This window comes from Schistocerca serialis, chromosome 7 (assembly GCF_023864345.2).
Source record: "Schistocerca serialis cubense isolate TAMUIC-IGC-003099 chromosome 7, iqSchSeri2.2, whole genome shotgun sequence".
Taxonomy (NCBI): domain Eukaryota; kingdom Metazoa; phylum Arthropoda; class Insecta; order Orthoptera; family Acrididae; genus Schistocerca; species Schistocerca serialis.
The window spans coordinates 425,809,013-425,881,101 of record NC_064644.1 but is presented as its reverse complement, the minus strand read 5'-3'; the positions used below and the strand labels follow the sequence as shown (position 1 = coordinate 425,881,101).

The 72,089-nt window shown below is 42.5% G+C and overlaps 1 long non-coding RNA gene across 1 annotated transcript; it reads left to right on the top strand.

Annotated features, from left to right (window-relative positions):
* Nucleotides 1-13,327: 13,327 nt before the first annotated feature.
* LOC126412838 (uncharacterized) lies at nt 13,328-45,524 on the top strand. Its single transcript, XR_007575355.1, has 3 exons — nt 13,328-13,517; nt 24,453-24,654; nt 45,342-45,524. It is a non-coding gene; the product is annotated as an uncharacterized LOC126412838 (long non-coding RNA).
* Nucleotides 45,525-72,089: the final 26,565 nt, after the last annotated feature.

Below are 72,089 nucleotides of genomic sequence, written 5' to 3'. Positions count from 1 at the left end.
TGATGCGCAACACTTTCGTGTGGTATCTGACACTGGAGTTTGTCAAGCATCTCTGTAATGTTTCCACGTCGACAAAAAGATCCCGTGACGAAACGCACTGCTCTTCTTTGGGTCTTCTCTATCTCTTCTGTCAGTCCTACCTGGTAGGCGTGGAAAAGTGATGAGCAGTGGTCGAGAATCGATGGAACAAATGTTTTGTAAGCCACTTATTTCGTTGATGAATTACATTTCCTTAACATTCTTTCCATGAACTCAGTCTAGCGTCTGCTTTTCCTGGTATTTGTTTTATGTTCCACTGCACTTTTAAGGTCACCCCGAATATTAACCATAGGAATTTGTCGTAAGTGGTGTGGCTGAACAAAGTGCATTTTGCCTTCTATGTACGTGCAAATGTTACGTTTATGTACGATCCAGGTCAACTGCCGTTGTTGTGTCTAGTGACGTGACGCAAGTATTGGGCTTGCATGTTATTGTAATGCACAGCGGCATAGGCGTTCGAAAGAAGGGGTGAGAGGGTGCATTTGCCACCCTCTCCCACCCCTGTACTCTGGAGTAAAAAGATTTCAATCGTATAGTGACTGTGTAAACATTATTTTTCTACAAAATAACAACCTTTTTTGGTCACCTATAATATTTAGTTCTCAAAGCTCTACGTTTCGAAACTGATTAACTCATTAATAAAAAATGGCAATTTAATGATTTTCTCCTCCCATCTCCCAAACTCCCTCCATCCCCCCCCCCCCCCTCTCCTCCGGAATTTGGAATTTTTTCCTCTGACGACCACGGGTCATACATAAATAACTTCTGTACGGTGGCTGTTTAGTTGCAGGTGAAGACAACCCGAGTAGGGAATGGCCGTGAGGGTGTAGGAAAGCATACGTGAATGTGAACCGGTAAAAGTATAGTGCGTGTTCACTGTTCGTTGGGCGAAGCGCGTGACCTCAGGCGCTTATTTCCTAAACTAATTTGTCGCCTGCCCACGGCCTTGGAAAATTTTTCAGCAGGAACACAGCCTTCCACTTCTCTGCTCTCTCTGTGGACAGCACGCAACGCCTTTGCCACGCAACGTACAGCAGTTTCTACCCCAAATATTAGTCTGCTAAATTTGCTTATAATCTGATCCTCACCGAGTACTGAAAGAGACGGTGCTTTTCTCGTCAATCTATTTTTTTCTGTCAAGATAAACATTTCAGGGTTGTCCAGTTATTAAGCAACTATACCAAAGGCACTCCCTCCATGGGTGGGACTGCGATTGTTCTGAATTAGAATCAGTAGTCATAGATTTGTGCAGCAGAGGAGGACTTCGCGGCGTAGAAAACCAGCGAACAGACTTCAGTATTCAAGTGCTCATTGGATCTACATTATATCGTTGATAATTGTATTTGGCTGTACTCCCAGAGATAACGATTCCCTAGCCTAGCGTTTTATTGAAGAACGTGCTCCTCTCGAAGGTGGATTCCAGTATTATAAGTATTTACATCGTCTCTAGGTACCCTCCCATTCCGCTTCGCCAGGAGAGATTGTCTACAAACACAGTACGTTGGATACTGTTCATCACTGACTGACCAATTGTTTCGCAGACTGTTGTGATGTGATGTTTAAGAGACGTTTATGTCCCTATGTTTGCCCCAACCAGGTGTCACGTTTTCTATCAATGGGGTTTCGTATCTCATCAGAGGCCTGTAGAACTTCAGTTGTCCATGGAATGTTTAGCATCTTCATATAAAACCGAAAGTCTTTTTGTCCACTGCAGTGATCCGTCTCTCTCTCAGTTACAGAAGATTATTTATTTAGTTTATTCAGAGTGCAGTATTTCATCTATTTGAGACCAAATATTTCGATTTAGGAATCACATGACACAGACTATTTACCTAAGTAGACGAAATGATCTAAATTTACTATTTTTTCCTTGTTCTGAGGATGCTGATCACACAACTCTATCTTCAGTCAATCAAAAGTCACCTCAGTTGCTAATAGCAAGTCCACGACCTGTTTCGATCTGTACATCAGGGCATTTTCAAATGCTTCTGAAACTTTACTTCAAACCCCCGTCCACTGAAACTATTTTACACTCTTTTTGAATCCAAGAATTAGTTTTGCCTTTTCATTGGTAAACTATGCTGTCTAAAATTTCGAACATATCAGAATATAACTCTTTGTAATGGTAGTTTTTACAATCATGACACACTCATTTTTCTCAACCTGTCATTCACATTTTTTTGTCATTTTGGAGTTTCTTTTTTACAATATAACGTAAGTTATACATTAGTTCCGTAACTACGCTCTACATATCTAAGCTCTGTTTTCACCTCTGGTTATGTGAAACAATTATATTATGTACTAAGAGATGCAGTTTATGAACCAGTTGATGGTGGCGTGACGTGCAGGGTAAAACGTATATTTGTCTTATCTTTACCTGGAAGGGCCCTGTTTTTCAAATAAGTCCTGCTGTCCCGAAAATTTATTTGGGGGCGGGGGGACGCTCCAATATCCCACTTTTTAGTGATTCCCCCCGGCTAAAATGTTTTATTCTACAGGATGTTTTATTTGCATTTTACTCCATTATTATTTTGCATTAAGTGTATAAGCTAAGAAGCGGCACTTGTACAACTTGCTCTACAATCTTTGTTTATTTACTGTTACTCTTTTGCACTGTTAGTAGTACCGATTCATGTTAACTTGTATTGTCGAGAGGTTGCCATGGCAAAATTTTGAGTTCCTTTGTAGTAAGTAGTGTGAAGACGTTATAGTGGGTTCGTGTCAATTTTAGATCTCTGCAATCACTGTTTTAACATGCAAAAACGAAAGCGTAGTTTTAACAGCAATATGCAAAGTGGGCTGCTTTTATTACTGGTGGCGGAGAAACTGTACAGCGTACATTGTGCAAACCAAATTATGCTATTGTTCATGATGCAAGGTCTGACTTTGCGAGTAACGTGTTCATGTGTTCAGAGTACCATAAAAAGTTAATGAGGAGACAATGGAAATCTCCGTGAAAACTGGTGTTAGATGTCTACCTATTCCAATAGCAAAAACATTAACACGAAAAATGTGATTCATTTGGAGGAGTTGTGTCTGGCAATTGCCGGTCAAATGCTGCTGTGGAACGTGTTTTCCTTAAGGAACTCTTTGTAACCAGATTTAAAAAAATAAAAAGAAAAAACGCAAAGCAGAGTTAAAGCTGAAAAAGTGAAGGCCTTGTTCATAGTCAAGACGCACTTTAATTGGTCATCGTGCGCTGATTTTTATGATAAAATGCAAAATAAAACCTTAATAACGTACGTAAAAGTTTAAAGCTGGGTGGCAGTGCGACAGAGCAATTGCAGAAGTCTTTTGGAATCATCCGAGTACCTGTTGCAAAGAGCAAGTGCTATGTCCATAAAATTTTCTAAATATATGTTTTCCCTCGTTTTTCTTAAATGTCTCATGCTTTCTTGTAATTTTTTTAAAATGTCCTCCTCTCCAATACAATGGAAATGAACAACCTAGTACAAGCCGAAACCAGTTGTGGACTTACTAAAGTTTTTATTAGCTACTGGAGCGGCATTTCATTTAATAATTTAAATGTCGCATAAAGCTCCACGGTTTAAGTAACGTTCAATGATTTACAACGCAGTGTGTACCTCTGTTCCAAATTATTCTGCTGCTATACCGGTCTCAAATTATAACACTTCAGTCACGTGCACCTTACAACGCCTCCCCCATCGGCCTGTTGGCATTTCTCGTCTTCAATCAGTGCTCATTGGATCCAATAAAATCCTGTCTCACTTCCTTTCTATATTTGATAATAATAAATATACACTCAATCATCGACACCTACCGTCTGGCGCGGATTCGTAGCGAGGGAGGGAGGTATCAATTTTGTCATTACTGAACTAACTTTCATAAAATAAATCCGCTTGAAAAACAAGAGTTTAAAAAATGGCAAGGATTTTAACCTGGAACATGAACATGGTACGTGATTAACAATTTTTACCCTCTAATATGGAAAAATGTATTTCTTTCAGTGATTTATTTGTTACATCTCTTCCGCATGTCCCTACAAATGGTTCTTCAAAATTGGCCTACGATAAGTCGTTTGTCACGGAGGCCCCTCTCAAGTTGCGAAAGTTCAGTTATAACCACCCTGCAAATAAAGGGAGCGGAATAGGATGGGATATCAGTCTAACGACGATACGGGCTCTATATGAAAAAATCCGCTCACATACGTGACACTGACAAAGCGTCGATTGTTATGACCCGACACCGAGGAACGGGCATCTCAGAAATGGGGAAGCTGGACGGCTGTTTGTGTGCTACTTTCGCGAGTATCTCTTAAAGTGGTTGAAGACTGGGCGATGCTGTTGGATGTCCACGTCTCAACCTGGAGGTTGGAAGATTGCCTGCTCCGGTAGAGTAGGATAGGCGCCGTTCTGTGTCAGAGATTCGGTGCACACCATTAAGCGCACATAGTTCGGCTCCACAGCAGGTGCCCCCTAAATGTTCCCATGTGGACCCAACGACATCGTCAAATAAGGTTTATCTGACCACGCGATCATCGAGATTAGACAGTGGAATAATGGAAGCGTTTCAAGTGGGCGCTTGAATCACGTTTCTTGCTACACCATTGTAAAGTACACTGATGAAGCAAACGCTTATGAGTACATGACCTGCAGTTACGCCATCTTCCATGCGAGCGCCTGCTCGAAATATGCTCTGCATCACGGACGAAGCAGCATTGTTATCGTTTGGGAAACATTCACCCGAGATTTCGTGGCACTTATGGTGATAATCGAGAGCACCATGACAGATGACAGCTGTCGATTATATGAACAGAGCTACTGCGGACCGCCTGCCTCCCTTAATACTTGATGTCTTCTCCGATGGAGATGGTATCTTCTCACAGGATAACTGTCTGTGCCGCAAGGCCAGAATTGTGCAACAGTGGTCTTAGGAGCATGGTAGTGTAGTCACATCTTGTTCAGCAAGTTGACCTGATCTGAAACCAATAGAAAAAATCTGTGACGCTATCGGGTCACAGACTAGCACCCACAAGCCACTGGCTCGTAATTTACGGAAACTGGGCTACGTTATTTAGATATCTGGTGCCTCGAATATGCAGTAAACTATCAAAGACTTTTCGGATACATTCAACGTAAAGCAGCTGCTGAAGCATAACGTATCACTTCATGAAAGTGATAGGTTACACCATGTTACCGATGAATGATGTTCGTCAGCCGCAGATAGAATTTTCGTTGTATGAGGACGAAGTCTTCCGCGTCCGCGCTCTTGTATAAAACATTCTGGGACTTCTTGCCGCGCCACTTCATGGCAAAACCTCGAGCTTCGACGATTTTCACTATCGCTTCGTCAGGAGCAACTGACCGTCAAAATTGATCCTGTGGTGGCCTTCCAGAGCCCAAACACGGCTTCTGATTGGTCGGTAGTTACGTCATTGTATCCCAGATGGTGACAACGTCTGCGATGGTGGCGCCACCGTTCCCACCGTAGTGTGAATATTGCGACAAATGTTTCTGGCCCTTCCCTGCATCGAGATCTCTCTTCTGCGCACAGCTAAAATTATATCCGCCATCACTGTTGAAGAATTTCTCACACATTCTTATTTCTACAGCCTTTTTAATTGTAGAGTTCCAGTATCTACGACCCTGGGAAAAACGTTTGTTTCGTCAAACAGTATTTTATGTTTGTTTGCGAGGCTGTACTCAGCAACTGCAGATTTCTCCAGATCTCTATTTTTAATATATCGTTGATGTTCTGCACAGCGGGCGGACACGCTACGGACGCGCCAACACATGTAATTTTTTCCGCATTCTGGTGGGATATTGTAAATCGCAGGAATCCTGAGGCTGACATTGTCCTTAACATGGCGTAGCATCTGCTTTATCTTCTTTTAGGCCCGAAAATAGACCTGATACCCCATTAGACACACAGGTAAGGGTATTTTTTCAGGGTCCGTTCATTTACATGCTTATAATTGGAAGTACGGACGCCACATTTCTGCAAGAAGAGATGACTCTGGCGGGTGGTTCCAGTTTTAAGACACTCATTGGGCCCGGCGGTTCTTCTATGGAGGTGTGTCCCTTTTTAGAGACAAGCATTGCTCCAGAGAATTCTGAGAGTCTTGACAGTGAAGGCTGACGTCACGAGGACTTTCTCTCTGTCAATGATATCATATGTAAAGACTGATGTGTTAATGTATTGAATGTCAAGATTACTATAGAAAACCACAAAAGAAGTGTGTCTGGTTACAATATTTGGTTTAATGTATGGAGTCTCATGAAGAAGTAATCTCATTTCGTAGAGTCAACAGACAGTTTGGACTCGTGAGTTTTCAGCTTCAAAATTTGTGCCTGTGAAGACGAGGTCAAGAGATAAAACGATGAAATGCCGTCCGAACAGGCCTCGGAAGGCCCAACAATACCAACCGAGCGCCGTGTCATCGTCAGCCAATAGGCATCATTGGATGTGGAATGGAAGGGCATATGGTCAGCGCAGTGCTCTCCCGACTATTGTTAGTTTTCGTGACCGGAGCCGCTACTTGGCACTCAAGTAGCTCTTCAATTGGCCTTACAAGTGCTAAGTGTACCACGCTTGCCAGAAGCAACTGGCTAACCCGAACAAACACCCATTCAAGAGTTAGCCAAATTTCAGTGATCTGATGGCAACTGGTGTTACCACTTCGGCAAGGCCGTTGGCGATAAAAGAAAGCGCAACAGAAAATAAGGACAAATCTCAAAGGGGATATCTGTTGATTGTCCTATTGTTCCTCTACCCCCTCGGCTTAAGTTTCTAACTGGAAATTAACTGAGATAGAACTAAGGAAATACTTCACTGCTGACTTAGTTGTAGTTTTGGCCCACGCCCTTGGCGAAATGGTAGCACCAATTGCCGGCAAATCACCGAAGGTAAACGCTGTCGGGCTTGGCTACGACTTGGATGGGCGACCATCCGTGTCTGCGAGCGCTGTCAGCAAGCGGGGTGCATTCAGCCGTTGATAGCGAAGCGCTGGCTCCAGGCACGAAAGCCGACGTCGGCCCGAAGACTGGTGAACTGACCACAAGCTACTTCGTATCCGCATCCAGTGACGGCTATCAGTTGAGGACGACACGGCGGTCGGTCTGTACCAGTAGGTCTTTTGAGGCCCGTTCGGATGGAGTTTAAAATGTTTTGGCTCATGTTTGTCTATAGTAACGAATATAAAATACACTACTGGCCATTAAAATTGCTACACCACGAAGATGACGTGCTACAGACACGAAATTTAACAGACAGGATGAAGATGCTGTGATATGCAAATGATTAGCTTTTCAGAGCATTCACACAAGGTTGGCGCCGGAGGCGACACCTACAACGTGCTGACATGAGGAAAGTTCCCAACCGATTTCTCATACACAAACAGCAGTTGACTGGCGTTGTCAAGTGAACCGTTGTTGTACTGCCTCGTGTAAGGAGGAGAAATGCCTACCATCAGGTTTCCCACTTTGATAAACGTCGGATTGTAGCCTATCACGATTACGGTTTATCGTATCGCGACATTGGTGCTCTCGTTGGTCGAGATCCAACGACTGTTAACAGAATATGGAATCGTCGTGATGATATCGGGTGCCATTGGTTACACGTCTCGGACACCTCTCGTTCGCTTTGACGGCACTTTGAACACTGGACGTTACATTGTAGATGTGTTACGACCCGTGGCTCTACCCTCCATTCGATCCCTGTCAAACCCTACATTTCAGCGGGATAATGCACGACCGCATGTTTCAGGTCCTGTTCGGGCCTTTCTGGATATAGAAAATGTTCAACTGCTGCCCTGGCCAGCACATTCTCCAGGTCTCTCACCAATTGAAAACGTCTGGCCAATGGTGGCCGAGCAACTGGCTCGTCACAATACGCCAGTCACTACTCTTGATGAGCCGTGATATCGTGTTGAAGCTGCATGGGCAGCTGTACCACGCTATCCAAGCTCTGTTTGACTCAATGCCCAGGCGTGTCAAGGCCGTTATTACGGCCAGAGGTGGTTGTTCTCGGTACTGATTTCTCAGGATCTATGCACCCAAATTGCGTGAAAATGTAATCAGATGCCATTTCTAGTATAATATATTTGCCCAATGAATACCCGTTTATCATGCATTTGTTTTTGGTATAGCAATTTTAATGGCCAGTAGTGTATTATTCAAATAAAGGACAGCCCCCGTGGTGCTTACGTTGCCAAAGTATGAGCTATCTACATCTACATCTACATTGATACTCCGCAAGCCACCCAACGGTGTGTGGCGGAGGGCACTTTACGTGCCACTGTCATTACCTCCCTTTCCTGTTCCAGTCGCGTATGGTTCGCGGGAAGAACGACTGTCTGAAAGCCTCCGTGCGCGCTCTAATCTCTCTAATTTTACATTCGTGATCTCCTCGGGAAGTATAAGTAGGGGGAAGCAATATATTCGATACCTCATCCAGAAACGCACCCTCTCGAAACCTGGCGAGCAAGCTACACCGCGATGCAGAGCGCCTCTCTTGCAGAGTCTGCCACTTGAGTTTATTAAACATCTCCGTAACGCTATCACGGTTACCAAATAACCCAGTGACGAAACGCGCCGCTCTCCTTTGGATCTTCTCTATCTCCTCCGTCAACCCGACCTGGTACGGATCCCACACTGATGAGCAATACTCAAGTATAGGTCGAACGAGTGTTTTGTAAGCCACCTCCTTTGTTGATGGACTACATTTTCTAAGCACTCTCCCAATGAATCTCAACCTGGTACCCGCCTTACCAACAATTAGTTTTATATGATCATTCCACTTCAAATCGTTCCGTACGCATACTCCCAGATATTTTACAGAAGTAACTGCTACCAGTGTTTGTTCCGCTATCATATAATCATACAATAAAGGATCCTTCTTTCTATGTATTCGCAATACATTACATTTGTCTATGTTAAGGGTCAGTTGCCACTCCCTGCACCAAGTGCCTATCCGCTGCAGATCTTCCTGTATTTCGCTACAATTATCTAATGCAGCAACTTCTCTGTATACTACAGCATCATCCGCGAAAAGCCGCATGGAACTTCCGACACTATCTACTAAGTCATTTATATATATTGTGAAAAGCAATGGTCCCATAACACTCCCCTGTGGGACGCCAGAGGTTACTTTAACGTCTGTAGACGTCTCTCCATTGATAACAACATGCTGTGTTCTGTTTGCTAAAAACTCTTCAATCCAGCCACACAGCTGGTCTGATATTCCGTAGGCTCTTACTTTGTTTATCAGGCGACAGTGCGGAACTGTATCGAACGCCTTCCGGAAGTCAAGAAAAATAGCATCTACCTGGGAGCCTGTATCTAATATTTTCTGGGTCTCATGAACAAATAAGGCGAGTTGGGTCTCACACGATCGCTGTTTCCGGAATCCATGTTGTTTCCTACATAGTAGATTCTGGGTTTCCAGAAATGACATGATACGCGAGCAAAAAACATGTTCTAAAATTCTACAAGAGATCGACGTAAGAGATATAGGTCTATAGTTTTGCGCATCTGCTCGACGACCCTTCTTGAAGACTGGGACTATCTGTGCTCTTTTCCAATCATTTGGAACCCTCCGTTCCTCTAGAGACTTGCGGTACACGGCTGTTAGAAGGGGGGCAAGTTCTTTCGCGTACTCTGTGTAGAATCGAATTGGTATCCCGTCAGGTCCAGTGGACTTTCCTCTATTGAGTGATTCCAGTTGCTTTTCTATTCCTTGGACACTTATTTCGATGTCAGCCATTTTTTCGTTTGTGCGAGGATTTAGAGAAGGAACTGCAGTGCGGTCTTCCTCTGTGAAACAGCTTTGGAAAAAGGTGTTTAGTATTTCAGCTTTACGCGTGTCATCCTCTGTTTCAATGCCATCATCATCCCGTAGTGTCTGGATATGCTGTTTCGAGCCACTTACTGATTTAACGTAAGACCAGGACTTCCTAGGATTTTCTGTCAAGTCGGTACATAGAATTTTACTTTCGAATTCAATGAACGCTTCACGCATAGCCCTCCTTACGCTAACGTTGACATCGTTTAGCTTCTGTTTGTCTGAGAGGTTTTGGCTGCGTTTAAACTTGGAGTGGAGCTCTCTTTGCTTTCGCAGTAGTTTCCTAACTTTGTTGTTGTACCACGGTGGGTTTTTCCCGTCCCTCACAGTTTTACTCGGCACGTACCTGTCTAAAACGCATTTTACGATTGCCTTGAACTTTTTCCATAAACACTCAACATTGTCAGTGTCGGAACAGAAATTTTCGTTTTGATCTGTTAGGTAGTCTGAAATCTGCCTTCTATTACTCTTGCTAAACAGATAAACCTTCCTCCCTTTTTTTATATTCCTATTAACTTCCATATTCAGGGATGCTGCAACGGCCTTATGATCACTGATTCCCTGTTCTGTACATACAGATTCGAAAAGTTCGGGTCTGTTTGTTATCAGTAGGTCCAAGATGTTATCTCCACGAGTCGGTTCTCTGTTTAATTGCTCGAGGTAATTTTCGGATAGTGCACTCAGTATAATGTCACTCGATGCTCTGTCCCTACCACCCGTCCTAAACATCTGAGTGTCCCAGTCTATATCTGGTAAATTGAAATCTCCACCTAAGACTATAACATGCTGAGAAAATTTATGTGAAATGTATTCCAAATTTTCTCTCAGTTGTTCTGCCACTAATGCTGCTGAGTCGGGAGGTCGGTAAAAGGAGCCAATTATTAACCTAGTTCGGTTGTTTAGTGTAACCTCCACCCATAATAATTCACAGGAACTATCCACTTCTACTTCACTACAGGATAAACTACTACTAACAGCGATGAACACTCCACCACCGGTTGCATGCAATCTATCCTTTCTAAACACCGTGTGTACCTTTGTAAAAATTTCGGCAGAATTTATCTCTGGCTTAAGCCAGCTTTCTGTACCTATAACGATTTCAGCTTCGGTGCTTTCTATCAGCGCTTGAAGTTCCGGTACTTTACCAACGCAGCTTCGACAGTTGACAATTACAATACCGATTGCTGCTTGGTCCCCGCATGTCCTGACTTTGCCCCGCACCCGTTGAGGCTGTTGCCCTTTCTGTACTTGCCCAAGGCCATCTAACCTAAAAAACCGCCCAGCCCACGCCACACAACCCCTGCTACCCGTGTAGCCGCTTGTTGCGTGTAGTGGACTCCTGACCTATCCAGCGGAACCCGAAACCCCACCACCCTATGGCGCAAGTCAAGGAATCTGCAGCCCACACGGTCGCAGAACCGTCTCAGCCTCTGATTCAGACCCTCCACTCGGCTCTGTACCAAAGGTCCGCAGTCAGTCCTGTCGACGATGCTGCAGATGGTGAGCTCTGCTTTCATCCCGCTAGCGAGACTGGCAGTCTTCACCAAATCAGATAGCCGCCGGAAGCCAGAGAGGATTTCCTCCGATCCATAGCGACACACATCATTGGTGCCGACATGAGCGACCACCTGCAGATGGGTGCACCCTGTACCCTTCATGGCATCCGGAAGGACCCTTTCCACATCTGGAATGACTCCCCCCGGTATGCACACGGAGTGCACATTGGTTTTCTTCCCCTCTCTTGCTGCCATTTCCCTAAGGGGCCCCATTACGCGCCTGACGTTGGAGCTCCCAACTACCAGTAAGCCCACCCTCTGCGACTGCCCGGATCTTGCAGACTGAGGGGCAACCTCTGGAACAGGACAAGCAGCCATGTCAGGCCGAAGATCAGTATCAGCCTGAGACAGAGCCTGAAACCGGTTCGTCAGACAAACTGGAGAGGCTTTCCGTTCAGCCCTCCGGAATGTCTTTCGCCCCCTGCCACACCTTGAAACGACCTCCCACTCTACCACAGGTGAGGGATCAGCCTCAATGCGGGCAGTATCCCGGGCAACCACAGTCGTAGTCCGATCAGGGGATGCGTGGGACGAGCTGGCCGTCCCCGACAAACCCCCATCCCGACCCCCACAGTGATGCCCATTGGCAACAGCCTCAAGCTGTGTGACCGAAGCCAACACTGCCTGAAGCTGGGAGCGAAGGGATGCCAACTCAGCCTGCATCCGAACACAGCAGTTGCAGTCCCTATCCATGCTAAAAACTGTTTTGCTAAGAACGTCTGAACTAATCTACAGAGAGCGCAAACAAATCGACAAAATTTAAACGGTTATTAAAATACAAGATTGCCTAGTAAATGCAGTAATGCTGCTACTTGCGCACTGCTGACACTGCTCGGCGGCGGAAGGAGACTAAGCGAAATTACACTATTCAGGTACTAAAACACGATACTACACTCTCAAATACTATAATACGCCCAAAATTTATGAATTAAACAATGCAAGAACCAAAAACACGCAAATAAATTAAGAGTTAAACTATGTAACAAATGAGTGAGCTAGGAGTATACGACTTGCTGCTCAGCTGCTTATCCAACGGCGGCAGGGAGCACACTGACTGCGACCAACCGACACTGGCCGTTCAAAACAAAACAGTAGACAAACGACTACGCGAATTTACACTATTCAGGTACTAAAACGCGATGCTACAACTCTCAAATACTATAATACGCTCGAAATTTATGAATTAAACAATGCAAGTACCAAAAACACGCAAAGAAATTAAGAATTAAACTATGTAACAAATGAGTGAGCTAGGAGTATACGACTTGCTGCTGCAGCTGCTTATCCAACGGCGGCAGGGAGCACACTAACTGCGACCAACCGACACTGGCCGTTCAAAACAAAACAGTAGACAAACGACTACGCGAATTTACACTATTCAGGTACTAAAACGCGATGCTACAACTCTCAAATACTATAATACGCCCGAAATTTATGAATTACACAATGCAAGTACCAAAAACACGCAAAGAAATTAAGAATTAAACTATGTAACAAATGAGTGAGCTAGGAGTATACGACTTGCTGCTGCAGCTGCTTATCCAACGGCGGCAGGGAGCACACTCTGTTGTTAGAGCCGTGGACAAGTCTTGAGGTTCAGTGGCAGGTGGTGAGTGAGTGGACGCACTCCCGGCAGGTGGTGGTGACGACGACGCCGGACCCGCGGCTGTGCCCTCTGGCGCCGCCGCCGCGCAGCGCCTCCACGTCGTCGTCGTCTTCCTCGGCGTCGGCGTCGGCGTCGTCGGCGCGGCCGGCGCCCACGTCCTGAGCGGCGCGCCCCGCCCCCGCGCCTCCGCCTCCGCCTCCCGCCGCCCCCGTGGCGGGTGCCGCCGCCAGATGGACCCTGCGGCCGGCGGTGCTCGCCCGCCCCCGCGCCTCCGCTTCCGGCCGCCCCCGTGGCCGGCGCCGCCCCGCTGCGCTGCCTGCCTGCCGACGCCGCCGCCCACATCCCAGATGGCCTCCGCGGCTAGTGCCCTGTCATGAACCGATCGCCTCGTCCCCTCCGCCAGAGCCTTCAGCCACGACAACGTGACTCGCCTGAAGCCACTGGCCGCCACGTACCATACAGACGACCCAGAAGGTGCCGGCTGCTGACCCACATGATGCCTCCAGATACGTTAGGTACGTGGTCAGGTATTTTCATTTCATTTTATTTGTGACCTTTAGTATGATACAATCAGACAGCTTCCGATACGTGACCTGCTACAAATCCCAGTGTGTAGCACCCGTTTTAGCAAGTAACAAATAGATTCTATCACACACACACACACACACACACACACTCACACAATCTGATTCCTAGCATTTGATAAAATGTTTACATTATTTTGCAAACCTGTAAATTAAATCGTGCACTAAAATGACAAAAATCACGGGATACCATTCAACATCGTGTCATACCTCCTTTGTCCAGCGCAGTCCAGTGACTCGATAAGTCGTAGGAAGTCCACTGCAAAGATTTTGAGCCTCTATAGCAGACAATAATTGCCAAAGTTTTTGCTGATTGGTCTTTCTTTAAATTTTCATGTATTTCAGAATGTTTTATGAAGGCAAAAGGATTCTTAGTGAAAAACGTAACTTGTCTTTTAACCTCATCAAATGTTTTCGGTATTGACTTTCATACTGTGTTGCACAGTGTGATGTAAGGAATGTGCAAAACATGGGACACATGGAAGTTTCAGAAGCTTTGCAGCTGGCATCATATTTGAACTATTGTCCATCTCTATAATACTGATTTTAAACTTCAAGTTATATTTGGCTTAATGGCCTCAACCCAGCTCGAAATATTTTCTATAGTACGCTTTTCCTCAGATTTGATGCAGTTTTACCATCTACAAAATGTGCTGTAAGTGTGTACATACAAATATTGTTTGTAGTTGTCCAGTTGTCATTGATCATCAATAAGAAATGTCCTAATGCCAGTAATAAAAACCAATGATCATATTAGCGTCAACATTAACACAGTCGTTTAACAACTTTACCTATTTTACATAACATAAAACATTGTAAGTATATGAATGTTAAACTACAAAACTGATTGTACTTACTGTTGATCTCCTATTATGATTTTCTCATTATATTACATTATACTTAGTAGGTCCTTGAAAATGGCTCAAACACAGAAACTGCATTAGTGAAATACAAACAGGAAGAGATAAAAGCGAATATGGCGTCATTTAAAGAAATTATAGAATCTGTTGGTTCATAGTACAAGAAATCAATAATTTTACTTAATGTGACTGCCTTTATATCATTGACAGACTTGCTTATATGTTTTTTCGAACGAAAATCGGTTAAGAGTGAGGATGTCTCAAAAGAAACCAAATCAGGACCGGGTTTGGAACCAAACGACAATGGCAGATTGAAATTAGGTACTCACTTTGATTTCCTGTTTTGAGAGCTTCATCTGAAGTGGAAGCAGACATTGGTGATCATGATTCATAAGAAGTGATTTTGATGCAGTTTCTGACCACATTGTTCCAGAAGTAGTGTTGCATGATTTAATATTAGATAGGTCTTCAGGTCTGAAGAGGAGCCAGAAGAACAGGAAACTACTGCTAATGGCATTTTGCGTTTTTAATCTAGATTGGTAAAAGCATATAATTTATGACTTTCAAGTTTTATGAATGAAGGCAACATGCTTGACTTACATTCTAAGATCTTAAAAAAAATTAATGTCGAAAAATTGAAATACTTCTATGAAGAAGCACTTTTTAAATAGTAAAATCTTAAAATGAGAATACATGTACATTCAGTGTATTCAATAATGTATAAATGCACTAATATATATATGAAACTTAATAATATAGTATATATATATATATATATATATATATATATAAAAATTATTGTTACAGTAAATAATATCTAAGGTAAGCTTAACTTGAATGAAGAGCTGTTACTCAAAAGATTCAAGTCAAGCTGTGAGCTGAATCAGGAATGAGCCACAATCACTGTGAGCTGAATCAGTGAGTGAGCCAAGAATGCAAAGAGAAGGGCAGCTCCTGAGTCACTCTGTGTATATTCAGAAGCAGTGAGCAGCTGCTAGGAGCTCAGTGAGTTAATGAGTGAAGAGCAAAATCACAAGTCAGTCACATACAATACAAGTCAATGAGTGAGCAACGAGGGCAGTGACTCATGAGTGTTCTGTCATCAACTCTGTGCTCAGTAGGAAGTGGTAGGGGAGCCACAATCTTCCGCTTCAAAGAGCATCACCTCATGTGGTGCAGTATCGAATGGGCCAATATGTCAGCTCATTGTGAGCTGCCTTTTCAAATCAAAAGCAGAAATAAAAGGGAAGAAAGTGTTTTATGCATTAATACAATGTTCTAAGGGAGTGATATTTCTATTCTTTTCGTGACTGACAAAAGCTACTCACAGTAGCAAACTATCTATACTTATATCTAATGTATTGTATACAGTGTTTCTTTTGCAGTCATAGTGATTAATTCAGCATGCTGAGTGGGATTCTGTTGCAGTCGCCTAGAATCTTTGTTCTACACACTGATATCACTGGGAAGGCTTTTCAGATCTCAAGAGCTACTATTACTTTTTCCCGAGTCACTGATCACTCACTCTGTGAAAGAGTCTAGCTCTTTCAATCAGTTCAGTAGTGGATCGCCCATCTCTAAAGTGATAAGCATTCAGCAACAGACCAGTGCAGTAGTTGTGGAAGGCTACTCTGGGAAAACACAAAAACATGAAAAGTCTGAATGTCTGGACACTAGTCACTACTGGGATGTAATCTCCAAGCCAGGTTATCCTCATCACCATCGCAGTATTCATGTCTGAGGGGAAGAAAAGACTACAATTGAGTTCTGAGGTACCAAAGAGCAATTGTCTATTTTTTAAGAAGACGAAGTAAGAGAGTCCAATAAAACAGTTTCCTTGGAATGTCAATCCAAACTACTTGGTTTATACTGAAAATCAATGACTTATGTTGTCCTGGAATGTTCTTTCAAGAATTAAGTCTGAGAGGCTATGATCAGTGGAGAACTGGGAAATTCTTGAGGATGGATTGAACATGATGTGGTGAGCTTGAGGATGGTGAAGATATAATAAGGTGGCAGCTTGAAGGTGGTTGAAGCAAGGTCCAGTGAGTCGGTAACTCAAAGATGGTTGTAGTGTATGGACATTCCTTGTTCCACAGCAGGATGAGCTACTAGGCATAACTGGCGTAATCCCAAAGCGTGGACTGGCTGCAGAGCAGACGGTCAGCAGCCTAAATACTTGGCATGCTGAAGAATTCGCATGTCATTTATGAAAGCAAGGTAGTACTGTAATGCCAATGCTGTTTGTGGTGATGCTTATGGCTCAGGTGGCGAGGCTGGCGTCACACAGTATTGTGGCAGCTGTTGGAGTTTTTTTTTTTTTTTTTTTTTTTTGAAACAGCCTTGTGCATGTCTGTTGATGTGGACTGTTTTTATCTGATATCCAGAGGAATGGTCATTAGCAGGCCAGATGAGCAGCAGTCCACGGTACTTGATTGAAAAGTTGGTTGCTTTGGCATAGGTGGTAGTTAGGGGACAGAGTATGAAGTCCATCTAATATCACAGTGAACGTTGCATGTGTGTACAGAGACTGGCAGCAGGCGCTGTAAATGGCAACTGTGGTATGTCTGTTCATCATGATGTTCAACTTCCAAAAGTTCAACTTCCAAAAGTATTTTGTGCCTGAGAATTTTAGAAATTAGAGTAACCCGGTGGCTGACATGTGAACCTTGTGGACTGATCCTCTTTGATTTCGTTTGCACTTATAGAATTGGAAGATTTGTTCACAGTTGTTGCCTAAAGCAGTAAGATACAATCCTCAGTAAACCTCTAAAAGTGTAACTGTAAACATTTAAAGATTTCTGACAGTGTAATGAAGTTACCAGATTCTTATATAGCATGTAAGTCTTGTAATCACAGAGCCATAGGTTTGAATCTCAATAGTACTAAATCTATTTTTTAATTTTTTTAAATATTATATTTATTACCAAATAGAAATGTTAATTAGTAAATAATGAATCACAATTTACAATAAAAGTGCACCTTTTTATTTTTAATTACTAGTCATACAAAATGTGAGTACTGACTTTAAATAAAAACTTGTTGCAAATATGTAAAATATGAAATTAAAAGTAAAACACATATTAAACTAGAGACTGAATGTTATTGTTGCTGTAAGAAACTTTTTTCATTTAACAACAACACAGTTGGTATTTCATTATAATCTTTTATTTACTTCTGTACCACTTCTAATTAAAAACAAGGAAAATAATTTATTAGAAACCATGATTCAGTATTTGTTCGTCTTTAATTGATTTTTCGATTTGATAATAATTATAGAATTCAGATATAAGTTGCAAAAAGTAATTGCTACTCAGATACAAACCAGGTACTTCATGATAGCAATACTCACTCAGCTATTAGCTGTTGTGTTAAAATGCTTGATATGCTAGACACAATTTTTTGTTTGTGTGGCTGTCTTCCACAGCAGATGTTATATATCAGTAATTGTTGGTTTTTCTGTATTAAGCCTAAGTGCTCTATCGACTGAGTCATCCATACACAATTCATGACTCATCCTCACAGCGTTACGTCCACCAGTAGTTTATCTTCTAGAAAGTTTTCCAAGTAAAAGTTATTACATCCACAATTACTTTCTTGCAACATTAAAGTAATGAATTTCTTTTTTGTTAGTACATTGTTACCAACATCATGCTTGAAAATAATATCTTTGAATCTCAACTAGGACTCCCTCAGGTAACAAAGAACTTTCATATGTTATCTGCTTGACTAAATATGGCACCTTAGCATAACCTTTGCCTTCTAAATAGCAAATTTTACATGCATACAAAATTAAGTGACTGCTTACTTTTTTCATACATTTAATCACAGCATAAGATCCTGAATTGTGAACACTGTAAGGTGGTTCTTCATTTCTGTCAGTTAACTGCTGGTCTTCTTCTGAAGGAACACTAACAATTAATGTGTATATTCATCTTGCAAATACGCAACCCTGCATTTTCGGTTAGCCAAAACAGAAGTCAGATTAAGGAATACCTTAAAACTGAAATTTTGGGTAATGAAACTGCACTGAATGTTTGATTAGCATTTACTTAAATTAAAACAACAAAATTTAAGCTATAAATATTGTCATCTCTGTTTCCAGCCTCTTTTTTCCACACTTTTTATAAGTTATACAGCGTATACTGTTTTCTCAATCTGTGATGTAAGTCTTATTAAGAACAAGTTTCGCTTTATGCTAAAGCATCTTCTGAGGTCACTATAACAATATCTATTTTCGTACAATTTTGTTTGCTAGGTTCATGAACAGCCCTCATGCTTACACTTGCTACTATTAATAGTATTAAATTATCACTACTACTCAATGGTTTTTTTTGTTTCTTATGTCATTCTTCACGTTCTTCCCTACATATGTGGATAGATTTCAACATGCAGCACTTGCACTAACACTTTATATATTACATTTTTTGTTGTAAAGGTCGACTGTCAACTCACCATTTAATGTACATTGTTTTGATTTTGCAGAATTAATTTGTCTTTTATTTCGTTTTGGTAGAGAAGAAACTTCTGCTATTGATGCCTGTGTGTTTATGTATTTTGACTAATGTGTGAGTGTGTGTGTGTGTGTGTGTGTGTGTGTGTGTGTGTGTGTGTGTGTATGTACAGGGCATCTTTCCTTTTACCTAAGTAATGGTGACAATTTTCACTGGCGTTTCGCCAGATATTTGCAGTTTCGTTTTTGCAATATAAAACTGGAGGCAGCCCAAACAAATTTTGCTTATCACCTCTTTCTTGTGATATCCACCATCAGCGGAAGCCGTCAATTTGTTTCCCATCGCAAACAAAATGATTTTTAAAGTCGATGTTCATGTGCTCATTCGACAGAGCTGGACAAAATTAATCTAGTCCGATATTCATATATCCGGTGTGTATTAACAGGTTCATTAAAACGCAAAGAATAAGCATACTTCCACAGTGACAGCGCCACTCCGGGCTGAGCTAACTGCTACCATCATACGAAAGTGCTGCTCAGTCACTGCTGGAGTACTAACTATTCTTCATGTTTTACTGTTCCTGTCAATATATATCTATAAAACGAGTAACGCACGAGAGAAAATTGAGATTGCTCTGCAAATGGGCACGTGAAATTGCATTTTAAAGGTAATTCGTTTGTAATATCAACAGACGGAGGCTTTCTGTCGACAGTGGGCGTCTATGAACGCCAGGATGAGCAGGACTTGTTTCGGCTTACCCCAGCTGCATGTTGCAAATATCTGGTGAAACACCTGAAATAATGCACCTGATGACGCGTGGGAGAGACACTCAGTCTGTATCTTTCTTTCTTTCTTTCTCGGGGCCTTTCCCACTTTAGCGTGGGGTCAGCTTTGTTAGTATTGACTTGGCAATGTTAGTGTCAGAATACGGCCGGATGCCCTTCCTGCCACCACCCCAACCCCCCCCCTCCCCCCCCCCCCCTGGGACGAAATTAGTGTACCCCAGCTGTCTGTGTCCAGTGTAGGCCATGGAATTGTGCAAACATTTGTCAAATGTCTGCGAGTCGTGTAACTGAGGCGGAATTTGGGGACCAGCCCTGTATTGACCTATCAGGATGTGGAAAACTGCCTAAAAGCCATGTCCAGTCTGGCTGGCACACCGGCCCTCGTCGTTAATCCGCCGGGTGGATTTGATCTGTGGCTAGCGCGCTACCTGAGAGTCCAGGAAGCACCACATTAGCACTTTCGGAGTTATATATTGGTGAAAAACAGTCTGAAAAGATTGTAAGGGTATTATAGAGGAGCTGTGCTGAGAAGTTATCGTTAAGAAAAAAGTTCGATATGTTGTGGCGTTTTTGAGTTTATTATCATTTAAGTTAGCCAATCAGGCAATTCCACACGCAAATTCCGGTGGCTTTCCAGATACAATTAGTAGTTCTCATACCGCAGATATTAGCTCACAAGACCGCTCTGCATTTGGCACGTGTTTGAACCTTGCTGCCATGCCACGTCCAGTTTTTGTATTGCTCTCTTGTTCGGTTCGTGAAACCAAATAAAGAACATGTCTCTGGCAGGCTGCTTGAATTTGAATGTGTAATGGCCTGATTAGCACAATGTATCGATTTTTCCGTAACAGATTTTCGCAGAGGAACCTGCAACACCCCTACAAGCTTTTCAGACCATTTGTCACCACCCTGTATATGTAGTGATATCTGTTGTGTGTGTGTGTGTGTGTGTGTGTGTGTGTGTGAGAGAGAGAGAGAGAGAGAGAGAGAGTTGAGCTCGTATGTCTAGTATGTCCTTACCTGCATGTAAAGAAATTGTTGCTTTACTATGGTACAGTGGTAGTGATCTAGAGTGCATACATTTTCTTGTTTATGTGACATTTTTTTTGTGGCTTCTTGACGGACTCCTCTTTACTTACTACATGTTTTATTAGTTTAAATAATATTTGGTTGCCAAAGTTTGTTTTTACTTTGCTATGCAGCTCTTTTACATTATTTCCGTTTCGATTTGGAAGTTCTCTTCTGGCATCAGAAGATGTTTTTTGTTACTGAATCTCTTTTCATTGTGCCGTGAAGGTGTTGTTGGTGTGTGTGTTTGTAGTGGGTGTTGCCCATTTCTGGATTTATGTAGTCTTGTGATTCCTGTTTTTAATTTTTTTTTATTTTCTCATTTAGTTCTGAAACTAGAAATTGTTGATATCCATTACTTTTTGCTACATGAGTCGTATGTGCAACGCCTTATTATAGTTCTGTTCATCAATTGGTATGAAAATGGAAGTGAGCGTTTGGCGTCACTGGCCAGGAGGCCCCTTTTGGGGCAGGTCCAGCCGCCTTGGTGCAGTTCTTATTACATTCGAAGCCACAATGGACAACCTGCTCGCCAGATTGGGATGAAATGACGATGAAGACAACACCCAGTCCATGAGCGGAGAAAATCCCTGTCCTGCTGGAAATCGAACCCAGGCCCCTTAGGATGGTAGTCCGTCACGCTGACCATTCAGTTATCAGGGCGGACCATCAAATCGTGCTTTGTTTAGTTGGTGAACCATATACCTGAGAGCTGCTTGTTTTTCATACTGGGCGTGGTTAGATGGTTTGTGCAGTATTATTTCTGCTGTGGTCTTTTTTTTTTTACTGTTCATACTGAATGAGTGTAAGCTATTTTCCTTTTGGATGGATACATCTATGAATTGTATTTGGCGTGCTTGTTCTCTCCCTAAACTGAACTTCATGTTTCTGTGTAGTTTGTTTATCTCTGTGTGTGGTTGTTCTAACTTATTTATTGGTCATTTGCCAATCACAGTATTGATCCATGTATCTCTAACAATATTTTATGCTGTATTTTCCTGGCACTATTTTCTGGAACATTCTTTCTTAAATTATGTTCATGAAGGTATTTGCTAACATTCCTGAAATGATTATCCCGGTGGTAACCATTCTTGTGGTAAGAAGAACTCTTTATTGAACTGAAAGTAGCTTCTAACAGAAATGATGTGTAAGAGTGCTTATCTCCATTATGTGCTACTATGGTAAGTGATTATATCTAGGTCTCATTCTTGTATTTTGATTGCTTCTTTTGATGTGAATGTGGAGTGCACGTTTTCTTCATTAAATGAGACTGGAATTCTGTTTCTGGAATATGAAGTCTTTTTTGGTGATTATTAGTTCTTTTGTGTTTTTTACTATTTTGTCATTTGGTGTTTAACACTGCCATGTAAGTAGATTTAGTGGATTTCTGGTGAAGGTGTGTGTGTGGGTGATTTTCTTTATTTTACAACTGGTCTAACACAACTATTTACTTTACGAGGTTTTGGATGGCTACTAAGTTTTGGAGCATTAGGCTCCACATGTGTCATATGGGCTTTCTGTCTGTCATCGAGTGTGTGCTCTACAATCTTTAAAACATTTCTCTTTTTTTGTGGAAAGCTGCTGTTTGGGACTGATTGTAGTTCTGTGATTTTATTCTGTGAAATGAAATTGTGTGACTTGCTACTTTCCATGAGATCCACGGTTGATCCATGAGAAATAATGTGTTCCCCTTGTCCACTGTGGTTATGATTAAATTTTCTGTGTAGTTTTTCTCTTAGGGTTTCCAGAGATTTAGCTTCTGTGTTTATCTGTCTCGCTTTTTTATGCTCATGTAGCTACGACACTTTAAATTTGTTTTCATATCAGGTCACTTATAGGACCATATTTATGATGTCTGTGTCCTTCCTCTGTCTTTGAGACAGTATATTGGACAGAATAAACACAGTACCACTTGACAAACACAACTATAATAAGGAGCTGGACATAACACTTCAGATAGCAAAACATAATGCATAGCAAAAATTACTAGTAATTACTAGTTACAGAACTAAATAAGAAAGTCCAGAAAAACATAATAAAAAAACTCAACGCCACACGTATCCAGAGACCTATTACATCCATCACAAGCACACACTCCAACAACGTTACGACTGCACAACAGGGACACTACACTGATAAGGTGGTACATACTCACGTATAGAATGAAGCTGATGCACAGAATTGGGGAGATCACCAAGAAACAAAAAATAAAAATAACGTACAAAAGGAATAGCTCAGTGCAGAAATGTTTAAGTAACAAAGATGGGACCGACGTATATCAGAAATCTGGAATCTTTCCAACTCCAGTGCAATGATTCTGATGCTCTGTGCTAGGGCAGACCAGCAGAACACTTGAAACAAGGTTTAAAGAACGTAAAAGAACATGGAAATATGGCATCAGCCATTCAACATATGCAGAACACCTCCGACACTGAAAACCACAACAGAAATACACGAGAATAGTCAGGTTCAGTAACAAGAAACAGCTTCTGGCCATACAGGTGAACTTTCAAATCCGAAAGGCAATAATAAGAAAGAAACTCATACTAATCGAGGAAACAAACGTTAGCAACCCAACGTTATTTAAACTGATAAAAGTTATTGTAGATAAAGAAAAGCCTTGTAGATGCTACAAAAATAGTATTACATAAACAAGACAATTCACCTACTCTCAATTATCACGACTGTACCATAGTAAGGCAATAATTTTTGGACACAGAAGATAGAACACACTAGCCATTTTAGCTCTCGTTACACGCACACATGAGCAATCACGCGCGCGTGGACATACACAGACACACCCACTCACACCTGCGCACACACACAATATACATATATCTCACGAAACAAGCGTCAAACGAAAAAACTACAAAGAACGAAACTTGTCTACCTTGAAGGGGGAAACCAGATGGCGCTATGGTTGGCCCGCTAGATGGCGCTGCCATAGGTCGAACGGACATCATATATATAGCTGTAGCAGATGCTCCTGCTACCATCAAAAGGAATAATAAATCTTGTATTATAGTGGAAAAATACGGTATAAGCTATATAACTTGGAAATTGGATAGGTACTCACAAATGAAGTTCGAAGTAAGCCAATTCAGCACCACATCTGATGTTTGTAGTGGAGGGAAGAAGAAGATCAACTGATAATGCCACCAACTTCGAAATTCAAAACTTCCCTGTTTGATTGGTTCATTACCAATCTATAACCTATCCAAAAAATCTTACAATGATATTCCCATTTGTCTTCTGACGTTGTAGCATAGAATCCCATTTTATGGTAGTCAGTTTTCTACATATTCCGTTGACACATTTGAGACAACTCGCTATAACGTGAAAGGCGTCACTAAGTTCACAGTTTTATACGATTTCTCAATAAAAGTATGGCTAATTACGTAACTGTATTTCAATTTTTGCTTTAAATAGTTAATTACAATCAGATCAAATAAATGTAACTTAATTACACAAAGAAACACCGACGCGACTGTCAGAAACAATTTTCAGAAATTTGTTCTGTTGAGATGTTTTAATGTGAGTGGAGGTTACAGAACTGTTATATTACCTCATCAGAGGAAGTTAGTACACGTTCCTTTCCGAGTCTCATAAATCTGGTCTTTCATTACCCGATTCGTCATTTAATCTATAGCAGGTTGATGAGCATAGTGCCCTCCTTATGTCGTGTCGGTTTCCTTCCAGAGCAGCGCCACACAGTGAAGAGACGCGCCCAGACCTCACCTATGGCCTCCTCCCACTGTCTCCGCCAGACGTCGTGAGAAGGTAGCGGGGAACCACCGAGATGCCACAGCCCAGTGTCATCTGCCATGTGTCATCTGCACACAGTGGCACTTGAGTTTCCCACAATCCATCCTCGGTATGCCTTCGTCCTCCTGTGGACTTGGTGAGTATCGTTGGAGCTATAAGGTCACCCTAGCACAAAGGTTGCTTAGGAGTTGGGTATTACGATACTCAGTACCCTGATTACCAATAAAAATGTAAATAGTTTCCTTTGCTGCGTCTTCCACAGTTCACATACAATGCGGAACGTGATATGTCATACCAGCATGTTATAAATCAAATAGCCAAATGCATCTTTCAAATGTTTCTCTGGCTACGTGCCGATGGTTTAGAAAGTTAGTCTGTAGCTTTCCAATTCCATGATTGTGATGAACTTAATTCTTGCTTAGGGAAAAAAATATCAGCTGTTAAATTATGACATGGACTAAACGTAATTTCAAAGCAGCTATCATGCTTCAATAGGTTTCTAAAGTTACTTTCGTTATATAAAAGCATCTATTTAAAGGGTAGATTATAAAGGAATTTTTTGTCTGCAAATTTTATTTTTATCTTTACCCAGATGTTGTTGAGTAATGGATAATACAGATGATTTACACTGCCGATCCTTAACATTATCACCACTTACTTAATAGCGTGTTGGTCCACATTTGCAACGATGTATAGCCGCTATTCTGAGTCACATACCTTGGACTAGTTCTTGGTAGGTCTCCGGAAGCACGTGAAACTAGATGTCGATGCACGGGGACACATTTCTCGTAAACTAATATGGGCTGGCGTTTTGTGGGCGTTGAGCTTGGACCCAGATAGGATCCCACATCTGTTCCATTGGATTCAGATCAGGCATATTTGGTGGCAATACATCAAAGTAAGTTCACTGTTATGCTCCTCAAATCACTGTAGCACGATTATGGCCTTGTGACAGTAACATCCTGCTGAAAGCTGCCATCGCAGTCTGGGAAGACAACAAGCATAGAGGAATAGTAGTGATCTGCAATAATTTTGACGTTGACCACATGTCTCTTGGTGCGATTACTATCACAGGCCATAAGCAAGTGCAGGTGAATGTCAGCCGTAGCGTAATACTGCCCCACCGTCCTGCATTCGGCTTACGGAGAGTAATCAATGACCACTTACTTAGTATGCATTTATCGCAGAGTCTCTCATCCAGAGCAAAGTCCCAAGCGACTGGAAAAGAAAACACAGGTGACTACTGTATATAAGAAGGGTAAAAGAACAGACACGCATAATTACAGATCAATATCCTTAAAATCAGTCTTTTGTAGAATTCTTGAACATATTGTGATTTCGAATATAATAAATTTCCATGAGCCGGAATACCTTACGTCAACAAATCAGCACGGATTTAGAAAGCACTACTCGTGCGAAACTCAACTTGTCCTTCAGTGAGATGATATCCTGCGAACTAGAGATGGAGGGAGACATTCAGATTTCATAGTGCTAGACTTCTGGAAAGCGTTTGACACGGTACGCTACTGCAAACTGTTAACAAAGGTAGGAGGATACGGAACAGGTTCCCAGATATGTCACTAGCTCGAAGACTTCTTAAGCAGCACACAAAGGATGTGCAGCACTGCGAGGCTGATTGCTCATGATACTGTGGCGTACGGTAAGGTGTCGTCGTTTAGTGACTATGGGAAAATTGGATGATTTGCACATAATTTCTGTTTGGTTTGATGAATAGTAGCTTGCTCTAAATGTGGAAAAATGTAAATTAATGCATGTGAGCACCAAAAACTGTATCGTAATGTTCGAATAAACCATATTTAGGGTAACGTTGCGAAGCGATATTATGAAGTGGGACGATAATGTAAGAACGGCAATAGGAAAGGGGAACAGTCGACTTCGTTTTATTGGGAGACTTCTAGAAAAGTAGAGTTTTCCCACCACATATAGACCATTTGTGGGACACATTCTTGAGTACTGTTCGAATGTTTGGGATGCCCCCCAGTTCGAATTAAAGGAAGACTTCAGAACAATTGAGGCTGGTTGTTAGATTTGTTATTGGTAGGTTTGATAAACACGCGAGTATTACGGAGTTGCTTCGCAAACTCAAGTTGGAATCTTTGGAGAGAAGACGTTCTTTTTCCGGAACAGTACTAATAAATTTGTATTCTGGGCCCGTCGCGTAGTATACGTCTTTTGTGAAGCTTTTAATTATAATTAATGATTCGAGATACGCTTGCTAAGTCTGACTGCTTTTATTTTACAAATGGTCTGTTTCGGCAGCATTGCTATGATGTTCTGTGTAATCAATGATAGATACTTTTGGTACGTTATTTCTATTTTATAGGTAAATTATTAAATGAATTTCATTATATTTCGATATACAAGCGACAACGGTGTTCTGTCATTGTCTATTTGCTTGTTAGTTTCGTTCCGCTGGTGTTATCCGTTTACGAAAATAGATTACAATGACATCATCCAGCGATGGCATAACGACATGCAAATTGTGGATAAACAGTACTGCATGTAGCCATACTATATCGCTGGACTATCTGTAAAACAAGCTGTCACAAAAATGCAGATCTAAAGAACATAATATGACAACCGCATAAAGTAATAAGTCGAATAAGGTGAAAACCAAAAATTACTAGTAGAGTATCACCAACGGAACGTAGCTAACAAACAAATCGAGAGTGACCGGCCACGAATATCGCATGGATACCAAAAGCATTAGACTACGTAAAACATATATAAAAATGAAATATGTATGACAATCGCCTACAAAGTTAAAAATGTTGTACCAGAATTATGTACCATTTACTTACAAATAACCTGATGATGACAATTCAGCCGAAATAGGCTTGTTGTAAAATAGCAACAATCAGACTTAGTAGCGTACTTGGAATTACAAACTACAATAGTCCCATTTAGTTACATTTATAGGACCAGCATTTGAACCTGACTGCAGAACGAATATGCTGCCACCAACGTACATTTCAGATAAGGACCACGAAATATGACAAGCGGAATTGGGACAGGTAGGGAGGCATATAGAGAGTCGTTTTTTCTCGCTCTGTCTGCAAGTGGAAGAGGAAAGGAACAAGTGCATGGTACACTCTCCTATGCACAACGCGGCAGCTTGCAGGAAATGTTTGTAGATGCGTTCGTGGCGTAGAAACTCTGGCTGTGCGGGCGGATATTATCTTGCTGAAATGTAAGCCAAGGATGGCTTACCATGAACAAAACTGCGCGTTGAATATCGTCGACGTACCGCTGTGCTGTAAGAGCGCCGCGGCTGACAACCAAAGGGTCCTGCGTTGATAGTGCATGGCACCCCAGACCGTCACTATTGGTTGTCGAGCCTTATAGAGGGCGACTCGCAGGCTGATGTCCCACCGCTGTCCAGGGCGTCTCCAGTCACGTCTTCGGCCTGTAACGTCACTGACTGGAGTAGATTTGTGTTCAGTGATCACTTCCGCTTCGAACTGAGCCCCTATGACCAGCAGAGACGTGTCTTGCAGAGATACTACTGACAGCCGCCATACAGCCCAACAACTATGGGTGACATTTCTTTTCAACAGGACCCCTTTGGTTGTCATCCGCAGCTCCCTTACATCACAGCGGTACGTCGACGCTATTCTACGCACAGTTTTGTTGTCCTTTGTGGCAAGCCATCCTGATCTTGCATCCCAGCAAGGTGGTGCCCGGCCGCTGAGCGCGAGTTTCTACAGCTCGTCTTCGTGCTTACCAAAACCTGCCTTCTGCCAGCCAGTTCAGTGTATCTCTCCCCAGTTGAGAATGAATGCAGCATCATGGCCTCAGCCCTCCAGTCATCTCAGAATTTTGACGATCTAATGAGCCAACTCGATGGGATTTGGCACAGTATCCTTCATGAGGACATCCAACAACTCTGTCAATCAATGGCAAGCCGAATAATTGTTAGCATAAGGGCCAGAGGTGGAGCTACATGTTATAGATTTGTCCAATTTGTGAAGCTCTATTTTTTCGAACAAATCATTCAGTTTCCAGAATGAGATTTTCACTCTGCAGCGGAGTGTGCGCTGATATGAAACTTCCTGGCGGATTAAATCTGTGTGCCGGACCGAGACTCGAACTCGGGACCTTTGCCTTTCGCGGGCAAGTGCTCTACCAACTGAGCATTCAGTTTTTCTAAAATTTTAATAATTGGATTATCTGTACATATACATCTCATCTACCGGTTTCTTGCCCTTTCAGATAACTCCTGCGTGGATAATTCCTGCGTGACACATCGTTTTCTTTTCCCTTAGAGTGTATTTTCCGCTCAATATGTGATGGAAATTAAATTTAATTTACCTTTATCAAGGCACTGATCTTTCCGGTTTATTTTGGTGCATTTCGTGTTTACGATAACATCATTTTTAATACTGTGGGTGACAGCTGACTACTTACAAGTCTATAGGTCTTGATGTCATCGTTTCGATGATGCAGTACTCGAAATATTCCGAGAAGTGTGTCGTACTAATGAATTTCTTAACTTGGCGAAACAAATAAACATCAGAAGACGTGAGTCACTTCTTACTTGCTCACAATAAAAAGTATTTGTTTAAAATAACAATATATAGCGTGTCCATGAAGTCCCGCTATCAGTTCAGAAGACTATAATTTGGGAACTATTAAAGACAGAAGGTCATGATTAGTTGTATAACGTTCAGCAGTTCTGAAATATTTTTCTATTGTGCCAGAATTTCAGTGTTTGTCCCACTCGTCGCTCATAGAAAGTCAAGGCGGTATTGGAATTGTGCTTATGTATGGCAGCATCGACATTTCTGATTGTTTCACTGATCCGTGCACAAAAGTTATCAGTGTCGTTGACTGGGTCTGTTCACACGCGATCCTTGACGTAGTCTCACAAAGAGAAGTCAAGTGGTTGGACATAGAGAGAGTGAGAGCGGAGGCTATGTGATGGTACCATCACGACACTGCCTGTCTCTTCAGTGTTTCTGAAGCACCTCGTTATACTTGTTTTTGGCTGTGGTCCCTTACCACAATGATGCAGATAATTTCGGAGTGCCGTTATCATTGATTGGGTTTCTCCGTATCAGACCACACACTGCGCCTTCTCCTGATCTGTCGCTAATTTTATACATTCCAAGTCAAATCTGCAAGAAATTGCGAGCAGAAAAAGTTTGAGATCTACTAAACCTTTCAAAGTGAACCACAATTCTCTTTCTCTAATACTTTCAAATTATGATTTTTTTAAAATGATTCCGAGAATTTATGAACGCCCAGTATAAACATCTTCAAAGATTTATTGATTATTTTGTCAAAATTTACTATCTAGTCTTACTTGAAATATAGAAAGATAGGAAGCAGTTTTCGTTCAAATTTAAATGAATCTTCATACATGTGTACGTGTCTAGACCACTCATACAGGTTCTTCGTATTCACGCACAGTTTTATCCATTTTCACAATATATCAGTGCAACACACGAATGTTACACCAGAGAAATGAAACAGAAAATTATCAATTGAACACAAACTGTATTTCCTGTTTATCTATTACTCTTACGCCAAATTATCGAACATTTTGTGAAATACGGCTATGTTTGTCGTTAGAGTACAGCTTTTCCAAACTTCGTGAATTCTTCTATTAAGACGGCTTTCGCTTTGGCCAGACTGTCTTCTGTATATTTATTACCTCATGGTTTTTGGATGAAACACGTTCAGCGCCCTCAACCCTGAGGTCTCCAGGTTTACCGATATTCGCGTGCAGTAGAGAGAGTCTAATGTGTCACCAGCTGTCGAGATCCTGATCGTTATTGCACTGTTGACATTTTCTATACTAGTGTGAGTTGTGGCAAATAAAGAGCCAGCCTCGAGATCATACTTACCATAACAGAACCCCACTTACTCCATTCCTGCATAGAGATTCATTTCTACGTCGTTGCCAGAACAGGATATGTCGATGTCCTCGACTCGTACAGATCACTGAAACAGATTTCTGCGTTATCAGCGTGTTCCGAAAAACCATGGGAGGCTTGAACGTAGTCCTAGGGATACTTGATTTCTTGAACTGCCATTTTCTTCGTTTTTCAGTTTTATTTCTGAATGTAGTTTTGATTTGGTTGGTTTGATTTGGTGGAAGAGACCAAACAGCGAGGTCATTGGTCTCATCGAATTAGCGAAAGATGGGAAAGGAAGTCGGCTGTGCCTTTTCAAACGAACCATCCCGGCATTTTCATGAACCGATTTAGAGAAATCACGGAAAACCCAAATCAGGATGATAGAGTCTTGCAGCTGAACCAACCACGGTTATTGAGGATCAAAGTGGATCTTTGAAAGACAATGCTCCTTATTTTCCCTTGCTGCCCCCATGTCGGAACATTAACACCGTCACTCCCTCAGCACTGGCCCCGGTTATTCAAAGCAAACGTCGCAGAATAAAAGACGATGACGTAGTTGAGGAGCCTGTTCTTTTCGCTCTCCCTTCGGGTAGCCCTCCATTGAACATCTTCTCCTGCCTGTGTTTGCGGACGAGACAGTCATGGGTGCTTCCGCAACTGATCAGATCATCTGACGATTCTCCCGTCATCCAGTCCGCCTCGTAGGTGCGGCCTTTTACGGAGTCTCTTTCAGGGCCCCACTTGCTCCCTCGTTTCTATCGGATACCTCACCGGTCGTCTCATCTTCTCAAAGTATTTCACCACCTTCTGTCACGACCTTCACGTCACAACCCCTTAATAAGCATAACTTGATTCATTTCCAAGGGCAGACCACCCCGTGTTTACTGAGCAAATCTCCATATTCGGGTCCCTGTCCGTCGACGAGTGAGTTGCGAAGGTCTGTCCCTCTGCATCTGAAACTGATTTCTGCGTGACCCACCCACACAACCGCATGAGGTAGCGGCAGTTCTGAGGAGCCGCAGTAAACTACGTGTCCAGCCTGAGAGAGTCTCATCACGGAAGAAGAAAAAAGAGTTGGATGAGATGTTCATACTACTTCACTCTCAGTTTCGTCCGTTGATTCTGCTATGTATACTGGTACATAGCTCCGTTCTATGATGGTTTTGTAACTTTGAAATTTTTTTCATGTTTAGTTGTCTACGTAACCATATGCTTTCCTCACTTTGAACGTTAAAAGGATTGGTTGTGAACTCCGGCTCGCTGCTTTGCGACTGGTATTATTTTCGATTCCTGGGCTCTCGACCTTTATTACTGTGGCTTCCGAACTTTCTACGGACACTGCCTTACTTTATAGAGAAGGAATTCCATTAAGAAATTTAGAAGTTCTCGATTATGGGACGGGTTAGGATGCAACTTTTGTGATCCTACTTTGCTTCTCATCTATGCGCCTTCTGGCTCTTGTCGTTCTGTGATACGTTCACGTTTCTTTCTACAAAATGAAACTCATTTACGTACGTTGCAAATCCCCTACAAATATTCTTTACGGTGGTGATTCTAATTGTGTTGTCCGGTCGGTGGGTCAGTTTCCTAATTCTGGTTTTGTCGGTATCCTATACTTGTCTGAAACGTTTATGTTACTGCCACCTCTAGCAGTCAACTTGATCGCTTTTACCTTGCTCATTCCGTGTGTAGGAAGCTTGTGTGATACGCGTTTGTTTCTTCTGATTTAATTATGTGGTTGGTTGGTTGGTTGGTTTGGGGAAGGAGACCAGACAGCGTGGTCATCGGTCTCATCGGATTAGGGAAGGATGGGGAAGGAAGTCGGCCGTGCCCTTTCAGAGGAACCATCCCGGCATTTGCCTGGAGTGATTTAGGGAAATCACGGAAAACCTATATCAGGATGGCCGGACGCGGGATTGAACCGTCGTCTTCCCGAATGCGAGTCCAGTGTCTAACCCCTGCGCCACCTCGCTCGGTAATTATGTGCAGTAGCCGGTAAAATTGTATCGTTTTCTCTGGATGCTCGGTATAGCCTATCTACAAGACTATTACTTTGGTGTTCCTGTGCTATAGAACGGTACTCGTTTACTGTGGATTGGTGGAAACTACATGCCAAGCCACAAATTCGTAAAGCTCTTACGCGTTTTGGTGCCGTAAGGGCGGCGAACGTCCCGCAGACCCAAGGATTTAGCACTCCGTATTGAGCCAGCTTTACGATAGAGCTAGGCAAGATCCTCTGTGGGTTACGGATGTACGTCGAATTCAGGCCAAACTGATAGAGTTAAAACAATTTCAGACAACGGGCAAAATCCGCATTACAGTATGAATTGACTTCACTACACTGTCTTATCCGTATGGAACGCGCAGGAAATACGTTTGCATTGCATGCCTTACTAATGCCGATGGTGGTGTGCCTACCTTGACGTTTTCATTTTAATTTTTAACTACGTTATTGAACTGTGTGGGATGAAAATTTTCATGATGACTTTTGCCTGATTTCTTAAGTACGATATATATGATGTTGTTACCGGGTCTGTCACAAGAGTCACTTCGACTGTATTGTATTCCTAAAAGTATTTTATATTCATTTTTGGTGACACAATAATGTCGCAAATCAGTGAAGTGATACAGGGTGTGTCGCATGCTGCTCCTTTCAAGAAAGGTAAAATAGTCCTCATCCCAAGAACCAAGGTTTCCACCTGATGAAATTCGACAATGAAACTACTGCTCGAGCCATAAACATCCCTCTCTCTAAGGTGCTCGACAAAATCATTGCCTTTCACCAAAGCTCCTCTTCTGGACGCACGGTACTAACTTCTATTATCGGATGTCGAGATGTCGTTTCCTGGTTGCGACCACTAATATCTCCGGGACTTTGCTTTTTCTCGACGTGCACAAGGCAATTGTTTCTACCAGTCACAGTTTTCTCATGACTGTGTTAACCACTTTGAATTTTACTCACGACACATGCCAGGCCGTAGCCAATCTTTTCTCTGGCATCCATGCATCAGTTGTTGTGAACGGTCAACTTACCCCCTCGGATTTAGATCCGACGGGCTATACCCGAAGGAAGATCTTTGTTTTTAGAACCCTTAATTCGGCGTATTTCCATGCAACTACGTGACTGGACTATATTGCAAGAACGATTCTCTGTCCACGCTTACGCCGATAACGTCATGCCGACGACATTTCAGGGTCGAGGATACCTTGGATTCCTTTTGTCGCCCGGCTGGCGCCCACATTGATGATCACAAATGCACGTTCCTGCCGTTGCGGGGCTTTAACCAGGTGGTAATTCCTTGGAAGACGCTTGTAGAGCGCTATAATATTTAAGGGATCATAGCAGATCGCAATCAGCCCAAAATGATGGCGAGAGGTCACGACGCGTGGTCAGGGAGCTATTCTTGAGCACGAACGCAGTTCCCTTAGCCCCCTTCACGTAATTCACGTCTTAGACACCTACATTTTCAGTAAAGTACATTACATTCGCAGATCTTTCCGCTTGCCACGATGATGCACCGCAGACTCAAATAACTATCCGGTCGATTCTTGTGGCGACGAACCATCTTTCGAATTGGGTATGAAGTGGTGGTCAGGCCCCACAAGATCGGAGGATTGTGTCTTCCCGATGCTGAAGTCAAAGAGTCACCTTGTTTGTATGACGCAATGTCGTAACAAGCGCACAGGCCTCGAATTCCATTACATATCGTTTATTGTCCTGTCCCCAGCCGGTCAGTCTGAATCCACCCGCTAGTGCTGGACGGATTAACCCTAAATTGCGAAATGTCCGAGAATATAATTGTCAGTTTTTTTAGAGTTGACATCCCTTCATCGACGAACCTCGCAGCCGCAGACTTACGAGGTGCATCCAAGTTCTAAGGCCTCCGATTTTTTTTCTCCGGACTGGAAAGAGATAGAAACATGCGCATTGTTTTAAAAGGAGGCCGCGTTCATTGTCAATACGTCCCAGAGATGGCAACACCGTACGGCAGATGGAATTTTACCGCCAGCGACGAGAATGAGGTTTTAAATACCTAAAATGGCGACGTTTTCCTTACTTGAACAGCGTGCAATCATTCGTTTTCTGAATTTGCATGGTGTGAAACCAATTGAAATTCATCGACAGTTGAAGGAGACATGTGGTGATGGAGTTATGGATGTGTCGAAAGTGCGTTCGTGGGTGCCACAGTTTAATGAAGGCAGAACATCGTGTGACAACAAACCGAAACAACCTCGGGCTCGCACAAGCCGGTCTGACGACATGATCGATAAAGTGGAGAGAATTGTTTTGGGGGATCGCCGAATGACTGTTGAACATATCGCCTCCAGAGTTGGCATTTCTGTGGGTTCTGTGCACACAATCCTGCATGACGAACTGAAAATGTGACGAGTGTCATCCAGGTGGGTGCCACGAATGCTGACGGACGACCACATGGCTGCCTTGTGGCATGTTGCCAAGCAAAGTTGACGCACAACGACAGCATGAATGGGACTTTCTTTTCGTCGGTTGTGACAATGGATGAGACGTGGATGCCATTTTTCAATCCAGAAACAAAGCGCCAGTGAGCTCAATGGAAGCACACAGATTCACCGCCACCAAAAAAATTTCGGGTGCTGAAAAATCATGGTGTCCATGTTCTGGGACAGCGAGGGCGTAATCCTTACCCATTGCGTTCTAAAGGGCACTACGGTAACAGGTGCATCCTACGAAAATGTTTTGAAGAACAAATTCCTTCCTGCACTGCAACAAAAACGTCGGGGAATGGGCTGCGCGTGTGCTGTTTCACCAAGACAACACACCCGCACATCGCGCTAACGTTACGCAACAGTTTCTTCGTGATAACAACTTTGAAGTGATTCCTCATGCTCCCTACTCACCTGACCTGGCTCCTAGTGACTTTTGGCTTTGCCGGCCGCGGTGGTCTAGCGGTTCTAGGCGCGCAGTCCGGAACCGCGCGACTGCTACGGTCGCAGGTTCGAATCCTGCCTCGGGCATGGATGTGTGTGATGTCCTTAGGTTAGTTAGGTTTAAGTAGTTCTAAGTTCTAGGGGACTGATGACCACAGATGTTAAGTCCCATAGTGCTCAGAACCAACCACCACTTTTGGCTTTCTCCAACAATGAAAGATACTCTCCGTGGCCGCACATTCACTAGCCGTGCTGCTATTGCCTCAGCGATTTTCCAGTGGTCAAAACAGACTTCTAAAGAAGCCTTCGCCGCTGCCATGGAATCATGGCGTCAGCGTTGTGAAAAATGTGTACGTCTGCAGGGCGATTACGTTGAGAAGTAACGCCAGTTTCATCGATTTCGGGTGAGTAGTTAATTAGAAAAAAAATCGGAGGCCTTAGAACTTGAATGCACCTCGTATTATGCCGTGGCGGTCAGCCATTTTGCCTCTGCGCTATTGAAGTAGCTTCCGCGTCAAGAGCCTGGAAAACTTTCTGGTCTCATAATAGTCCACCTATATTATCGATTGAGATGGCTTCGTCATGCTATAGGGTCATTCATCGTTTGATACTCACCGGCGACCGTTTTCTTCGCGTGGGCTGTCGCCTGACTGATCAACATCAGACTGGTATATTACTTCGCGGCCTGGTCTGTTGTGGACGGGATCATCGACTCTCACTTGTCGACAGTTGGCTTTTCTTTCGCGACGGCGTGAATCTGCTTTTCCCGGTGAATTTATTATTTTTCCGAATGTATACCTTTTTCTTGAGACGGAAAAGAGTACGATCGACTGGCACTTGGAACACAACATTCACTACATTGTTGATGGAGGGAACGGCCCTGATTCCCGTGTCTTACATCAGTATCTGGAAACCGCGTATTTAGAAGTGACTGCGGTTCCCATAGTAGCCGGCCGCGTTGGCCGAGCGGTTCTAGGCGCTTCAGTCCGGAACCGCGCGACTGCTACGGTCCCAGGTTTGAATCCTACTTCGGGCATGGGTGTGTGTGATGTCCTTCGGTTAGTTAGGTTTAAGTAGTTCTAAGTTGTAGGTGACTGATGACCTCAGATTTTAAGTCCCATAGTGCTCAGAGCCATTTTTTTGGTTCCCTATTATCGAACGTTTTTTGCAAAAATGCTTTTTCTTGTTTTTAATCGACAGAATGTTGGTTAAGTTCCGCTGTGGCCTTGATTCTTCCCTGTTTCTGATGCCCAGTGAAGTGAATCCTTGATTTGTTCATTTTTCTTCCTTACACACATAAAAAATAGAAAACATAATAAAAGTTAAAAATAGAAACAAGAATAAGAGTTTGGTTCTTGGTTACTCAGAATCTTTTTATTTTGTTACTAATAATTGTTTCCACTCATGTATCATTCTTTTTTGTTTTTTATTTTTTTCACACTAGTCATATTATGTCACACATATTATAATTGAAAAGTAATATGGTGACAAAACAACTTTAATTGAATTTAGATTGTTATTTAGTCATTTACTGATTTTTATCATCATAACAAATATGATATTTATAGCAATCGACAAGAAAATGACCAAATGCATATAGTTTTCCTGAAAATGTACACTTGTCGTGATTGCCGAAATCCTTTATACCTGCAGTCGGGTAAGCGACCACGAACTGCTTTCCACCTGGACACTTCCATCTGTCGACGCAGGTTTCATGGTGGAGGGTCAGGTTTGCAAAGCCCATGTCATACATCGATAAATAAAGATGTAAATAACTTCACTGAGTAATGCAGTGAGTTGCAAGAAGACAGAATATGAGGGTAATGTCCGATGAGTTGCCGAATGTGCTTCCTACATTACAAGCTGCAGGATGATATTTTTCATGTAGACCCGCAAAACATAAATTAAAACGCCGTCTACTACATCGAAGGAATTCAGTTTTCCCGCAGGCGCAAGGAATCTTCAGAGTTTCTATGGAAAAACGGAGCTCGTTGACATTTTGAAAAATTTATCTGTCTTCCACCAGTTTTGGTGCAAAACATATATATAACGCAAAGATTTCGTAATTATAGGTTCGAAAAATTGGCAAGGTACGATTGAATGTTTTAATAGCATCCTCATAAGAAGCAAAAAAATGGTTGAAATGGCTCTGAGCACTATGGGACTCAACATCTTAGGTCATAAGTCCCCTAGAACTTAGAACTACTTAAACCTAACTAACCTAAGGACATCACACACACCCATACCCGAGGCAGGATTCGAACCTGCGACCGTAGCAGTCCCGCGGTTCCGGACTGCAGCGCCAGAACCGCTAGACCACCGCGGACGGCATAAGAAGCAATTTTTCTTTCACTGTCAATCAAATATCAACAAATCTGAAGCCTCTTGATAAAGGTTTTAACTTGTCTATAAAAATAAAAGTCGCATATTTTTGTTGTAGTAACAAAAGTATTTAAAAGCAAATAATATTCAAAATTCAATAGAAGTTAACGCAAATAGACTTGTCTTTCCATCATGTTACCTTTCGGGTGTAACATGTAGGAAGTAATATGACTAGTATTGAAAATAACATAAATTTAAAGAAAGAGTGAGAGGGACTCGATTCAGCGGAGCTTCAGCGCAAATCACATGATTACCTCCAGCTCATGCTCAGGGTCACAACGCACCGGTACATCACTGACGTGTAAAACTTCTCTTGCGATACTCTCGAAATCGCGTAAGTAGTGCGCCTTACTGTTTGCGCATTACCTTGTCCTAATAGGCTACAAAAAGTGTACAAAGCTTGAAGTAAATCTATGATCCGAATGTCGTAGCATCCCACTGTAAGATTAAATAAAATCGGCGACACCTGTAGAAGGTTATCAAGTCTCGTACGCATCTGTTGTCTCACGAAAAGGTCGGACTGACAGTACACAGTGACCCCAGTCAGATGCAGTCACAACGGCCCGTTGTGATGCAGGCACTTCGCGAACAATGACGAGTAGTGTGACTCAGCTCACAAGTTGTCTCTTTCAGTATTGAGAGGGCAAAAGAATCAACCGCTACACCAAAAAGACAATTACGTGGCGACTGCCTTCGTTTTTTTTCCTGTGCCAACCTCTTCGACTCAGAGTAGCACTTACAACCTACGTCCTCAGTTATTTGCTGGATGTATTCCGAACTCAACAGCTTTTGCCCTCTACAGTTTCTCTATTACGGTGGAAATTATTCCCCGATGTCTTAACAGATGTCCTATCATCCTGTCCCTTCCGCTTTTCTGTGTTTTCTACATATTCCTTTCCTCTTCGATTATGCGCAGAACCTCCTCATTCCTTATCTTATCAGTCCATCTAATTTTCAACATTCGTCTGTAGCATCACATTTCAAATGCTTCGATTGTTTTTCCACAGCCCATTTTTCACTACTATACCATGCTGAGATCCAAACGTAAATTCTCAGAAATTTCTCCCTCAAATTAAGGCCTATGTTTCATACCAGTAGATTTCTCTTAGGGATGCTCTTTTTTCCAGTGCTAGTCTGCTTTTTATGCCTTCCTTGCTCTCTCAGTGGTTACATTGCTGCCTTGGTAGAAGAATTCCTTAACTTCATCTACTTCGTGACCGTCAATCCTGATGTTAAGTTTTTCGCTCTTTTAATTTCTGCTACTTCTCATTACTGTCGTCTTTCTTTGATTTTCTCTCAATCCATACTCTGCACTCATTAGACTGTTCATTCCGTTCAGCAGATCACGTAATTCTTTTCACTCAGAATGACAATATCATCAGCGAATCGTATCATTGATATCCTTTCACCTTGAATTTTACTCCCACTCCTGAATCTTTCTTTTATTTCCAACATTGCTTCTTCGACGTGCAAATTGAACAGCAGGGGCGAGAGGCTACATCGCTGTCTTACATCCTTTTTAATCCGATCACTTCGGTCTCGGTCGTCCACTCTTGGCTCCCTTACATATTGTATATTACACGCCCCTGCCTGTAGCTTATCCCTGTTCTTCTCAGATTTTCGAATACCTTGCACCGTTCTGCATTATGGAACGCTTTTAACAGGTCAATAAATCCTATGAAGGTGTGTTGATTTTGCTTTAATCTTGCTTCCGTTATCAAACGCAACGTCATAATTGCCTCTCTGGTGCCTTTAACTTTCCTAAAGCCAAACTGATCGTCATCTAACACATCCTCAGTTTTCTTTTCCATTCTTCTGCGTATTATTCTTGACAGCAATTTGGATGCATCAGCTGTTTAGCTGATTGTACGAGAACTCTCGCCCTTGTCAGCTCTTGCAGTCTTCGGAATTGTGTGGATGATACTTTTCCGAAAGTCAGTTGGCATGTCTCCAGCCTCATACATTCTGCGCAACAACCAGAATAGTCATTTTGTTGCCTCTTACTCAAAGATTTTACGAAGTCTGATGGAACGTTATCCATCCCAACTGTCTTATTTGATCTCAAGTCCTCCAAAACTGTTTTAAATTCTGATTCTAACACTGGATCCCTTATGTCTTCTAAATCGAATCTTTTTCTTCTTCTACCACGTCAGATAAATTTCCCCCTCTTAGCGGCCTTCAGTGTACCCTTTCCCCAAATCCGCTGTCTCCTCTGCATTTAACAGCGGAATTCCCGTTACACTCTTCATGTTACCACCCTTGCTTTTAATTTCACCTAGAGTAGTTTTGACTTTGCTGTATGCTGAGTCAGTCCTACCGACAATCATTTCTTTTTCGATTTCTTCACATTCTTCATCCAGCCATATCGCCTTAGCTTCCCTGCACTTCCTGTTTGTTTCATTCTTCAGTGAGTTGTATTTCTGTATTCTGAATTTTCCTTAACATTTTTGCGTTTTCTTCTTTCATCGATCAACCGAAGTATTTCTCCCGTTACCCATGGTTTCTTCGCAGTTACCTTCCTCGTACCTTCGTTACCTAGAGCTATCTTTCCTTCTCAAGTGTAAACCCAACGTAGAGAAACCACTAATTCTCCAATTTCTCTGAAGTGTTATGTTTTGGGACTCATATGTTTAAATGAGATTATCATATTTTTGAATGTTCTAACAGCTACACTCGAACTGAAAAGGATCGCGCACCATGGTTTTTGCCCTAGATGATTTCAGAAAACGAAGCGTATTGACCTGAACCACTTCACAGAGGTTGCTTTCGGGCAGCAAAGATTGTCGAAATCGGGAGTCGGAAGCCACGACCTCTCTTTGCTGCTTATATTGTGAGAGGTGGTAATGTTTCCAAACTATTATTGGTAACTGAAAAATGTACCGCTAGGAATTTTGTCAGCGTGCGCAGTTGCCTCAAGAGTTCTCTACATGAACTCCAAATATTGTTCAATTCATTTTATTTCTTGACCTTTTCTCGAGTATTATATGCAGGGAGGCTATCAGGTGTCGTGCCTTGTAGAACAGAATGCGCTGATTTCAACACAGTTTGCTTTTAGAAAACCATTTAACAATTGCTAATAAAATTAAGTTGCTAGAACGTTGATGCAAGACACATTATCAGTTACCACTTCATACTATGTCCTTTTTTACCAAATATGAGAGTATGTTTTGAGGAAATGTGATTGGCATTCTTAATACATTCACAGAAAAAATTTCAGCACCAAAAAATAATTAATATAGAGTAATGAAATTTGAGGAATACATTTGTCTAGGTAGCATGTTTAAGGAATTACAATTGCGAGACCTCTGGTTAATGTATGAACAATATAATCCTTCGCAAATGTGAAATGCTGGTACATTAATAACTGGTGTAACCGCCAGAATATTGAATGCGAGCATTCAAACGTTCATGCATTGTGCTGTGCAGGTGTTGGATCTCAGTTTGTGGGACAGAGTTCCATTCCGGTTGTACTCGGTGGGTCAGTACAGGGCCGTTTAATGCTGGTTGCGGACGACGCTAGAGTTGTCGTCCTATGGTGTCCCATACACTGGAGACAGGTCAGGTAATGGAGCAGGCCAAGGCACAGTAGAGCGTGTTGAGCTACAACTACGGTATCTGGGCGAGCGTTTTCTTGTTGGAAAATACCCCTGCAATATTGTTAATGAGTAACAGCAAGACACGTCGAATCACCCGATTAACGTACAAATTTTCAGTCAGGGAGTGTGAGATAACCACGAGTGTTCTCCTACTGTCATACAAAATCGCACACCGGACCATAACTCCAAGTGCAGTCCAGTGCGTCCAGGACACGGAGAGGTTGGTAGCACGTCCTCATTTGGCTGCTTTCTAACCAACGCACAGCCATCACTGACACCGGGGTAGAATCAGTTTTCATCGGAAAATACGGCAGCTTTCACTCTGCCCTTCAATGAGCTCTCGCCTGACAACCACTGAAATCGCAAATGGCGGTGGTCAGTGGAACGTACGCTACAGGGCGTCTGGCACCGAGCAGGCCTTGAAGAAACCGATATGTATCAGTTCGTTGTGTCACTGTCGTCCAGACTGCTGTTCAAATTGCTGCTGCAAATGCAGTGCGATGTGCCAAAGCAACACGCCGAACACGATGATCTTTCCTCTCGGTAGTGCCGCATGACCGTCCTGAGCCCGGTCTTCTTGCGACCGTACATTATCGTGACCACCGCTGCCAGCAATCACGTATAATGGCAAAATTCCTGCCATGTCTTTATTGCAGTATCGGAGAAGGGGCATCCAGCTACTCGTAGCCCTATCACACGACCTTGTTCAAACTCAGTTAGGTATTGATAATGGCGTCTTTGTTGCCATAAAGACATTTCTAATTAACATCAACTCACCACATCCAATCTCTTAGGTAACTATAGTTGAATTCTTTTATCTTGGCGGCTCGCGCATGCCCGTCCAGACGCGGGAGATTGCTGCGTTGCCAGTTGCACACGACACACGCGCCAAAGGAAGCAGCGCCATAGTATAGTATAGTTCGCAAACTTACGTTTAGGGCGGAGCACGCACTTTATGAAGTTAAGCCACCACGGGCGCATTAACCCTTTCGCTGCTACGGAGACGTGCTCCCCGCATTCCGCGCTGTGCGCGATTTTGCACTGCTCGCCTGTGCTGATACATGGTGTTCCGACTGCTTTAACACACTTATCATTCGATTTCACAAAAACCATTTGGCCCCAAAATTTGATTTTTACACATCTTCTTGACTGATACCTTCCCCCCCATAAATTACTTAATTTTGTTTCGATGTTCAACGCGGTTATTGTGCAGCATTAAATGTAGTAAACCACTGCACGAAATTTTGAAGAGTTTGCAGAAGTAAAAGTCCATGCGTATACTTTCCGTATGGTCGATTTTAATTGCCACAATGTTGAGAATGAAATGTGGACAAGATACCTAAATTTCATATAAAATTTACTTTATAATAATATCTCATTAATTTATGTACCAGATAGGTGTCACATGTAATATTGAGAAATATTTCGTCTTTCGCGACTGTAATAAAAGTTTTATTTATACCACAGTCATTTCGCTTTTTTCAAAAATGTTCTGATTAAAACAAAGTTGGCGAAGTACACAAAACTGAATTGTGGATGTAATAAAACATAGAAACTAAAATATATTGTAAGTGAGGCGCAGTGCGCAAACAATTTCTGTTTGTCACAACGGACAGCAAATACTTGCCAAAACATAGATCAGTCGACGAAAACATTGAATATGATGACGTTACCAAAGTAGCGAAGCAAAGAATTGCGTCAGACAATCAAGAAGCTCGGCAACGTACGAGCCGAAATTCTGCTCTAAATAATACTTTTAGTACTGTCACAAAAGAATATATCTCAATATTAATAGTAAAACAGCGACTGCAGAAGAGAAGATATACAAACAAAACAGATAACATGAATATTGTATGTGTGCCTTTTCATTGTTTTTAATTGCTGTGAAAAGAAATATTGGAAGACAAAATTAGAAAAACCGAAAACTTATTATGATTATAATGAAGAGACAAAGCACTAGATATTTAAAAAAATTACATTCAAACGAATAAAATTCGTGAAGTAAGACACTTAGATATTGTTTGTAAGTAAAGAAAATATTAAACACCAAACAAGGTTTGAATTCAGAACCTTTCACTCGGCAGCCAAACACCTTAACCATTACGCTAACGCGGCTGGTAATTTAACAGAAATCCTGGAGGACTCTAAAACATCACGCAAAATACCGACAAACACTGTTGGGACGACTATGAATTACTCATCTTTCATCGAAGTACAATAGGAAATAAACAATTACCGCTGTTCTTTATTGCGAAAAAGCGGTTTGTGAGAGTGATACAAACACCTTTCCTTGCTATCGCCCGAATTAGGAGGCTTATTGCTTGTTTGGTTTAATTAATTAATAGAATATGAAGCAACTGGCACAAAGAACGCTTTTTCCAAACTTTCAATAAAAGAAAGTCTGCTATCAAGACATTGCTTTTGTTCAATTACTTTATTTATGACTGAACGTTTCTAAAACTGAAGACACTCGTCCGTGCTCTGCACTGCAGTCGAGCTCTGGCAACGTCGTTCTCTGTTCATTGGCTGATTGTGTTTTGTGACGTCAGATGCGCAGAACGAACCTAAACACGACCGCCGTCGTAAATGACGCGCACTATAACAGTCACGACCGCTACAAAGTGTATTTAAATCAAATCTGATTTGTTTCTCATAGTGGCACTACTATTGCCACTCATATGCATATGGCACGAAATTGGAACAGACATCGTCCTTCAGATGTAGAAACACGCCCATTAACTTTCGTTTATGTCATACAATTCCTTCTTTTCGCTGTCAATGTATTTAGGTAAACGTGTTAGTCCTCGCTGTTATGCTGTCGCCATCAGACAAAAGAACTCGTGTGCTTGAGTATGGGAAGGAAAATCACTTACAAGAACAAGACAGCACCCAATATCTCTCCATGTACCAAATAAGTATTGATGACTCCACATTATGTACGTTCTTATTCACTATACAAAATAATTTTTTCACATATTGAGGATCCACAAAGATCACACTTAATATCGTAATAAAAAGCAGTCCAGATTGCAATACATTTTTTTTTTGTTCCAGTAATCGGTTTATGTCTGCACAATCATTTTCAGACCAAAGGGTACAGATAATGTGAAAAGCCAGTCAGAAGATGGTCATAGAGACCGAAACCGACTACGAGTGTTAAAAATAATGTGTTGCGGTATGGACTACTTTTTATTAAAATCATTACACATAGATCCCTAGTTTCTTAATGCGACAACCACAGCGTTGCAGAACATTAGTTTTTCTGATGAAGAAACGAATAAAGATTATAGCTAAGCATTGGATTGATGACGGGGTCATAAGGGATAGACAATACTGTGAATTGGACTGAAATGGGGCAAGAAATCGACCACTGAGTTTTCAACGGATATTTCCTGGCATTCGTCTTTAGTGATAAATAGGAGCCAAGGAAACCCTGAAATTTGATTACTAGACGAGGATATGAACAGAGTTCTTACTGGATAAGTGTCCAGGGCTTTAATACTGCTCTAATTCGTCTTCAGTGTTCTAATCCTACCAAGTGAACTGCACAATAAAATCAAAAAGACTTGTTGATTATTTTATTGCATTTAAATGCAGCATTGTTTGATAGATTAATTGCAAAATGGAACCTTCCGTGGAATGAAATGTTTGAAGAAAAGACTGAAATTAATTAAATGTCTTATTTGGTCTAAATTTGCAAAGCCATCGAAATTTTTCCTCTTGAGCGATGTAAAGCTATTCAATTTTCTTTGGGAGAGAATGGCTTACTTGGAAATTTTTCCTTGATGTTACATGCATATGGGTGTGTCTCCGACGTACAATGAGTCAGTTTATTTCTTGGAATTCCAGTACCGATAGTACTCTAAGAATTAAATCTGAAAAACGTATGCTATACCCTTTAATTTTCTCAATATTAATTTAATTTTATTATTACTCAACTCTGATTTAATTTTATTATCAGTTTCCTATCTACATGAATGCAGGCATTATCATCTGTAACCTTAAGTAACCTCATCAAGGCAACACTGTTAAATTAATGACCTGGTATGTTACAGGTGTGCGTCATCGTGAGACGTGGCGTAGACGTTGTGCAGGCAGGGCATTCGCTTATCCTTGGAGTATTCAAGCGTCCTCCCTGCTGGAGCTGCCTAAAGACTGTCTCTCTGGGAATCTGTGTACATACTGTTTTGTCTGTTAATGTTTATGTTGGCAATAAAATTCAAAGTGTGTCTCACTTACTTCACCCTGCTTTCCCTCAGAGTGCATCACATTTGCTTTCGCCTTTTAAGATAGTTTAGAGAAGTTTAAACAGTAACTCTCATTAATTTGTCTAATGTCTGTCCCTGCTGACACAAGACTTTTTTCAAAGCACCTCTAGAACAAGTGGTAATATCAATGTTATATCATCTAAAGCTTACTTCCTATACAAATTGATATATTTACATCAATTTCTATGTCAGACTAGTTGCCACAGTTAAGTCAGTATACGTCAAATGATGATTGAAACATGTAAACTTGTACCACTGGTGGAATGTCAATATATTGCCAACACATACTGAGTATATTGAATGGATGACAACAAAAATACATTAATCCAACATGTATGAATCCTACAAAAGTTATCACTCTTGTATGCTTCCTTCAACAGCCTGTGAACTTAAACACACGAAATTTTTATGTTCTCTCATAGTTATAAGACATGAGGGATATCAGTAGGACGATTCATTACAGTCACTGATTTGGGGTTTACAACTGTCCCAAATGCCAGTATATGGAAAGGAAGAGATATCGAGCTGACAGAGCTGTTCTCATAATTCAGATGTTTGTTTACCTCCACCGCGAAGTTGGCTGTACATATCGATCTTCTGTGGCTTAAAGAGTACTGAGAAATAACTTTGCCGGCCGTGGTGGCCAAGCGGTTAAAGGCGCTACAGTCTGGAACCGCGCCGCCGCTACGGTCGCAGGTTCGAATCCTGCCTCGGGCATGGATGTGAGTGATGTCCTTAGGATAGTTAGGTTTAAGTAGTTCTAAGTTCTAGGGGACTGATGACCTTAGAAGTTAAGTCCCATAGTGCTCAGAGCCATTTGAACCATTTTTTTTAAATAACTTTGTAATCAACAAACACAAACACTTTAATTCACGTAGACCATGATTTGGGCCCTTAAAAAGATCATTCGGTGGAGAGATTCTAATGTAATTTTCACAAAGGAAAGACTGTATGATCTACTAAGAAGTAGTAATGCAGAAACAGCAAGGCTTCAGCTATTGTCTTCGGTACATCTATGAAGTGACGAAAAACGATGTACATATACGTTTATATAAACAGTGTGTTTCAGCTGCCCCCTGGCCGGCCGAAGTGGCCGTGCGGTTAAAGGCGTTGCAGTCTGGAACCGCAAGACCGCTACGGTCGCAGGTTCGAATCCGGCCTCGGGCATGGATGTTTGTGATGTACTTAGGTTAGTTAGGTTTAACTAGTTCTAAGTTCTAGGGGACTAATGACCTCAGAAGTTGAGTCCCATAGTGCTCAGAGCCATTTGAACCATTCAGCTGCCCCTACCTGCACGTTTTATGCAACCCACAACGCCTTCAAGTACCACGTACAAGATTTTCATATTCTCTCGCTCACTACATGTAGACTATTAGTCCCACAGAAATAATGAATGGAACCTTTTTGTAGGAAATTTTATATAGTTAAATTTTGTAATGAGATACGTTTTTTCAAGAAACCGTAGCCTAGTGAAATAATTATTAAGTGTGTCACCAAAAGTCAATAATGTCAGGAAAACAACCAAGGAAATGTAAGGCGAAGAGAAAAAAAAAAGTATATTCTGAAGAAAAGCAAGCGTTCTTACCTAGCGAAGAGCTGTTACACATTCATAAAGATGCCATTACATGAGGAAACATTTGCGCCAACATATTTGTTCATCCTTTCTTTTGTGTTACTTGTAATAACAGGTTTGGTGGTATCTGAGCAATGTGGACCAGCAGACGTAAAATGAAGTAATGGACATTGGACAGAGAAATTAGAAAGAAATGATGTAATAACAGATAGACAACAGAAAATTACTGGTGTCCATGAAAAGAAGATTAAAGCAACTAGCGAAGAAAAGGCTGATGTACCTAGATGAAAATGGGAGAAAGAGGTTTGATTTTATCCACAATGAATACTAGGTCGTTGTTGCCATAATCAGTGCTAAAATGTAGTCTCAATCAACTTTTATAATGCGAAAGAATTGAAACTGACAGGTTTCTCAGGAGCTTGCCTACATTATAAAAATGTCTCTGAGCACTGTGCGACTTAACTTCTGAGGTCATCAGCCGCCTAGAACTCAGAACTAATTAAACCTAACTAACCTAAGGACATCACGCATATCCATGCCCGAGGCAGGATTCGAACCTGCGACCGTAGCGGTCGCTCGGCTCTAGACTGTAGCGACTAGAACCGCACGGCCACTCCGGCCGGCCTTGCCTTCATTATAAGAACCATTCGGAAAGAATCTTACAAAACCGTTAAAAGATAAAAATTTAAACAAAAATATTAATATTGCCAACGAATTTTCTATGTTTTTATAACGCATCAGTTTTAGTACACTTGCGTTATGAAAGGTGGCTGAGCTTACATTTGAAGAGTGAGGTGAAGAGGTTCCAGATACGACCCAAACCAGAGTGCACAAGCAGAGTCACATAAAAGTCGGGACCCGGTCAAATAAAAAGTGAAGGCTAATCAGTCTGCTGTCCAGCAGAAAGATGTGACAAAATCACTTGTGGGAAACATGAGACAGCCGATACGCAGCCTGTCATCGAGCTCATTCCATTTAAAAACCTACAATGAAGCGTGGTGTTTTTCATTAGGACTTGGTGTAACTGGACCTAGCCAGAGAGCTGAATATGTCACTGCTTCTAAAGTCACAGTACCAAAGCACTACAGATGACCCTTCTGAACCTACACTATCAATGAAGCTGGAAGATAACACAAGCCTAGACTTAAAAGGTGAACCTCACCGCCAGATCCTCCCAAACCCAACGTTTCAGGAGGGAAGAATTTCTGGCTTTCATACAGACAATAAACTTCAATGGTCCCGTACTATAGCTCATACCATAGGTCAGTACTAAAGCTTGCTGGATATAGTTTGTGCACGTAATAACTTTAGACATCTATGTAGCACACACTGCTGTAGCCTCACCTAGATTTACATAGTTGAACTTCTAGCCATTGATGGAACGCTAAGTTACCACATGACCATAGTGGCTGACCATCTTGTCGTGCAGACTCTCTCTATGCAATGACAGTATTTACTTTAATTGATAATGACGAAGTCATGTGTTACCCACCATACATTGTAGTTTTGTGTCGCGTGTGTGTGTTGTAAAGGTGTTCTTAGACCGGCCTCGAATGCACCACATAACTGAATGCACTGTATCTTTATGGTGGCTCTGCAGGTGCAACCTAAGGCCAATAAACGCAAGCGCGCGCGCACACACACACACACACACACACACACACACACACACACACACACACACACAAAAGAGTACTGTACCCCCGCTATATCAGCCACAGCTATTTAGTACATCGGCCTTGATCGATTACTGCTGTAGCATCAAAACTGTTTTTAAACATGTGGAAATGAACAGATCGTTCGTTCAGAAGATATGGCACGCCTTTCGAGGGAATCATAGAAAATATGAAGGTCTGAGAGTCACACCAATGCAAAATGCGTTTCGTCGTGCGTTCTTTCCTTCATGCCGGCCGGGGTGGCCGAGCGGTTCTAGGCGCTACAGTCTGGAACCGCGAGACCACTACGGTCGCAGGTTCGAATCCTGCCTCGGGCAAGGATGTGTGTGATGTCCTTAGGTTAGTTAGGTTTAAGTAGTTCTAAGTTCAGAAGTTGAGTCCCATAATGCTCAGAGCCATTTTTTTCTTTCCTTCATTAATTGATGACTCATGGCTAGTAGTAAATTATCACATACATATGTGATGTACAGTACCAAACTCACAACGAAACGTAAGTGATGAAGGACAGGTAAATGACACAGTAAATTCAAGGCAATAACTCAGGATTTAAATTTTCATTCTTTACATCTTCTGTGAATTACTGAAGGTAGGGGGCAGGAGGAACAAGACTTCTGATCAGGTGAGTACAGGGTTATAAATAGAAAATCAAATAGGGGTAAGGCAGGAGTAGGTTTAATAATGAATAAATAAATAGGAGGGCGTGTGAGCTACTAAAAACAGCATAGTGAACGCATTACTATGGCCAAGGTAGACACGAAGCCCACTCCTACCACAATAGTACAAGTTTATATGCCAACTAGCTCCGCAGATGACGAAGAGGTTGATGAAATGTATGATGAGTTAAAAGAAATTATTCAGATAGTGAAGGCAGACAAAAATTTAATAGTCATGGGTAACTGGAATTCGATATTAGGAAAATGGAGAGGAGAAAACGTAGTAAGTTAATGTGGAAAGGAGGTAAGAAATGAAAGAGGAAGCCCCCTGGTAGAATTTTGCACAGGGCATAACTTCATCACAGCTAACACTTGGTTCAAGAATCATGAAAGAATGTTGTATACATGGAAGAGGCCTGGAGATATTGTAAAGTTTCAGATAGATTAGATAACGGTAAGACAGAGATTTAGGAACCAGGCTTTAAACTGTAAGACATTTCCAGGGGCAGATGTGGACTTTGAGAACACTCTATTGGTTATGAACTGTAGATTAAAACCGAAGAAACTGCAAAAAGGTGGAAATTTAAGGAGATGGACCCTAGATAAACTGACAGAATCAGAGGTTAGAGAGAGTTTCAGGGAGAGCATTAGGGAAAGATTGACAGGGATGGGGGAAAGAAATGCAGTAGATTAAGAATGGGTAGCTTTGAGGGATGAAATAACGAAGGCAGCAGAGGATCAAGTAGGTAAAAAGGCGAGGGCAAGTGGAAATCCCTGGGTAACAGAAGAAATATTGAATTTAATATAAACATGCAATAAATGAAGCAGGCAAAAAGGAATACAAACGTCTAAAAAAATGAGATCGACAGGAGGTGCAAAATGGCTAAGCAGGGATGGCTAGAGGACAAATGTAATGATGTAGAGGCATATCTCACTAGGGGTAAAATAGATATCGCCTAAAGGAAAATTATTGAGACCTTTGGAGAAAAGAGAACCACTTGTATGAATATCAAGAGCTCAGATGGAAACCCAGTTCTAAGCAAAGAAGGGGAAGCAGAAAGGTGGAAGGAATATATAGAGGGTCTATACAAGGGCAATGTACTTGAGGACAATATACTGGAAATGGAATAAGACGTAGATGAAGATGAATTGGGTGATATGATACTTCGTGAAGAGTTTGACAGAGCACTGAAAGACCTAAGTCGAAGCAAGGTCCCGGGAGTAGACAACATTCCATTAGAACTACTGAGAGGCTTGGGAGAGCCAGTCCTGACAAACCTCTACCATCTAGTAGCAAGTTGTATGAGAAGGGCGAAATACCCTCAGACTTCAAGAAGAATAAAATAATTCCAATCCCAAAGAAAGCAAGTGTTGATAGATGTGAAAATTACTAAACTATCAGTTTAATAAGTCACGGCTGCAAAATACTAACGCGAATGCTTTACAGACGAATGGAAAAACTGGTAGGAGCCGACCTCGGGGAAGGTCAATTTTAATTCCGTAGAAATGTTGGAACACGTGAGGCAAAACTGACCCTACGACTTATCTTAGAAGATAGATTAAGAAAAGCAAACCTACGTTTCTAGCATTTGTAGACTTAGAGAAAGCTTTTGACAATGTGGACTGGAACACTCTCTTTCAAATTCTGAAGGTGGCAGGGGTACAATACAGGGAGCGAAAGGCTATTTACAATTTGTACTGAAACCAGATGGCAGTTATAAGAGTCGAGGGGCATGAAAGCGAAGCAGCGGTTTGGAAGGGAGTGAGACAGGGTTGTAGCCAATGTTATTTAATCTCTATATTGAGCTAACAGTAAATAAAACAAAATAAAAATTCGAAGTAGGTATTAAAATCCACGGAGAAGAAATAAAAACTTTGAGGTTTGCCGATGACATTGTAATTCTGTCAGAGACAGCACAGGACCTGGAAGAACAGTTGAACGAAATGGAGAGTGTCTTGAAAGGAGGATATAAGATGAAAATCAACGAAAGCAAAACGATGATAATGGAATGTAGTCGAAATAAGTCTTGTGATACTGAGGGAATTAGATTAGGAAATGAGGCACTTAAAGTAGTAAATGAGTTTTGCTATTTGGGGAGCAAAATAACTGATGGTGGTCAAAGTAGAGTGGATATAAAATGTAAATCGCAAAAAAAGCGGTTCTGAAGAAGAGAAATTTGTTAACATCGAGTATAGATTTAAGTGTCAGGAAGTAGTTTCTGAAAGTATTTGTATGGACTGTAGCCATGTATGAAAGTGAAACGTGAACGATAAATAGCTTAGGCTAGAAGAGAATAGAAGGTTTCGAAATGTGGTGCTACAGAAGAATGCTGAAGATTAGATGGGTAGATCACATAACTAATGAGGAGGTATTGAATAGAATTGGGGAGAAGAGGTGCTTGTGGCACAACTTGACTAGAAGAAGGGATCGGTTGGTAGGACATGTTCTGAGGCATCAAAGGATCACCAATTTAGTATTGGAGGGCAGCATGGAGGGTAAAATTCGTAGAGGGAGACCAAGAGATGAATACACTAAGCAGATTCAGAAGGATGCAGGTTGCAGCAGGTACTGGGAGATGAAGAAGTTTGGACAGGATAGAGTAGCATGGAGATCTGCATCAAACCAGTCTCAGGACTGAAGACCACAACAACAACAAAGTATAACATCCTCAAAAATTTATCTATGATTCACATTATCAACAACATTATCTGTTTGTTAAATAGTTTAATTTGAAGCCTTTCAGTGTAAGTGTGAATGTTCTATGGAAAAACAGTCAGTGCCAACTATTAGAACTATTAGTGGAGCGTGAAACTATCTAAATTTCTGCGTTACCTGTACAAAAGTTTCATTTCCTTTTTTACTCTTTAGTGATATATTTTCGTTAACTTTATTAATGATTTATATAATGTAAACGTAGTAGAATGTGTAGAGTAAGAGATAATTATGTCATTTCATTACAAGGAGAGACTATTTTTACTGAGTCTTGCAGAAGGGGATTTATCTCTTAGTAATCCACTACAAACTTCCTGGTGGTCTTCGTCAATGCATTGAACATTATGTACCTAACATTTCTTAAAGTCAACTTCATCTCGGAAATTCAGTCTTCCTGCAAATGAATAAATTACAACTATTGGCACCATATTCATTTTTGAAGAATTACTGTTTTCATTTCTCCACAATCGCTTCTTTGCACTATATTGACTACCGAATACCTTGGTCATTGTATTGCCAATATAGTTTTTCGCTGTTGTATTTTTTGAGCACATATTTGAATGTAGTTCCATAATATTGTCATATCTTAATTATGTAACGCATTATGTAAATGAAGTGTTGTTTCACCACCTCCGTCTACCTCGAGTAAATCACTTTCTCTGATTTGAACTATTTCATTTAATAAGCACGATACAAATAGAGTTCTTTTACAAGGTGTAATACCAATTATATCACTTGCACAAAGACGGGTGTGCGATCGGTCATCAGTCCATATTCGTTAGTAGGAATATTTGTTAATTGCTTCAGTTTTCATTGCTAAATGGACCTGTTGTCATCAAAAAATAAAGGGAGTTAACAATGATAAAATAGTGCAAGCAGCTTAATTTGTAGCAAGTTGTTGTGTACATGCGTGAACGTAATTCTGTATTATTATACTCAAGGAACTATTAAGCATGCGTATGTTAAATATTAATTTATTCTAAGATATATGATCGTAGTTACTGCCACATTTAACTTAAAATAGGTAACGATATTATCTATGAGGAAGATGAGGAGTAAGGAGATCCTAGTCTGGCTTCAATATTGACTGGACGAGATTTTGAGTTATGTAAGAAAGGAGTCAACTGACTAGGTAAGTAGACATTTGGTACCGAATTTGTTATTTGGTATTAACACATGAATGTTCTCGAGTACCGTATGGTATTGAAAATTAAGACGAACCGATTTACGCAAGTAATCAGCAGTGACTAATTTAATTTTGAACCAGACGCTTGGGTGCAGCTTAATGGCAACGGATTACGGCAAGCACGAGAAAATTCTAATTTACAGATTGAAGATATTTCGTAGGAGCGTACTCTGTGCATTAATTACGTGTCTCTTCCTTCAATAAACGTTGTTACTCAACTAATTTTATTAGTTTAGCGACCTAACGTTTTGGAAACCCTTTGTTGTGAATAACTGAACATGAATATTTTATTCTGAAAACTCTCGTGTGTTACAGATAATTTTCCCTTTGATAATCACTATTTATAAAACACATCACTATTAATACATCCAGAAACAGTGTTTCACTGCATTTGATAAAGATCGCTACCCCAGGCTGTGCCCTATTATGATTGCTGGGAACAGCGCAAAGACACCCCACCGCATTACCAACGCTACACCTCCATGAGTAACGCAGGGTAAGGAAGACCTCTGCAACTATACAGTAAAAGTATCTATGGAGTGGGTATTCAAATAACCAGAAAAGAAATTTTCTGGACCATCTACTTGGACTCAGAACGTCATGTGAGGATACTGCGGCGTAAGATTATATTTATTTATTTATTCGTAAGCGCTCTGCAGATTTTGAATGTGATTATATCAGTAAATTAGGTAGACCCCATTTAAAAGTACCATAGGTTTTGTACCCGTCTTTCACTGCTATCTTAATCATTTGTGTAAGATGCCTTGGATTAAATTGGCTTAACGCTTTGAAAGGATATATGTAAGGGCATTTCGCTAGTTTCCGGCAATTGTCACCGCCTTTATGTCGGTATTCCTTTTTTTGTATGGAAAGAAGTGATTGCCATATTAATTTTTCTAGGTTTTAATTCGCTCTTGATAGTATTGTCGAGTCTCTGTTTTAATAAATTATGATGCCATGGCATGGCGAAATGCCTTGCATGTACGCAAAAGAGAAAGTGCCCAAAAATATCCGCTATGGAACCATGAAACGCAGCAATCTAGCGATTTCTCAAACTACGAAATATTTTTAAGGACGCGATTATTCAGTTCGTACTTTCTGGAACCACATGTTTGATCTTTCACCCCTGGGGAAACTAAAATATTAATTGCAGATACGTATTCTTCCCGTCAGAGGTACCGACATTTTGACGTTGCATTGTGACTAATTTAAAATAACGATAGTGATTTGGAGACGGGGATAAGCTGGAGGTGAAGACTGAGACTGCCTGTTTTAAATCCTATCTGGTGATGTGTTTATACACTACTGGTCATTAAAATTGCTACACCACGAAGATGACGTTCTACAGACGCGAAAATTAACCGACAGGAAGAAGATGTGATATGCAGATGATTAGCTTTTCAGAGCATTCACACAAGGCTGGCACCGGTGGCGACACCTACAACGTGCTGACGTGAGGAAAGTTTCGAACCGATTTCTCATACACAAACAGCAGTTGACAGACGTTGCCTGGTGAAACGTTGTTGTGATGCCTCGTGTAAGGAGGAGCAATGCGTACCATCACGTTTCCGACTTTGATAAAGGTCGTATTGTAGTAGTAATATTTCGCTCCAAAGGCCAAGTTGTTAAAAAAAAAGAAATAATTTTCAAATTAAGTCAGACAATTTTCAGGCTGAAGCTGGGGAATGATATCGTTACGAAGCAGGTGCATATTTTCTTCTGTTTCAGAGTATTTATTTTTGTGTAAATAATACAAAGTGAATGACATGGGTCATTATATATGTCTCGTATAAATACTTGGTACTCAGATCTACAGCTCTGTGAATGCCAAAGATTTTGAGGCGTCAGAGTGTTGAACTATAACTCACAACATGAGTTTTCTCTATGATCGCTGTTTCTAATGCGTTGTGCTTATTATATTGACAATATTTCGTTATCTGTAGTCTACTGGGTAAGTCAAGATCATAAAACACAAACGCTTATTTTATGTAAAAACCGGACATTATATGTAGAAACGAATTGCATTTCATATAAAAGATTGATAAAACGTTTCACACATTCTGTAGAGTATTTTTGTCAGAAAACTAACAGCTTTCTGCGAAACCGATATTTTGTTTTCCACTCCAGTGGAAGAGTTGAACTAAAAGAGGGGCAATCTACCAAAAACAGGAATTCACCGGAGTACTGTAAATCTATCACTCATGACACGAAAACACTAACAGTGTAGTGTTTCAAATTATTGGTTATACTTTCACTTGGCTAACTGTTAAAACAATAACCATCTGATTAATATTGAGGTTTTGGAGAAATTAGGTGAACTCTAGTATCACAATTGTGATGCTAATAAAAAAGGTCCTTTAGTTTTTAAAATCAATGCTTGAGTTTTGATGTAAATGAGAAAAATTACACACACCAAAAAACGTTTTGCATCACCTCGGTTCCGAGAGTTCCGGAACCTGTAAGGAATATTGGAACAGAGATCAATATAAATATCATTTACACCCTTTTTATTGCTCATGAAAACCACACATTGCATGTTGTACCACCATACAGCGAGACATTCAGAGGTGGTGGTGCAGATTTCTGTACACACCTGTACCCCTAATACCCAGTAGCACGTCCTCTTGCACTGATGCATACCTGTATGCGTCGTGGCATACTATCCACAAGTTCATCAAGGCACTGTTCGTCCAGATTGTCCCGCTCCTCAACGGCGATTCCCCGTAGTTCCCTCAGAGTGGTTGGTGGGTCGCGCCATCGATAAACAGTCCCTTTTCATCTATCCCAGGCGTGTTCGACAGGGTTCATGCCTGGAGAAAGTGCTGGCCACTCTTGTCAGGCGATGTCGTTACTGAAGGAAGTCGTCCACAAGATGTGCACGATGGGGGCGCATATTGTCGTCGATGAAGATGAATGCCTCGCCAATATGCTGCCGATAAGGATGCACTATCGGTCGGAGGGTGGCATTCACGTATCGTACAACCGTTACGGCGCCTTCCATGACCACCAGCGGCATACGTCGGCCCCACATAACGCCACCCCAAAACAGCAGGGAACCTCCACCTTCCTGCACTCGCTGGACTGTGTGTCTAATGAGTTGAGCCTGAATGGGTTGCCTCCAAATACGTCTCCGACGATTCTCTGGTTGAATGCATCTGCGATACCCATCAGTGAAGAGAACGTGATGCTAATCCTGAAAATGTTGGATGTGATTCACCATGAGGGTATTAGGCTTTCAACGGGGGCTTATCGCACGAGTCCGGTTGCTAGTCTGTGTGTCGAGGCGGGAGAGCCTCCGCTGTCCATTCGGCGTCTTCTCCTCGTGGTACGGCACGCGTACAGGACCAAGTCCACTCCTCTTTCATTGGCGTCCGACACTTTTTCCCAGCCGGCACTGGCACGTCTCTTCCGCCACCGTCCGGCGGCAACAAAGCCGTTTGGCATCCGTGCAAAGGAGAGTCTCGAGTCGGTACACCTGGAGGGCATTAAGGTCCTCCACCAGGAATGGAGTAGGGGATCTCCCTGGCGACTACAAAGGCCAAGATTACTTCTTGATCTGGCTGCTTACAGGAAGTATTGTACCCCGGACCACCTTTTTAAAATTAAACTTACTGAGATTTTAGAACGCCATTCCGATTTTACTACTGTTTACACGGATGGTTCTAAACAGGGGGATTTTATGGGCTGCTCTGCTGTGTTTCACGATACTGTCCATCGGATAGGGCTCCCAGAGCAGTTCTCAGTTTACTATGCAGAACTGTTTGCCATTCTGCAAGCATTAGAGCATATGCGCCGACATCGTGGCACGAAATTCATCATCTGCTCCGATTCCCAAAGTGCTCTACACGCTCTTCAACAAATGTACCCAGCAGATCGGATGGTGCAAGAGGTGCAGGACGCACTCCTGCTCTTGCAACAGCAGGGTAAGGATGTGATTTTCTGCTGGGTTCCAGGGCACATAGGGATTCCTGGAAATGAACTTGCAGATGCGGCTGTCAAGGAGGCTTGCTCCATCACACCTCCTGCTCGCTGTTCCGTCCCCCTGCAGGCCATTACGTCTTTCGTGACTCGGAAGGTCATGCGTTGGTGGGAGGCTCAGTGGCTGGACGTGAGGGATAATAAGTTGCGAGCGGTGAAGGATTCTGTCCGACCGTGGCTCACCTCCTTCCGACAACGCCGCGCTGAGGAAGTAGCCCTTACACGGCTTAGAATAGGACATTGTCCTTTGACACATGGTTTTCTGTTACGTCGTGAGGAGCCACCAACGTGTCAGACATGTGGGAGACAGTTGTCGATACGGCATATTTTAACTGAGTGTGTTTTATATGCGGGTTTGAGGGAAGATTTCCGTTTCCCACAAGACCTACCCTCTCTTTTAACTAATAATGAGGCGAGTGTCGCTAGAGTTTTACGTTTTTGTGTGATGTCTGGCCTTCTTCCCAAAATATTGGGATTGAAGTCTTAATGTGCTGTCCAGTGGTTTGGTCACCCATTATTTTTAAGTGGTCACTCAGCCACCGTTACTTCCTTTTCCCTGTTTGTACTGCTCTTTTATTTTTAGTTTTATCTCCCTGTTTTGATGTGCTGTGTCCAATCTTGCAATTTGAACAATACCACTTCTCTCACGATTCGGCTCTGAATTGAACTTTTGGGAACGGGCGCTGATAACCTCGCTGTTGTGCGCCCTAAAACACTAATCATCATCATCATCATCATCTAATCCTGAGCGGTCCATTCGGCATGTTGTCGGGCCCATATGTATCGCCTTGCATGGTATCGTGCTTGCAGAGATGGACCTCGCCATGGACGTCGGGAGTGAAGTTGCGCGTCATGCAGCCTATTGCGCACAGTTGAGTCGTTACACGACGTCCTGTGGCTGCACGAAAAGCATTATTCAACATGGTGGCATTGCTGCTAGGGTTCATCCGAGCCATAATTCGAAGGTAGCGGTCATCCACTGCATTAATAGCCCTTGGGCGGCCTTAGCGAGGCATGTCATCCACAGTTTCTGTCTCTCTGTATCTCCTCCATGTCGAACAACATCGCTTTGGTTCACTCCGAAACATCTGGACGCTTCCCTTGTTGAGAGCCTTTCCTGGCACAAAGTAGCAATTGGGACGCGATCGAACCGCGGTACTGACCGTCTAGGCATGACTGAACTCCAGACAACACGAGCCGTGTACATCCTTTCCTGGTGTAATGACTGGAACTGATAGACTGTCGGACCCCCTCCGTCTAATAGGCGCTGCTCATGCGTGGTTGTTCACATCTTTGGGCGGGCTTAGTGACATCTCTGAACAGTCAAGGGGAGTGTGCCCGTGATACAGTAACCACTGTCAGTCCTCAGGTGTTCTGGGAACCGGGGTGATGCAAAACATGTTTTGATGTCTATGATTGCCGGTTCCAGTACACACAAACTCACACGCATACATACACACACACACACACACACACACACACACACACACACAAACAGAGAGAGAGAGAGAGAGAGAGAGAGAGAGAGAGAGAGAGAAAGAGCGCTCCAGCCACGGTTTCCAGACTAGGGGTCCTTTAGTTGTCATGTGAATGCTGTAACTACTAGAAATCTCCTGCCAAATATTCCCAAGTGGAAACCGCTTTTCTCCGGTTAAAGCTCACTGGGACGTGACTGGCAGGAAAGAGCAGAGTTCCACAACAGTCTATGTTGCTCACATAATCTTAGAATGAAAGATTCGAAACACGGCTGTGCATATGTCAGTGATATATTCGATAGCTGTAGTCTATACAAGTGTGAACAATTGTGCTAGTAACTACAGGGGTCGGACAAAAATACGGAAACGCGTGCTTGAACTTAAATCCAGATGCTAGCCAATTGTGCAGGTTGCACTGTTGTTTCTGGCCACGAAGGCTACCTGTGCAGTGTCCTCAATACATTGCACTTCTCAGTCGCAACCATAACAATATTCTGTGTAGTTGTGAATGCATTATATCTGAGCCAAGTGACTTCGAAAAGGGGCCAATTGTTGGTGCTCGTATTGTTGGTGTCTCCGGAACCACAGTAGGCAAAGTATTTAGTGTTTCAAGAGGCCCCATATCGAAGATTTATTCTGCATGCGGGGAAAGCGGAAAAGCATCATCCGTTAATTCCCAGCACGACGAACATATATGTTGAGTGATCAGAACGGCCGGTTGCTGAAAAGGACTGAGCCGAAAAATAAGAGGAAAGCTGCAAAACTCATTGCAGAACTGAATGTCACATTGGCGGTCATGCTTTCTCATTTGTAATATACTGTAGAAATGGAAGACGTATTGTAAGAGGCTGCAACAGTGTGACCACCACTGTGACTTGGAAACCACATTACCCTCCTCGCTTCACCGGCCGACGGTACGGCATCTCTTTCACATCCAGCTACAGGGGTGATTCGTTATTACCTACACGAACACACAGAATTAGATCTGGTAGATTAAGGAAAAAAGGGGTAGCAATACTGTACTGGAATAATAGTCGACTATAGACTATTTAATGCACGTATAATGAAAACAGAGATATCATTAGACCACACACAAAAGAAAGAACTTAATATACCCTAACTGAGTGCGAGCCAGTGAATAACCATCTAATGGTGGCACACAGTAGTAAACGAGACAGATTACCTTAGCGCCAGCAGGGAGTAGAGACGGTGCGCTTGCGATCGTAATTACGAGTGTCAAAAATCAAATATGTGCGAATTCCTAAGGGACCAAACTGCATAGGTCATCGGTCCCTGGATTTACACACTACTTAAACTAATTTAAACTAACTTATGCTAAGAACAACACACATACCCATGCCCGAGGGAGGACTCGAACCTCCGGTGGGAGTGGCCACAGCAGTTTTGGATAGTCTTATTACCACAGCCATCATGACCAAGCATTGATTCTCTGATTAACCAGTAATGTTAGATCTACTTCCCGGTGCCTGTATCACTCAGCTGACCTCGAGATGGTACATAAACGGTAGTTCCATGTGGTCTGGAGATTATCTTTAACACCTCGGGTTTCAGAAGAAACGGCCGAGAGCGCAGAGGTCTCCACTTTTCATTACTTACCTTAACTCATTTTCACCGTTTTGTCCAGCGTACGAAATTAAATTAGACTGGCAAACATTGCCTTACTGTAATGTTCACGGTCGCTTCTCTGGGCACCTCTATCGTGTATCCATGAGTGAAGAAGCGTTCAGGGTTTGCACAAAGGGCTCCGCTGACATGGAAAACGCCATCTTAGCGAAAATTACCGGCTTCTGAATTAATAGGAATTACGATCCGCAAAAAGTATGGACAGTACTTTTTAGTGTGAAATCATCACTGTCTATGCTGTATCTCAAATCTGCTCAAGCAAAACATTAATATGACAAATAAAACATATTTAAAATTAATCGCTTAATACAGAAATATTTTCGAAATCCTCCAAGGATTGTTCAGCTGTAATCATCCTGATCCAGGTGTTGCGATAATAGTTTGTGTTCCTGTGTATTGGGGTATCACACTAATCTTTCATACTAATGTACAATAACAAAACGTTATTTAAGGTTGTTGTTAAAACAATCGGAAAGGGCTTCACCTATTTACTTCAATTTTTTACACGATACCGCAACAATAGTTCGGGCAGATATAAGCTACATATTTGAATATATACGGTATATAAATATATACCGTACATAACATGTAAACGAAAAAGTTTTTAGCAAAAATGTTGAAAAGTTATTGACCGATTAAAGTCACATTTTCACACTGAAATATAGCAGAATGTGTTTGGACAAAACAATTCTATCGACACCCCCTTCACTGAGAGATATAAATTTCGCTTATTGTATTTCCCAGGAGACAACTCTTAGATTCAGAAAGATATCACATACTTAAGAGCAGAACACGTTTATTCATAAGAACTTAAACTATTAGTAATGAAGATGTTACAGGGTGTCCAGGGTAGGAACCCTTTATTCAAAAAATAAATATCTCGGAAACTAAGGTCGATAGACGAGAGCAACAAAAGGTATGTTTATTGTAAAAGCTGTAAGTATTTTACATAAAAGTTATAGAGAAATTTCGAAACAGTTCTAAAAACGGATAACATAAGGCCCTGCACGCTCTGCAGGTTGTACACTGTCAGTGTGAGTCCTTAAATTCGTCCTCTACAAGCCGTCTTTGTCCGCAGCTCGTGGTCGTGCGGTAGCGTTCTCGCTTCCCGCGCCCGGGTTCCCGGGTTCGATTCCCGGCGTGGTCAGGGATGTTCTCTGCCTCGTGATGACTGGGTGTAGTGTGATGTCCTTAGGTTAGTTAGGTTTAAGTAGTTCTAAGTTCTAGGGGACTGATGACCATTGATGTTAAGTCCCATAGTGCTCAGAGCCATTTGAACCATATGAAGCCGTCTTTGCAAAAACAAATCACTATTTTCCCGAAATACCCACCACTTGAGTACAAAAGTGGCGCAAACGAACAAAGAAATTTTGTAATCGTACACTCACACAAAACGCATAAATACGAAGAAAATTCACTCAAACAGAAACATACAAGTAAATGGCACTGAGGAATATACAGAAGTAGCTTACGTCACGACGCACATAAAATATATCTTGTAGTAATTGTTCATTTACATCCTAGTTTTTTCGTATAATATACCTGCATTTTTGACTGCAATGGGAAAAGGTTTACGTTCCTACCATTATGAACGCTCCAAACCGGTTAAATGATTTGCTTATATCCAAGGTGCTTCTCTGTTCTCATATTACACTAAAATGGTTCAAATGGCTCTGAGCACTATGGGACTCAACTGCTGCGGTCATTACTCCCCTAGAACTTAGAACTAGTTAAACCTAACTACCCTAAGGACATCACAAACATCCATGCCCGAGGCAGGATTCGAACCTGCGACCGTAGCGGTCTTGCGGTTCCAGACTGCAGCGCCTTTAACCGCACGGCCATATTACACTACTGGCCATTAAAATTGCCACACCAATAAGAAATGCAGATGATAAACGGGTATTCATTGGATAGATATATTATACTAGAACTGACATGTGATTACATTTTTACGCAATTTGGGTGCATAGATCCTGAGAAATCAGTACCCAGAACAACCACCTCTGGCCCTTGTAACGGCCTTGATACGCTTGGGCATTGAGTCAAACAGAGCTTGGATGGCGTGTACAGGTACAGCTGCCCATGCAGCTTCAACACGATACCACAGTTCATTAAGAGTACTGACTGGTCTGTTGTGACGAGGCAGTTGCTCGGCCACCATTGACCAGACGTTTTCACTTGGTGACAAATCTGGAGAATGTGCTGGCCAGGGCAGCAGTCGAACATTTTCTGTATCCAGAAAGGCCCGTACAGAACCTGCAACATGCGGTCGTGTATTATCCTGCTGAAATGTAGGGTTTCGTAGGGATCGAATGAAGGGTAGAGCCACGGGTCGTAACACATCTGAAATGTAACGTCCACTGTTCAAAGTGCCGTCAATGCGAACAAGAGGTGACCGAGAAGTGTTACCAATGGCACCCCATACCATCACGCCGGGTGATACGCCAGTATGGCGATGACGAATACACGCTTCCAATGTGCGTTCACCGCGACGTCGCCTAACACTGATGCGAACATCATGATGCTGTAAACAGAACGTGGATTCATCCGAAAAAATGACGTTTTGCCATTCGTGCACCCAGGTTTGTTGTTGAGTACACCGTCACAGGCGCTCCTGTCTGTGATGCAGCGTCCAGGGTAACCGCAGCCATGGTCTCCGAGCTGATAGTCCATTCTGCTGCAAACGTCGTCGAACTGTTCGTGCAGATTGTTGTTGTCTTGCAAACGTCCCCATCTGCTGACTCAGAGATCGAGACGTGGCTGCACGATCCGTTACAGCCATGCGGAGAAGATGCCTGTCATCTCAACTGCTAGTGATACGAGGCCGTTCGGATCCAGCACGGCGTTCCGTATTACCCTCCTCAACCACCGATTCCGTATTCTGCTAACAGTCCTTGGATCTCGACCAACGCGAGCAGCAATGTCGCGATACGATAAACCGCAATCGCGGTAGGCTAGTATCCGACCTTTATCGAAGTCGGAAACGTGATGGTACGCATTTCTCCTCCTTACACGAGGCATCACAACAACGTTTCACGAGGCAACGCCGGTCAACTGCTGTTTGTGTATGAGAAATCGGTTCGAAACTTTCCTCATGTCAGCATGTTGTAGGTGTCGCCACCGGTGCCAGTCTTGTGTGAATGCTCTGAAAAGCTAATCATTTGCATATCACAGCATCTTCTTCCTGTCGGTTAAATTTCGCGCCTGTAGCACGTCATCTTCGTGGTGTAGCAATTTTAATGGCCAGTAGTGTATTTGTAAGCTACAGCCGATGGAAAAAAATATGGAAACATCACAGTTGCAAAACTTCCTGACACTTAATGTGGTGTACGAAAACCGACCGAGCGGTTCTAGGGGCTTCAGTCTGGAACCGCGCGACCGCTACGGTCGCAGTTTCGAATCCTGCCTCGGGCATGGATATGTGTGATGTCTTTAGGTTAGTTAGGTTTAAGTAGTTCACAGTTATCGGGGACCGATGACCTCTGATGTCAAGTCCCATAATGTTCAAAGCCATTTGAATCATTTTATTTATTTATTTATTTATTTATTTTTTGTAGGAAAATCGTTGACACTCAAAACAGCATACAAGCGGCTAGGAATGGATGCCACACATATCTCCGATTCAAGCTCTTTTGGCGTGGTGGTGTGTGGTATTCGGCATTGTGGCCTAGGTACACCCGAACTGTTATTCTAGTGTGGCCACACACATTGTGTATGATTTATGACAGAGAAGGGTTTATCTCCACGAACGCAGTCCCAAAAGGCTAGTTCGAATCGGATCACTATTACGAGTAAGCGGGAAGTGCTCACTGACTGAAGGAACGCCCGACACAGATAGGCGTTTTGCTTGCGTCGCTGTGTCTAAGTGGAGGACAGTCATTGTGTATGCTTGGCACGAACACACTGCACACTATGGAATGTGAAGAAGCCGGATGCATAGAAATTGTTTATCGTAACGGCGTCGGTCATTCAGTTCCTTCAGTTACTGTGTACTGATTGTTGTGTCTGCATTTCATGATTTTCCATTCCTATAGTGTACTGTTATTTGCTCACGAAACTGTTGTGCAGAGAACATGCGTCAGTGAAACTTTGTAGTTATTGTTTCATTTTACATGTTCCAAATGACCGACAGAAGTTGTTCTTGATTTCGCAGATGAGCTATTAATCATGTACACTACCGCACTTGCTGCCTCTCTGATGTGTCTTTCCTGCTGTGTATACTGCCATACTTTTTTACCAATCAAGGCAGTATTTTATCTCTTGTTTATTCACGAAAACTTCAAAGTTTGTTTGAGGTTACACCTGATCTGCCCAGACACACAGCACAGTCGCCTCTCCGCGTCGGCGTTGCAAGTAAACAGTTTAGCAGGAACATCACTCACGTAAACCGAGCTCCGTTCTGTACAAAGGGTACTCTACCCAGGAACCGTAGAGAACACAGGCGAAGAATGCTGAGAGGAATTCTGAAACACTACAGAGGCGTCCGAAGTTTCCGCAGGACCTGCGGCTGTCGGGTATACACCGCCACACTCGTGGAAACGTAAACACAGGATGTGGAGGAAGGTGGGCAGAATCTGAGCACCTGAAGAGCAGCCTTACTGTTACAGAGGTCAGTTTCCGGAGTGATGACAACCGAGCCCGTGATAGAGACAGGATATCTAAAACAGTGGTCAATATTTAGAAGTAAGATCACACAAATAGAAAGAAGATTGGGCAAAGTGAAAACATGTTAGTCTCTGTAAGTAAGTATAGACGTCCAGGCAGGAAGCTACCAGTTCAAAATATACGTAAAGATCAGCCGACCGGAGTGGCCGATCGGTTCTAGGCACTACAGTCTGGAACCGCGCGACCGCTACGTCGTAGGTTCGAATCCTGCCTCGGGCATGGATGTGTGTGATGTCCTTAGGTTAGTTAGGTTTAAGTAGTTCTAAGTTCTAGGGGACTGATGACCTCAGCAGTTAAGTCCATAGTGCTCAGAGCCATTTTAACCATACGTGAAGATCATAGCCGCAACAATCGTAGGAGTCCACATTTGATTAATGAGAATGTGTTACGAAATCGAGAGGAAAGAGTGAATTAGTATTCAATGCCAGGTTTCAAATGTGGTCATAGATCAAAACGTGGTCACAGATCAGTTAAAAAGAACTTTACAAAATTATATAAAGGAAGCCAGTAAAGGAGTAGATACGAATGAGAGAGAGAAATACTAGGTTGTTGCTAGAGGTATGTTGCCTAGCCTGTAGGTCGTAGCACGTCCACGAGTTATGGAAACGGCGGCGATTGCCTAACTCACTCACATTTATGTATGTCTTGCGAATAATAAACGTTCCACTCGATTTTTAGTCTCACAATGCCTTTATGTACGTAAAGCCTTAGCGACGGCTTTTGACAACATTTCGTCTACCATGCGGTCGTCTGCGAAGGACCCGGACAAGGCCGATGTTACTTGTTAACTGATTCAGAACGCTGAGAGAAGTAAGGTTGGGTGACCTTGCTGGATCATATTTAAAAACTCTCTCCAAGCATGAAAACAGTAGTTTGGCAGGGCAGAGACTGTCTTCTGTTGCCACCCTAAACGGTTGATCCTACAAAAAGCTTTATCCACCTTACAAACAAGTTCTGAGGAAATTCTGTTAATCTGTTAGTTTGACATTACCTGACTGGTCCTACCGCCAACAACCTCCTAGGAAAGTATCCTTCGCTTCTGGTGTCGTTCCTCAAATAAAGGAGCGTCTCTAATTGTCATCTTGGTGACAATCACTAATTAGGGTTTGAAATTAGATGCATTAAAATTAACATAGAGCAACATTACACATTTAAGGGGGATTGATCATTTGTAGTTTTCGTTTCATTCTCGTCTTGGTGACACAATATGTAATCAGAATGGTGATGGTGAAGTCCCATACTCCTTGATAGAGCGTAGGGCAACGGTGCGAAAGACCCGCACCGCCGTACTGGGCAAGGTCCTAGTGCAGGTGGTTTGCTATTGCCTTCCTCCGTCCGTAATGGGGATGAATGATGATGATGAAGACAACACAACAACACCCAGTCATCATGGAGCAGGTGGCCCCGTCGGGAATCGAACGCGGGACCCCGGGCTCGGGAAGCAAGAACGCTACCGCAAGACCACGAGCTGCGGACTGTAATCAGAAAGCAAGGGTTTTTGTTTTGATATGTAATTTCCCGACGAAACACAGTGAGGTGACAAAAGTCATGGGGTATCTCCTAATATCGTGCCGGACCTTGCTTGCCCGGCGCAGTGCAGCTACTTGACGTGGCTTGGACTGAACAAGTCCCCTGCGGATATATTGAGCCATGCTGGCTCTATAGCAGTCCGTATAACGAAAGCGTTGCAAGTGCAGGATATTGTGCTCAGACTAACCTCTCTGTTATGTCCCAGAGATATCTGATTCATGTCTGGCGATCTGTGTGGCCAATGTTCCTCAAACCAATTGCGAACAACTGTGGCCTAGTGGTGCATTGTCATCCATAAAAATTCCTTCGTTGTTTGGGAACATGAAACCCATGAATAGCTGCAACTGGTCTCCTACTAGCCGAACTTTACCATTTCCAGACAATGATTGGTTCTCTTTGACCAGAGGACCCACTCCATTGCATGTAAACACAGTCCACACCATTATGGAGTCACAACCACCTTGCACAGTACCTTGTTGAGATGATGGATTCATGAGTCCGTGGCGTCTGCGCCACACTCGAATATCACCGTCAGCTCGTAGCAACTGAAATCGGGACTCATTTGACCAGATCACAGTTTTTCAGTCGTCTAGGCTCCAAACAATATGAATGTCACTTTGGAGAAGTAAATTTTTCCAGACAACAAGGAGAGATCTGGATTCTATATTTGCTTTACTCTCTCAGGGCTCACCTCAATTGTGATGGCGTAGATGAGGCAGATTATGTTGGTGATTGCCGCAAATGAGGCGAGTAAGACAGCACTGATACACTGAATGATATTCTGAGGTATGTGTCCTCTAAGCATCATTACATATTGTTTATATTACCCTCTATTTGACACATTTCATTCGACTTCTTTTTAATAAGAAATTTTTTACCATTTATTTTTTCACACAGGATAACTAGATACAGCGAGCTGCAGTTTCTTTTAGTTTTGATTTTATGCATTTTAATGATTCCATTAGTAAATTATACTCACAAATGTAAATGATGCCGCGCAGGACTAGCCGAGCGGTCTGAGGCGCTGCAGTCATGGACTGTATGGCTGGTCCCGGCGGAGGTTCGAGTCCTCCCTCGGGCATGGGTTTGTGTGTTTGTCCTTAGCACAATTTAGGTTAAGTAGTGTGTAAGCTCCGGGACTGATGAGCTTAGCAATTAAGTACCATAAGATTTCACACACACATTTTTTATGTAAATGATGTTCCATAATATTTCTAAAATTACATGTCTAGTTTCACAAAACTGGATAGGTCAACCGTGGTTTTATATCTGGAATCAATCTGGGATTTATTGGAAGTTGTGTAGTAATACGGCGAAGTACCTAAATCAGTATCTTGTGTAAATAAGGAATTCCAACAGGAGTACTATTTGTAAAATATACATACTAATAACGCGACATGTTTCGTCATTGCATTAGTGTTATCTTCAGGCCCCCATGCAAACTGAATGGTGATGTCCAACCATCAGTGCATTAGGGTAGGCACCATGTATATTCTAGCCACTTCAGTCTGGAACCGCGCGACCGCTACGGTCGCAGGTTCAAATCCTGCCTCGGGCATGGATGTGTGTGATGTCCTTAGGTTAGTTAGCTGTAAGTAATTCTATGTTCTAGGGGACTGATGACCTCAGATGTTAAGTCCCACAGTGCTCAGTGCCATTTGAACGATTTGAATCATGTATATTCACTGGTCTCATGGATTTCTGTTTACACGATGTGTGGGTTCGAGCCATCTAACAACAACACTACACACACTCAGTATTAGCTGGTCATATAATGGTTACTGTTTTGTCATATAGTGTGGTTTCGTCGAAAATTTCACTGAAGCGATTAATGTTGTTCTGAAGACTGCGAAGCTTTCGTCATAGTAGACAAGTGCAAAACTAATTCTACGCGAAAGGGAGACCCGCAGCTGACGGGAGCCGGTGGGACCCCTGCGGTTGCGGGCGCTGCCGCCAGATGGCAGCGCTGGCGCGGGTCCAGCCCTCGGCGGACCGGTCGGCCGAGTCGGAGCCGGCTGTCAGTTAGTGCGGGACCGCGAGGCGGTACACACCTCCTGTTGGCGGGCCGCGGCAGCCGCTGGCTCCGGTGTGGTGTGCTGAGCGTCGCGTCTGTGCAGTGCGCGTGCCCAGCCGAGCCGACCGCCGTGCGCACCTGTGCCGCATGCAGTGACATGCGGCGGCGGCCGCTGCTGCGCCTGCTGCCACCGCTGCTGCTCGCCGCCGCCGCCGCCGCCGCGGCCGCGGGGGTCCTCGACGGCCTGCGCCGCCGCGACGCGTGCGCCGTCGACGGCTGCGTCTGCTCGGCCGGCGCCCGCGAGGTCTCCTGCCGCGGCGCCGCCCTCGGGGACGCCGTGGTGGCAGCGCTCGACCTGCCGAGGACCACCGTCAAACTGTGAGTACCGCGTGACGTCAACGGACCTACCGGTGACACAGCAATGAGCTACCCACACCGCTTTCCTTTCTGGGAAGCCAACTTTGGATACTATTCATCATTGTCTCACCGCCACAGACGATGATTTTTATCCCTGTGATCGCTTTTGCATGTCCAACACCAGTATCATCGAATGGCTCATCGTAGCTTAGGTCTCGCTAAGTGGTCGAGTTTTTCTTGTCGCTTTTAAACATTTCAACTTCCTCTGTTTTCCGCCTCGGCAGGTGGGCGGTCAGTACGGCAGAACGCTATTCTCCGCTCGGGCACTGGGTGTCATGTTGTCCTTATGCTCGTCACGTCGAAACTGAGAAGAAAATAGTCTCCAATACTCTGTCGCATCGTCTTTCCATTACTGAGATGGCTGAGTGGCCGCGAACTGAAAGCCAGTAAATTGAAATTAAAAATAGGCAAAAATAAAAGGAATTCCTTTCCAATACCTCAATATAGCGCTACACGTAAGTGGAAGAATGTGCCGTCTGCTCAAGTTTTACGATATTGTTGGGATTAAAGGACTCAGCTTGATTTCTGTTTCATTTACGAGGAAAGATAAAAGACAGCTGCGATCAGAAAAAAAAGAAAGAAGAACCCACAGAATTCTTCCTCAGTTGTAAACTACAAGTAAGGTAATAACTATGTTTAGTTCATTTTCGTTCTCCTTGATTTTCGTGGTAGGAAAGCGAGTGAATAATAAAGTATATACTATTTTATGTTAAACGAAGTACCAGTCATAACTCTAGTACACGTTTTACGGGTTTGGGGTTAGATCCTCAGTGACGATTACTCAAACGTCACACGTCCCGTGATACGATGTTTCTGTGTCTGTGTGGTCTTTTAATCGGATTATTACAAGTAACACGACAGAGTTGTTCGATGAGTGTCTAGAAATTAATTTTTATGATAAAGTAAAATCGACATAGTTGTGCCCCACACGTTGATTGTAGTTTATGTAGGATGCATGCTGCAAAATATGCGTCTGTGACCTGTTAGCTATCTGACATTGGTTTCCTGTGTTTACCTTCTAATTTTAGTTTTTATAACGATAAGTGCGTTAACGACAGCAAAACGTGTTAAATATGGTGCACAAACGTAGACGTCAAACCAAGCTACAGATCCATCTGTTACGACAAACATTATTACGCATTCACATTTGTTGGCTTCTCCGTCTAACAACTGAATTGTCACCTTGCAACCTAACCGAGACCTACGCTACAGAAGTGTCACCTGAACCATGATTTCAGGGGAGACCAGACTGTCACATGTTAGTTGACCACAGTGTTATTGCATGTGGGACTGGGGGCGCTTCGGATGGCTTATAGAGCTTCTATCGTGATATTTCGCGAGGACAGCATGAATCACTTGACAGCGTATGTTCAACTGTCTTGAATTCACTGCCAGTGCAATGTGATTTCCCCAGCCGCCACTGTAACGTCACCGATAGCGGCGAGAGGCCAAGTGCAATAATGTCGTGATCGGCCAGTAATAGTCATCTGAAAATGACTGGAACGTGTTTGTTTTGAAACAGTACGTACTTTAACAAACTTTTCGCTGCGGCGGAATTTGAACCGTAAATGGCAAGGGTACGTATCATGGAGACGTGCTTCAAATTGTAACAATTTCTATCACAATAAAGCCTGACAAATTAGCTGGGATCCATTTTCTGAGAACACATTTTGCGGTGGAGAGATGTGTCACGAACGGGGGGTGACGACTACGCGTGGTCGCTCATCGCAAGAACGCCGTGTGAATGGCCCGGTTTTTGCGCGACGCCGCAGTAGGCCACGCTGTGTACGTCTTCCTGAAGAGAGGCGCTGGCAAGACTCCAAGAGCAAGGGGACAACTCTCCTTCGAAAACCGCGACGCGGAGGAGAGAGAGAAATGAGGGCACATGAGCAAATGTTGCTGGATCCGCGGACGCGATGGGGAAGCGGGCCCTCGAGGTCTCCCCGACATGCGGCTCGCTTGCGTAACGCGCAGATGGAGCGGCGCCGGCGGCGGCTGCGACGTGCGCGATGCCATCGCAGGGCAGCCTGCGTGGCCGGCGGCCGGTTTTTGCGTAAGTGATCCGCGGCTGGGCTCAGCTGACTTCAGATTACTCGGCCGGCCGGCCTCTCCACACAGTAGCGGCGCGGCGCGTCTGACGCGGACGGAGGTGGTCTGCAGCGGTGTGTGAGAATCTACCTGTTAAGGGGGGTAGGACGTCAAACGGGCCGACTTGGAGCTAGAGAGGCACCACAGGACATTTTAATTTCCAGTGTCTATACTTTTACAAATAAATTCATAAAACTATGTCAGCATCACCAGGAAGGATTCAGGATTCACACTCATTACAGTAGAAGTTCTAAAACGTAGCAAAATAAATTTTTTTTACGTGTGAAATTTCATCATTTTGTCACTTACTAATGCCGGCATTTGTTGCTATAGGTACACTTCTCTTCATAAGTAAGAGAGACTCTTCGATGAATTTTGTACAGCTTACATACCATACTTACAGGTGTATGAAATTCTAGAATTTATTTAATTTATGAAAAAACGAATGATCTGTTGTATTTTAAACTTCATGTTTAGAAAAAACACAAATTTTGTAGTTAAATACCTCAATTTTACCACAGTTTTTAATAGATTTGGAAAATTCTACAGTTTCATACACCTTTAAGTATGGTTTGTATGCTGTGCAAAATTCATCGAACCATCTCTCGTACTTATGAAGAAAAGTGTACCTATAGCAACAAATGCTGCCATTAGTAAGTGAACAAAATGATGAAATTTAAAATGTAAAAAAAATTACTTCGTTATGTTTTCGAACTTCCACTGCTATGAGTCTTAATTCTGAATCCTTCCTGGTCTTGCTGACAGTTTTATGAATTTATTTGTAAAAGTATAAACAGTGGAAATTAAAATGTCTTGTGGTGCCTCTCCTGCTCCAAGTCGGCTCGTTTGACGTCCTACCCCCCTAAACGAGGCAGGATGCTTTGCGAATGGCTACACTTACGATTTTGGAGCTTTTCTTT